General features: G+C 37.8%; 3 protein-coding genes and 1 non-coding gene across 7 annotated transcripts; 3 read left to right on the top strand and 1 right to left on the bottom strand.

Moving 5' to 3' along the window:
• Positions 1-931: 931 nt before the first annotated feature.
• On the bottom strand, positions 932-21,552 carry Atg9 (autophagy-related protein 9). Of its 2 annotated transcripts, none has more exons than XM_071594942.1 (15): positions 21,442-21,552; positions 21,053-21,347; positions 20,803-20,980; positions 20,283-20,526; positions 17,058-17,182; positions 16,360-16,487; positions 15,194-15,378; positions 13,584-13,762; positions 12,021-12,152; positions 10,605-10,758; positions 8,544-8,810; positions 7,642-7,857; positions 6,265-6,485; positions 4,751-4,931; positions 932-3,001 (listed from the first exon to the last, which is right to left on the bottom strand). In XM_071594942.1, exons 2-15 carry the CDS (start codon positions 21,171-21,173, stop codon positions 2,786-2,788), a joined length of 2,547 nt encoding a protein of 848 aa, XP_071451043.1. In that variant the 5' UTR covers positions 21,174-21,347; positions 21,442-21,552; the 3' UTR covers positions 932-2,785. The 2 variants fall into 2 exon arrangements, with proteins under 2 accessions (XP_071451043.1, XP_071451044.1); XM_071594943.1 differs by having other exon boundaries at positions 21,437-21,533.
• Positions 21,553-25,858: 4,306 nt separating this feature from the next.
• LOC139696487 (mitochondrial tRNA methylthiotransferase CDK5RAP1) lies at positions 25,859-33,395 on the top strand. Of its 3 annotated transcripts, XM_071595272.1 has the most exons (9): positions 25,859-26,431; positions 26,507-26,752; positions 26,850-27,060; positions 27,346-27,491; positions 29,727-29,935; positions 30,045-30,329; positions 31,177-31,326; positions 31,398-31,538; positions 31,795-33,390. In XM_071595272.1, exons 1-9 carry the CDS (start codon positions 26,107-26,109, stop codon positions 31,885-31,887), a joined length of 1,806 nt encoding a protein of 601 aa, XP_071451373.1. In that variant the 5' UTR covers positions 25,859-26,106; the 3' UTR covers positions 31,888-33,390. The 3 variants fall into 3 exon arrangements, with proteins under 3 accessions (XP_071451373.1, XP_071451374.1, XP_071451375.1); XM_071595273.1 differs by lacking the exon at positions 31,177-31,326 and having other exon boundaries at positions 31,795-33,395; XM_071595274.1 differs by lacking the exon at positions 31,795-33,390 and having other exon boundaries at positions 31,403-31,520.
• A 4,011-nt stretch (positions 33,396-37,406) lies between these two features.
• Positions 37,407-41,511, top strand: LOC139696606 (uncharacterized). Its single transcript, XM_071595412.1, has 3 exons — positions 37,407-37,567; positions 39,439-39,593; positions 41,024-41,511. The coding sequence occupies exons 1-3, from the start codon at positions 37,407-37,409 to the stop codon at positions 41,359-41,361; spliced, it is 654 nt and encodes a 217-aa protein (XP_071451513.1). The 3' UTR covers positions 41,362-41,511.
• Positions 41,512-62,762: 21,251 nt separating this feature from the next.
• Positions 62,763-62,837, top strand: TRNAA-GGC (transfer RNA alanine (anticodon GGC)). The gene has a single exon. It is a non-coding gene; the product is annotated as a tRNA-Ala (tRNA).
• Positions 62,838-72,089: the final 9,252 nt, after the last annotated feature.

Genomic DNA, 72,089 nt, shown 5'->3' with positions numbered 1-72,089 from the left:
ATCATTTGTTGTATTCAACATCCAGAAGGAAGCATAAATAAGTTCTCTCAAACATCAGATGGTATACTTGGGATTGTATTACATTGAAGCAATGGTATAGATGATCCAATTACAACATACTGATAAGTATGCCTTGCATAATTGTATGTTAGTATTAGTAAATTATTTGTGCTCAGTTGGAAATTTATATTTAAATTTGTATAGAACGGTATTGGAGATATGGGAATGCCTCTCGGTGGGACTAATGGACCATCGGGTCTCAGTACTCATTTGATAACCTGATGTTAGTTGTTTGGTGTTCTACAGTAATTTATAAATGAAATAACAGTTAGAACACTAATTTTTTGGAACATGTAATAAAGAACAAACATTAGCAGTTTACGGTTGCCGCATCTTTATGGCAGTTCTAGTCTCACACAATTAGTTTTAAGGTTGCTTGTACATGGCACAACTTTCCTCTATAACTATTCAAGTTGATCATGCAAGTGTGTGGCTCTGCTTTTACCATGTAATACCATACAGTAAAATCTATGGTATTAACCATTACTACCATTCACTCTTCATCAAAGATACAAGTTACAGTCAAATCTGACCAATGGACGTTTTCAGGAACATAATTCCCATGACTCTGGGACCATGTGTACTAAAATGTAGAGGCAAAATTACCTTATGTATTTCTGACTATGAGTCAAGAAATATTTTTTCCAAGTCATAGAAAATAGAAATAATCTTTAAAAAAAAACTCATTACGATTCTTTCATATTTCCTTGCCACTACTTTTAGAAACTTAAATATATATTAAAACAGCAACCTTTATATAGTTAATACCTGCCCAGTTTAGATAGACCTAATGTTATCCCTAATTTGGAAAGTGATGACTGATGAAAATGCTACTGGTTTTATTAGATTAAAATAAACATTAAGGTTATTAAACTCTTCATGGTTTTATTAATTATTTTCACAGCTCTGTGATTATTTTTATCTCATATATCATTTTATTTTTGCATGCAACTTTGACTGATTCATGCCACTGTTAAATTGGAAACAAATTATTTGAACATTTCATAGTCTTCATAGGATGATTTAGTGAATATAGGCTGAAGTTTACTTTCAATAACACTCTAACCACCTCATGTACAAATGATGTCTGATAAACAGTTTTTAAAAGGGATTGGGGGATGACTACAGTAAATATAATGCTGTTAATTTATTCAAAGCAGAGAATTTTTTTCATCGAGTAAATCATTTGCACAATTTGCAGGAATAGAAAAACATTACATGAAAATTTTTTTACATCAGGTACATCATATTATGCCAATGATGCTAAAAGGTACATACATCTTCCACAGAGCAATGATGATCAATACATGTGAAAATCATATCCAACTAAAATTTCTGTAAGGCCATAGATTAAGAATAACCATAAAATTTACTTCAAGGAAGTAAACCGTCTAAAAATTGGTTAAAAAAATCAATGATATTATACTTTTTTTATAGTTATCTAATATGCATTACCAAATCAGAAAAGTGGTTAATTAAGGAATTGGATTGCCGCCACATCCACCTAATTTTCACATCTTGCTGGTGTGAGCGATGAATATTCACAACCAAGGAAGTGCCTAGACTTGGCTACCACGCTAGACACATTTGTAGTGAGCGTCATCTAAAAAAAATCAAATTATATAGATGGCTCATATTATATAAGTAAGACAACAGTGAAAATAAAGTTGTCTCCTCAGAGGAGTCAAATCTTTAACATAGGTCAAGTCATTAATCAACTAATATTAATTCTAATGATGCGAGAGTTAGCTGTTTGGAAGGAAATTAAGATTAGCCTTCACAAAAGAAGGTTCGCACATGACTAGAAAGCAACTTACCTAATTTTAAAAATGTGCATTGCCATGCTAAAAACAATCCTTTCATACCTTCAACCACACTACAAAAGACCTTTAAAGTTTTGGAACTTATTTGATTATGAACAAATATATGTTTGGTGCATTGGGTAATAAGCCCATTTACTGCTTGAAAGACTAAACCTATGAATCAAAATTTACATTAAGCAAATAACGAATTTTATAAAAAATGTCATTGGGAAGTTACATGATACATCACAGATGCATGCCACGTTTAGCGTTACTCCAGGCATGGAATAAACTTTTCAAGGAAAAATATCAATGGAAACTCTAATTATGAAAGATGAGAAATGAAACATGAGATCACTCCTAAATTCCAACTAATGATCCTGACTAACATGGTTAAAAATTTGTGACTTGTGGCTGGATTAAAAGATATGGAACTATGTAATCCTTTGATGAGACTTTTAGGAGGAAATATGGGAACCAAAAGACTACAATTTTTATTGTATTGTCCTTTTCCTTCCAGAGCCATAAAATAGACTCCCAGAACTTTCTAATAAGGCCTTGTAACATGGCTTCAATTATTAATCAGTTAAAATCTGACGGTTTTTTTCAAGAATCTGGAAAACATCTTCGATGGCAAAATTCACTGAAAATGATTCACACATCACACTACCACACTTAAAGCAATAGTCTGCTTTTGAGGCAATCATCTTTCAACAAATCTCCACTTTAACATTAAAAGCACCATTTTTTCACTAGTCTTTGGTTCTTGAACCCAACTCATGCATACCAATTTTAGTCATTTTTCACCAGAAATAAGCCCTTTTGAGATTTAACATACACAATCTTTCAGTTCATTTCCAAGGATTTATCAATGGCAAGGCAGTAGTAGCGACATAACAAAATGAATTAATCATTGGCAGTGACTATTGATCTGTCTGTCCTCTCTGTGATGACAAAGGTGATGTGCCTGGAATAAGTAGAGGCATTCGCTCTGCTTCATCTGCCCTCTCCATGATTCCTGACATTTGAGCAGTGATCACTTGTTGACTTGATGCTCTTTCTTGAGGCCGTCTCTGTTGCCACAAGGGTAAATTTGCATCACTACCCGTAACACCAGAGTAGTTCCAAAATCGGTTCACCTGTTAGAAATCCAAATAAATTAACACCGTGAAAACCCAGCAGAATGAATGAGCTGAGGGACTGATCTGATTAAGGAAGCTGCCAATCATCTGAATATTGGATTCTGTGCAAGGACATTTTTCTATATAGTTCAAATCAAAGGATGTTATAATGTATCTTGATTCTTATACATCATTTCCAGCAGCACAAAAGTATTATTCGTTGAATGGTATCTGGATGCAGGTGAAAAAGGATGAAAATATTCTGGGTGAGACTACCTACATGTTGTTACCAATCCAATTGCTATAAAATGCATATTAGATTGTTGTATACAGTGTTAGCAAGTTAAACCTCCTCTGAAAAGACAGGAAATTTAATAGTTGCCAATGAACACTAATAAAAATTAGACAAACAATTAACAAAATTGAATGGGTACTGCTTATCTTTCATGATTCATGTTGAAATAAACATTCTGTGACCACTTTCTAGATGATGAGTCAGTCTCTAGTTATGAGGGTGTATGAAAGAGGTGACTTTTTTCCATAATCTACCAGTTAAGGTGGGTCCTGGATAACTAAGTGATATACTAGATGAATAAATACGCAGTGCTGAACAATTAGCCAACACACCTATAGGGCTAGTGGTCACCTCTTGAGTTAGGTGCTGTATACATAATACACACCATAAAATTTTGAGAAGGAATATAGGGAACGCCTGTTGCCATTAGCTAGGTGAACAGAACAATTTCCCTCCTTCATAAGAATAGGTGGAAATCGTGATGTCAGTAAAGCAACATTTATCTAACTGTCTAGTAACAGTTACATAAAATACTTCAATACCAATGTAAAGGACAATGGAAAATTGCCACATTATATTCCCGATCAGTAGAATCTAATTCATATTTTTGTATAAAATCATTATTAAATAAAAATATCAAGAATTCCTCTTGAGAAAAATATTCTGCAAGTAAACAAATGCTCTATCTCTTGGCAAGGATATGAGAAAGAATATATCAGTCAAGCTAAGAAAATAATTTAGGATTTGAATATGGAATATTAGCTAACTCTGACCAATGTAGGAACAGAGAATCTGAAAATGGATATCAAAGAATGGTCTTACACACTCAAGACATTTTGAAATTCTTCTTGAGACACTGTGAAGACTTTCATAGTTAAGGTTGAAATGGAGACCACACGTTTGTAGGAATGCATCCCTTTAAGAGAACATGAATACAAAGAAGATATATATGAATGCAGTCTTGAAAATGTACAATGGGAAGGAAACATAATATCAAAGGTGATTAGACCTTCATAAAATATGAACTGGAGAATGGAATATAACAAGAAATGGGCTACAGGAATGCCACTTGCAATATAAAGCAGCAGTGGCAATACACCATCTAAAAACAAACACTGAATATGATGAAGATGAAAAATGTAAAGAAAATGAATAAAATTTGAAGTCTAATATAGGTCCCAGCTGATTAAGAGCCAACTTCAATTAAATAAGCTAATAACAGCAATGAATATGAGACTGCAAGGTGATAAACAGAATTCTACCGAACTTAGCATAGTTGAATGGTCATTGGCAAAAAATGTTAACCAAGGCTTGGCAGAGGGAGAAGACAAAATATGAACAATGGGCAAAAATACCCAACAGAGGAATTGGTCATTTTGATAATGCAAACTGGGGGGGGGGGGGTTGGCTTATATTCAGGTAGAATCGTTACTATGCATCAAAAGAATTAAGGACCATGATATGATACCAACCTGGCGATGGTGCAATTCATGGAGGTAAAGTGTGCCCAGACTCATGTCTGCCACGGTGAGCTCAGGAACAACTTCTGGGCCCCAATGGCCCTGCGGTGACAACCCAGGCATCATACTTGGGCTGTTAGTATCAAGGCCAAAGGCTGACTGCGCAAGAGGAGTTCCTCGCACTTGGTGAATGCTGTTTTTTCGTTCCATAGGAATCAAAAAGCAAGTTAAATAGAGACATGTATAGAGGATGAAATTAAAAAATGTATTTCCAAATACATATTAACAAAATAATGAAACACTAATCTCTGTTGATTAAAAGATATTCTGAGCCACAGTTTAATTCACTGTCTGATCTCATCACTTAACTGATCATTGGTGGGGATGTACGATTGCCAAGGAAAAACTTGCACACAATATCACTGTATTCCTGGTTAAAACTTAAAATTCATGGCCGATTCTTGATTTTCTAAATTTTCTGCAGTAAATCAAATGATATTTTTACAGCTGAATAAACTCCCTGAACAAGGCATGTATAACTAAACTTGCTTTCTCAGGGATGGTATCTCACCAGGCACAAATGAAAATACTTGACTGGCAGAAACAATATAAAAGCAAAACACATTTGCATGGAGTCATTTATTATCCAGAGGCCACAGGTTAGATCCTCTCTTGGTGGATAGATGTTCTGCCTAGTCATTTTTCTAGATGGAACATTCACAATTGTATTATATTGCATTTGCTAGCTTTTAAAGAAGTTAGAATAGAAATTATCTATTCCTTCTTCCTAAAGAAGTGAAATTAACTAATTTAATTTGAAAATGCCTCTTACTAAGAGTATTTTTCAAGGCTGTTCCATATATATATTAAATACCGACACTCTGCTATATTTTTAAGCTCCACCAACCATGACAGTATATAAAGAAAACCTGCATTACAGTGTCTGTTCAACTCCACCACTTCCTACCTTCCTTTATTTTGTTCAACATGCCTCTTATTTTCGCAAATCTAACTTATTTACCTGTCATTCTACCCTTTACCACAGTGCCCAATTGCCAATTGCCACTCAGTAAGCCCAGCATCCACTTTTTCTGCTTTCTCCAAATTTCTCTCAATAACTCCCCCCACCCCCCAAACCACCAACCTTTTAGCCGTCTTTTTGTCAAAACTTTACTTATTGTCCCTGTCATTGCATCTCTTTGAAATTTCTCTCACTGTATTTTTACAGCTTTTTTTACTTTTGCACAGAATTAATTCTTTTCTTTTTTGCTTCCTTGCCTTGCCTGTGTCCCCAGATTCCTGATAAGCATGCTTGGCCCATAGTCAGATTTCCCAGAGTCTGGAATACCTGAGCTCATACAACAACCATGCCTGAGATAGACCTTAAACCCATAACCCTTGGTCTATTATGCTGGGATGTTAACAGTCTAACCTGGCCAGTAACAATGTTTATAAGAGATTAATTAAAAAATATTTCAATAGGCATTCGTGTAACTGACATTATAAATTTAAAAAATTAATCATACCTTAACAAAAGGCTCCTGCCATCAGAGGACTGCATTGGTCCCTCTGCCCGACTCAAGCCCTTTCGAACTGGTGGCAGTGTAGGGCCAGGACACATACTTCGTTGCCTAGGTGATGTCCGGTCCCCAGCCATCTCAGATTGCTGGGCAAAAGGCACTTGGGGAGGCCATGCTGGAGGTCCTCCATGCCCACCACCCAAGGCACTGGCTACCAGACTTCCATACTACAGGAACATCAAAGCCACAAGTCAAGTACACATAGAAAATTGCCTAACTTTAAAATTTTTAATTTATAACAGACTGTAGTTCCTTAAAAACGTGTCATTGGACAAACTGTCATGACATAAGTGATCACTTTACATTTATTCCTTAGGAAAAAATAAGTAATTCTTGAAAATTGCTTCTTACTGATATGGATTTTGATACTCATAAATATTTAATTTTTTTCAGCTCATTTAATTAATAATACAGTTATTAATCAATATTGTAAATACATATACTCAACATACTTGTATATGTTTTTGACAGAAGAAAATAAGTTTTGCTATTCCCAAGCAGATTTTAATGTCATGGTGGATGAGACTTGTTTTTTTAATCACTTCAATTAATACCACAGCTTTTGACTGACTTTGGCCACATGTTATGATACGGCTTTAAAACTTTGAAAAGAAAATAAAAACATTGGAAATCAATCAGAAGCTTGTAATCCTGCAAGACGTATATGTGAATATAGGACACCTTATGGTATAACAGAAACTTCACTGTGTGGGAAATCATGCTCCAAATTTTCCATTGTTAGAGCATATGTTGAAACTGATTGCATAAACAAATTTTTTTGATATTATTGATTTTACCATTCTATTACAAGAAATATCATTTATAAGAGAGAATACAGTTCAGCAATTGTGATGATTTTAAATGTTTATCACTGGTGCCTTCTCAACCCACATATTTAAGGTTTCACTGTACTCAGAGCTATTGTTCTATTATTGAAATATGAAGGTTTATTTTCCTTGTAGATCCTCTACACTGGTATCCTTTTTATTGTAGAATTTCCAGCATCTTAATGTTAAATGTCTTTTCATTACTTTTCAGCATTATTATAGAAATATAATTCAACATTAAACTCAACTGTCTCAACAATAAAGCCTTGGTTGATACAGGCAATGGTTAGTAGCCATTAAATAATATTATGTGAGCATAAATTCAGGGTATGCAATTCATGTTTTCACCTATGTTTTCACCTAATTACAAATGAGAGGCAGGTCGACAAGAGGGTGCCACTATTTCAGATATCTCTGAAGCACATAGCACATTCATTCACCCTAGCGCCCAGGGATGATTTCAAATATCTCTCAAGCAAATAGCATATGCACTCACCCCAACGCCCAGCGATGAGATGGAATGAAGGGAAGAGTAAAGGGGGTTGGTGTGCAAGTGTAACCACGGCCCCCCTCCTGTCTCACCCACAACGTCCCTCTGGGCCTGCCGTCTCAGGGCCTCCACAAAGTCCTCAGCCCCTGGGGGCATCCTCCACTCTGGATTGGTCAGGGTGAAGTGCACTAAAGAGAGCTCTGTCTTGCCATTCTCAGCTTGCTGCAAATAAAATCAGAGTGAGCCACAAATAATGCATTATTTCCCAATGAACACTGTAGGAAAGCAGGATTAGGTGAACTTTTGTCACACTTAATGACCTTAAGATTCTATACTTTTCAGCTCACTTAAGTCAGCTTAATGGAAAGAGAAGACAGGAAAATTAGATAAATATTAGGTAAGAGAGCAATTTCAAGCAATTAATTATCTAGTATGAGCTTACCCAAGTAACAATGTGACAATTTTATTTTATCAAGTCTAGGCAATTATAATTATTTTGCTACTCAAAAGAGCATTACATAGTTACATATAAAATTATGGTATTGGTTTTCACTGACAAGATGTGAGTTCCTTTGATACATAATTTTCAGGCTGAATAAAAAATCATACAACAACAAAATAGTGCTCTAAACAAAGGTTGAGTAATAACTGATATGAAATTAAACATAGCATGCCAAATATTTCTATTATGTTTTCCTTTCAATTGCATTTAAAAACATGAATATCATACACTCATATTCAACTGTATATTTTCTAGTATTTGAAAGAAAGTGGTTCATTAGCTTTACACTGATCCCACTTCAGGTTCAAATTGTGAAGAAAGAAATCTATCAAAGGAAAGTTTGAAGAGTGAAACATATATTAATTATAACATGTAGACCTTCTCTTTTCCAAATGGTTACACATACCATTGCAATGACCCGATCATCTCCACTGGAAGGTTGTTGACTAGGAGGCTCAGGTGGAGTCTGCTGTGTAAAAAGTGGCACCTGCCACGTAGGCTGGCCATGACGACGAATATCCATTTGTGCAAATGAACACACATCTCCCACACCCACAACTTCAACAGTGAAGTTACGATAGAAATCTACAATGTCAAGAGAACGCTTGCGAATGTGAAAGCACAGAATAAATGGAGTCACAAGGGGTGATAGTAACTCCTCCAACAGATACACCTGTAAATATACAAAAACCATCAAAATCAAAAACCATTAATATCAAAAACAGCAATGACCTTATCATTAAAAAATTAATAGAATGTAGTACAAAATAATAATTTATATGCGCAGTAAAACCTTGTTATTCTGATTCCACTTAATTCAAAATACCATCTTCTTTTTTACATTTTCCTCCATAATGATGTTCTCCCAAATTAAATCTTCAAAGAGCATGTATGCGACCAAATGTAACCTCCCTAAATAGATTTATTGAGTGGTTTAAATAACAGGATTAATCACACATGAAGAAAATGAGATTTTTACACATTGAAAAATTAGCAGCTATTTAAATTTTTATTCCGAGAAAATTCAAGAAATTCATCATTATTGCTGCTAAATCATTTCCGCAGTTATTTTTACTTTTTTCAAACAGAATATCATCCTCATTTCCATTTAGCAAAGGGATAATGCCTCAGCTTTAAAAATACAAAATGATGGTCTTACCTTTTACTTTCTGCTAGGAATTTATCAACTAATCACAAACACTTGAAATCAATAGCAGTTTCATTCTTCCCATCAGTGTGACATCATGGGTAGGTGCCTTATAACCTATCTTTCATATGTAAGTGGCAGTTTTTGTGATATTGTAGAACTTGTACATATGCACAAACCATTTCCCTTTATGAATCACTTGCACCATGACTTTATCGCAGATAAATTGGCAATGGACATGTACCCAACATTGATTATCTGGCTTCAATTAATATCATTTTCATTGAAACAGTAATCTCAGATTTTCAATGACTTTACTTTCATTTCTATCGTTATTTTTTATTTTTATTCTCTTATGGCTTTCTTCATATGAATTTTTCTTCGGCATCAATTTTAAAGCTGCAAACAAAATGTTAATTTAACTTTGCACAAAAAATCACTAATAATATGTTCAAACACAAGTTTGGCAAAATGTGTGATTGCTAGTGACGCTAAGATGCTAGTGGAACGAAAGCTAAAGACAAACTGCAGTAGCAGACTTGCAACGAATCTGGGGATTCCCCTTTCCTCATCATGCGAAACGTTGCTCGCTAAGACAGTCTTTTTCAGGACTAATATTTTTGCTTCTAATGCAAATTACATTCTGTGTGAGGGGCTAATGAAACGAGGTTCCACTGTACTTAAATGGAGTCATCTTTTGAGTCCCAGTCAAGGAAAATGATTTTTACAATATGAAAATACTTAAATTTCAATGCAAATTAACAGAAGGACTCCGTTTAAGTAACTGTCACAGCATCTCCTGTGGTTCTTCGCTCCTTCAATGTAAACAAATGTGACAGACAGATATTCTTCACTTTCTTGCATTTAGTATCATATTGAAATCCAAACAAGTTTTAAAAAAATCACAAGAATAGTCATTTACATTACACTCAATTGAAGAAAATTCCAAAGTCATTTTCCTTCTACTGTCTACTATATATTTTCTTGTAAAATTACATTAATTCTCCAAAATTTATGGTTTTATTGCTCATTTCAGGTTTTTTTCAGAACCTTTTCTTGGTTTTTTCCCATTCCTGATTTTTCAAGGATACAAGGGTGACCAAATCAACCTGGCAAGATACATTATGACCATGAAGGTCAATTTGACCAAAAATGAACTAAAATTGCATATCTATATTGCATAAGGATCTGCAGCAACCAGTATTTAGATTTGAAACTCATAATGGGGGTCGCATAATCGGCTGCAATCAATTATTGCTATATTTTACCCACATTCGGTGCTGAATCTAAAAACTGAATGGTGAATTATGTATTCCTTACCGCTTTATATTGAAAGAGTTGAGAAAAATGAGAACGGACAGCACTGGTATGGGCACGGCCTCTCCACCCGTCCGGCAGGTAGTGGGCGTGCGCCAGTACTGCTGTCATGAGAGCCTCAGGACACCACACCATGTTCTCATCAGGAATGAAAGCCCTGGAAAAAGTGAAGAACAAGAAGAAAATACTCAGGCAGGTGGAGTGTTCGAATGAATAATTCTTTGGGTGGGTCCTTTTTACCCCATCTCCCAATATTAAAGAAATATTTTTCATTTTAAAAATACAGTAGCATTCTGTTTTACTCTAGTAGAAATCGACTACCAGAAATATGCACTTTAGGGGAAATTTCAAACATGTTATATGAAAATTGCTCAGTCCATGAAAGAATCTGTTTTTTATTGGGCATTTATTTATCCAAGTCATGCAAAGAACCTGGTTCTCATGAAATTAAGAATACAAAGTAACTTTCCACTGTCCTTTATTAGCGTACAACCAGTTTCAAAGCTCAAGCGTCATCATCAGTTTTCTTCATTTTTCCCAAATTTTTTAAAGAAATGCAGTAATTATGAAATTTTTTGGATTCCCTTATTTTTCTGATTGTGCAGTCACCCTGTATATGCAGAGAATATAAATTATGAACACCTATCTTAAAATTGAACTTAATTTATTCTTGTTACGAGATATGATTTAAACCAAAAGATTTCTTTGTACAGCTTGAATAAAATTGCAAGCATATTCACAGTCAGAAATAAGAACAGTGGTTTCTAAACTATTGTACGCAATGAAAAGATAACAAAATGCCAGAGGTATGAAAAAATTAATACAAGAAAGTGATTGAAAATAACCTTCAAAATTTCCCAGTTTTGAATAAAATTCTAATTTCTGGTTAACATTTCACTCTTCCTTGACTAATCATTTTAAATTCCTACAATGATCAGCTCTTTGTTTTTACTTGTAGGCATTTATATATACGTGCTTAATATTTTAATGATACACCTAACCACATACATTATACTATACCCACTTTATACTTCCCTATCCCTTATAGTGAATTACTATTTTAATCCTGAAGTGGTGACTGGGAAAGGTACAGAAAATGTATAGGCGCATCAATTTAAATGCTTGCGATTCTTAAAAATAAAATTAGTACCACATCATTTGGCCATGAGTAAAAATATGAGGTACTAGACATTCTTGAGGAGATTATTTTTATGACACAATGTAACTTGTGGGTTTTAATGAGAGGAAAAAAAAGTTTAGGACAATGCTTAGCAAAACCTAAGGAGAACAATTAGTTGAATATAAGGGCACAGGCACAAAAGTAAGAGTTTACTGCCCATGCACATGCAACAGGTTTAGAAATTACATTCTCTCTCATTCACAGTAAAAGAGATAAGACTAATTCAAAAGTTCAATTACCTGCACACTGCCACTATGACTCCTAGAACAGTTATAGCTGTGAGGACATGGTCCACAGTAAGGACGTCTTCATCGTACACAGTGAGCAACACTAGCACAGCTAGCAGTGCACCTGTGACAAAGGCTATATTCCTGGGAGAAAAATATGACAATGTTCATTAAATATTATTTAAAGTGAAAGTAAATTTCCATATTCATTTTATCATGATTACACCACAAAACAAAACACACTTGAACAGAAAAACTTCTCTAATTAGTGAAACCCAGAATATGGATATCACAAGTAATTCTTAGATTTCAAAGTTGAAGAAGAACAAATAATGCTTGATTCTGTATCATTCCTCTTTTGTAAAAGTAGGAGCTTTAAAAAGGTTAAACAGGGAAATTTGATAATTAAAAATTATGACCACTAAATGTAATTATTTTTTATTGCCAGGTCTGAGAAATCAATTCAGTTCATAATAATTTCATCGCATATCACCACTAGAAACTTGTAAAATGGTATTACTCACCACCAGAGGAATGAGTTAAATCATCCAAGGAATATTTTAGAATTACTGCCAAAGACCTGGCATTATACAGGCACTTGAGGAGTGAATGAATGGCAACACATTTCATTTATTTTGGAGAGAATTTTTTATCATAACTAGTTTCAGAGCAACAATATCATTATTTCACAAATGAAAGAACCAGATATTTTTTCAAAAAGTTTGAAATTAAAATATACTGAAGAAAAACTTCAACGTACGAATCAATGTAATGCCTAAAAGCTTTAATAACACTGACATTTTTATAAATAACAAAACATATACCCCCAAAGAAACAGTATTTATTCACATACTAGACACGGCCACAAATAAGCTTCATTTATCTTTCATCAAAAATGCAAAGAATATATCAGTAAATATGCAATTTTCACTGGCTTCCTCAGGATACAATTTGATTAATATTTTTTCAGTTTCATTTCTATTCATCACGTCTAATTTCATACTAAAACTTCATCAGACATTACTATTGTGGATTTCAGAACATCCCTGCAATGTAGGGGATCAAGATGGTGCGGGGACTAACGTACTGGCTGCCCACCCAGAGGGCCCAGGTTCAAATCCTGGCTGTGTTGAATATTTTTCAGAGGTATCTCGATCCCTACTTGAGGTGCTTTATGGAGGGCACTTTGAGTGAGTATGCTGTCTGTCGGATTGGACGTTAATCTGCGGACCCCTTGGTGCCTTTCGTACAGAGTAGGCTAATGCCGATGCCGGGTTTCTCTCCATCCTTCATCCTTTCCTGTCCATCCCCAATGGCGCAAATGCCCTCAGCTGTCAGTCGCCTCCCCTAGATACTACTACTACCCCCCTGTGATGTAACAATTAATGTAAGACATATCATCAAGGATTACCCAGATTGTATGTATGACCCATGGATAAAGAGAATGATTTTAAATTATACATACATGATTTCTTCTGAACATTTTGATGTCAGCGTCAGAATTGATGAAAAATAAAGAGACAAGGGTTAACTAGTTGACATTAGGGCTCTGTCCTGCAGATTACATTAGCTTACTTGGCAATGACAGTCATGAGGGGAGAGGTAAAGATGGCCATGTATTTAGATGCTGGACGATAGGCACGATTAAGGCGTGCATTGAGCTCGTGATCCAGCTCGTTGAAGTGACGAAGATAGAGTCTCCCATACAAGGACCAACAACGAGATCCAAGGCTGCTGGGCTCCCTTTTGATAACCTGAAAGTTTTCACGGCAAAGTTAGGGTACAAATGCATCAAACATTACTTCTCCTAACTTATCAATACAATTCTGAGGCATTTGGGATAATTTCTGTGTTTGAGACAACTCAGTAGCAGAAAATGAACAAGGGTTGCGGTGGATCTCCTCAACCAACTCCCCATATTAACCATATTTTTAGTATCGCACATATTTCAGGAATAAAGAAAAAAAATTATAGTACATTATTTTAGGGGATAAAAAACATATACAAGACTATAATTCAGTGAATTAGAATAAAAATAATAGAATTGATTTCTTATAAAGTATTATTTCATTTTAGAAGCAGGATTTTATATTTTTTGTTCAATGGCAGATATAAATTTTTTTTTCAAAAATCACTTAGGTTTGGTGATATTTCAGTGCCATTTAATGATGCAAATCATTAGGAAAAAATAAATTTTTTTTTATTTAGGCAACTCCTGATACCTCCAAGCCCTTGAAAATTCTGCCAAGTGCACATCACGTAGGCACTCTACTTACCCTTGTTGAGTCCACCTTTCTTTGTTTCAGCTCATGAATGCTTTAACCTCATTTTATGCAATTACTGAAAGATAAGGCTCATATGGTGATGGAACAAGACCATAGAATATAGAATTTTACACTCAACAAAACCAGGGATAGGCAGACTCAGTAGGTTGAGCATACTGCCTCTGCAGTGGGTACCAAGCTGGGTATTCGAGGACTAGGCAGAACCAGAAAGAAATATCCCCATCGAAATTTGTTTACCTACCTAATTCACATCATAAATGGCACCAAAATATCACTATATCTAGTTTTGTATTAAGAAAAAAGTCCAACATTCACCCCACTCTAATGAACTATACAATAATTTAGGTATCCAGTAATCTTGCTATAATTAATTTTCCCTCAATCTACATTCTAAATTGTGCAATATATGTACAAACTTATCTCCCATTCATTTTAAATTACATCTGCATAGTTTCCTTTAGATAAAACCTATTACGGCATTTTATGTTAGATAAATGATAAATTTTGAAGTTATTTTAGATTAGCTTTGATATTATATTTTCTTCAGGGTACATTGTGCGTGTGTGTATTTTCATTGTGACATACGTTACATCTGTGTTTGTATTTAATTGACTTTAATGCAATCAAAGAAAATAAGATTATTATTATTATTTACCCTTGACTTTAGCATACAAACCCGTTTTTTATATTGCTGTCTGAACATTTCCATTTTCATGCAGTTCATAGTGCTAAGAGGAGAATTACACATTGCATTTCAAAACGACATGTACATATAACAGGCATTTCACAACCTCAACTGAATGGCTCTGACGTTCACAAATCAAAAACAAAATTTACAAAAATTCACTATGCTTTCAATTGCCTAAACCTTGTAAAAAAGAAGAAAACTAGAATACTCACCTCAGCGTAATTGAAGAAAGAGAAAAGTATCTGCCAGAGAAGGATGATAGGGCAGAGCACAAAGTTAGCAATTCCTATCCAAAGGATCTGCTTTGAAAGACGCCTCGCCAATTCTTTGCGCTTGACAACCTTTTTAAAGTCTTCTTTCAAATGCCAATTGTTTTCAAAAGGTGACCATGGACCCCCTAAATATAGTTATACACAATTTTTATTAATGTGTATCATATTTGTAATTACAAAACATAACATTTCTAACAAGTCATCACCATACTATTTAATTGGGTGTCAAAAGGTATGTACACCAAAATGGGATAAATTAAATCCATGAAATATATAAAAACACTGCTTTTATATATCACATTGTACAAGGAAAATGTTGTTAATATATATTCATTATGAACACAAGCATTATGATATCAACATTAGAGTTTAGGCATTAAGTCATATATTAGAGCTTGGTGATTAAGAGTATGAAAGTAATTTTACAACACACACTGCATTCTTGACACCATGTATAAAGTTAAATTTGAATTTTCCTTGTTAAAAAATAAACATAAGTAAATTTGAGATACTAATTTCAACTTTCCAATATTGAAATATTGAGGATGTGTAAGAGAAAAAAAATATTTTCATTTTATTCAAAATTGCACATAATGTATGCATTAGCCACTGTCCATGGTTTCAACAATTGCATATCTTATTGAAGATATCCTGTATGCAGATAATAATGCTCAAACATTGAAACTTTGGTCAATGGTCAATAAAATCTGTGAAAAAGTACATTGATTTTGATTCCCATATCACATTTCCACAAATTAAGGCCAGGAACTTTAATATAAATTTGAGTAGGACTTAGGATACATGGAAATTCCTCTTGGCATGGGATGATGGTATGATGGATATCACCAATAATCTTGGCATAAATTCAAAAGGAACAATAATCATAGAGTTGATTTTAAATGGTGCCATTGCGTGGCGTACATATGTTATAAAGTACCCAAAGGTTTGACAAAAGCTTTTTATTTCTTGGCTATATCTAAGTTTCAGGGAACCACATAAAATATAGAATTGTTTCAAAGACAATGCTCATTTCTCTTATGTTTTGGAAGGTTTGGAAAGAGATGCATGCTCAAATAACATTATGAAATATCTTGATGCCAACTCACAGAAGAGTAACAGCTCAATATTGTACTTCAGACCCCTCGTCAGGAAAACTGTTTCACCAATAAATGGGATCTTCAGCCTCACAGGCAGAAGGGACTTGTTCACCATTGCTACCATATAATTCTTGAACCTGTAAATTAAAAAATTTGACCTTTATACCAAGAGATTAGCAGATTTCCATATGTGAAGGAAGACCTGGTCACATGTATACATTAGAGATTTAGGCAATCTAAGCATTGCTTAATGGATTAAACTTTAGTGCAATGACAGAGTTTCATTTATAAGTAATCATAGAGTATTTAACTTAAGTAGTCAAGAATTATTGACATAGTAATGGAATTTTGTATTTATGGCAGTAGTTTCTCCTCATTTTTTGACCGTCAACCTTTAACTGAGTAAATTTCAGTGCTAAACAAAGAACTATATTAAAACTAGATATCTCACTTGATTCATACTTCTATATTTCTTCAGCTTGTATAAAATAGCTCACATAGCTTCTGCAATGTGATCACCTTTCTTCATTAGTGACTTAAAATGTGGTGGTGCAGTGGCTAACTGGTTATTTTTACAATTTGTAAATTTCTTTTTTATCTTTTCTGTAGCTATCCAATAGAAATTAGTACATATTTCATATACTTGTAAATGTATGCATACAATCTCTAGTGTGGAAAAAATAATGAAACACTATTACTATATTTACCTAAGAATACGATGGTATATATCTAATTCTGAGAGATCTTGTTTGTGTATACACATCTGTTGCTCCAGCTGCACTTCACGAACCCTCTTCTGGACTTCATGCCATGTAAGGTTATCCAACTCACTCTGAAGTGAAAGAAAGGGTACATGCATTTCAGTATTTCTGGTGGCAAACACACAAATATGATGACTCCCTCAACAATAAGCTTTTTAAAATTGGGATTCCACTTTATTCAAATGAAATATTTCTGCTAGATCCCAACTAATTTAACAATAAAAATATATTAAATACATAGTGAACTTCCAGCATCTAAAACCCAGCCTTAAGTTTTCAAAACACTGATGAAAATGTCCATATTAAATGAGTTTGTGATTTTCCACAGACTTTATTTTATAGTACAAAGCATTTCACTGACTTGCTGCATCAGCACCTGATGCAGCAAGTCAGTGAAGTTGTTGAAATGTGTTGCACTTGTTCCACAAGTTGTTGAAATGTGTTGCACTTGTTCCACAAGTTGTTGAAATGTGTTGCACTGTAAAACAAAGTCTGTGAAAAATTACAAACTCATTTAATATGTACATCAAACAATTCCAAGATGTGAAGCCTGGAAGTGTAAAGTATACCTATAAAAATATTTGTAAAATCAAAATTTTCTATGCAAAATAAAGGTCTATAAAGAACTGAGTTGGAGAAATATTTTAAAATCATCTTTTGAGATTTTACAAATGCAATATCATGAGGATTATAATAAAAAAACCTATTAACAACATCAACGTACTTAGGCACAAAGGCATAATAAATCTTACTTCTGCTCTTAACGCGAGATGCCTAGAGATCAATCTACTGTTGTCATGCCACAATGGGTGGAGCGCTTCACTTTAAGCCATTTCCACATAGCACTCATTTAGGGATTGGGATATCACTGAAAAATGTACTTTAACCCAGAATTCAAATCAGAAAAGTTAACACACCAGCCATAATCCAATCTTTAAAGGAATTTCTCTATTACCTCATTAGCTAATTGGAGAAGTAACAAAGTGATAAACTAGCTGCTTTAATGTCTCAAAAATTAGATATTGAGGTACTTTTGGTTTGGATTTTGTTACTCTGTCAAAAAAATTGATGCACATAATAATGGGGTGAGTTACTTAAAAAGGGAATTTATAAGATTATCACCCATGGACCAATTCCATCAGGCATCCACAAAAACCAAAATTAACGGTCAATGTTGCAAGGGAAACAGAAAGGAGCAGGTTATCATAGTCAGAATGGCAAAATGAAATTCTACCATCCCATGCATTCTTGAACTCACCACATATAGCAGATGGATAAGAACATTGTAACCTATGAAATAGAAATCAGTGCAACGGTAATGAATATAAGTTGATTGGAGCATCTTGCAAACATTCCAAAGGAAGAGAAAACAAACGGAACACTAACTGGTTTAAACATGGATTTGAATGTGGAAAGACATGTGGTTTGAATAGATTCATGACACATAATTCTTCTCCCTAATTCAACACTCAAAATACATCAACAGGGCATGAATTTCAGCAGGAAATTGGTCACAGCAGGCATTAAATATCACAACCAACATTTTAAGGGGAATAGCAGATGAGTATCAAGGTGGAGTTGGATTTATTGGGTGATGATGCCAGCAGATGTGAAATTTATGCAAGAATATATTCACATTATGGGCAAGGAATGACCAGGATCATCATAAAAAATTGAGGAGCTGAAATATGGTGGGGCATAAATATCCTATCCCATTTGGAAGTAGTGATTCAGGTGATTGGAAAGATAAAGGAAGAAGAATTATGAAGATAGCTTAATTGATGTACTTCCAAAACTATAATGAATGTTGCTTATTTTAACAGGTCCAACCCATACCATGACGTAGTACAGTATGAATTCATGAGTCAATGCATGCCACTAAAAAGTTATCCTAGGGGATGGCAAGTTCCTTCCAAATACACCATAATCAAGAAAGACCCAAACTGAACACAAAAAGCCATTATTTTGCTACCCTTGGGCCTATTGGATGTATGGTTATCATTTAATCGAAAGAAAACACGCATAGTAGGAGTCAAGCAAATGGATATGCTTTAGCCTGAAAAGTTTAAAGAAATTTATCATACATGTGTGATAAAAGACATGAAATGACAACATTTTTCAATTTTACAATCATGATGTCCCTGACCTAAATACTGGTACTCAGAAACTAGTGTCTCCACATTTTACTCCCAATACTGTTTAACAGCATGGCATCAAGTCATAAGTCTTCACAGAGGAGTAGCAAAATATTCACAAATGTTGACGTCAAGGCTGATGCATTTGCTGCCTTCAGAATCTCTTTAAACATAACAATGGTATGGTAAAATTATGATGACATTACATGGTACAGTAAAATCTCATTATTTCCATTCATTTAATTTAAAATTACAGCGTACTTTGGAATGAGAGAGGTCTCACACCAAATGATTTTTGTTTCTTAATCTAGATGTATAGAAATATGTCAATAATGAAATTCAAAGCCATAATCTGATCCTGTGACCCACAAGCATATTGTTTATTATGAAATTTTCCCTCGAATTGCACACAATTAGGCATTCGAGTACTGCAAAGTTGTGTGTATTTGCTGCAACGGTATCACATTTCTTGCCAAAAAACAATTCACAGTCCCCAAAACACAACTGTTTCTAGATTGGTCGGGGCAAAGGGGACATTATTTTGGACACAATGCAAATAGCTACAGCTTTTTAACCTTGAACTGTAAAACTAATTTTAAATTTCGCTTACACTTTCAGTGGATAATGCCATCGGTTGGCCAACTTAATGTAGGGCTCCTCCCTCATGGCAAGAAGAAGAGCACCTCATGAGAGAAGACCCATGCTGATCATACAATGTTCGTATAAAAAGTATTGTTAACAATTTTTTCCTGACATGTGCATTTAGAGCTCTTTAAGATTTTAAAGCCCCCAGCCTATGCCTATCTCCTTGCTTCAATGACCAAGTTTCCGTGCCATTAAAACCATATGAAATTTTCAGTAGTCTTTTCTTAACTTCTAAATCAAACCGACACTCCCTGGGAGAATACATTCGTTGAGAATAATAAAGAAAGATATACTGTATGGGGATGGGATAAAACTTTAAATATAAGTTGCCTATACAAATGCTGAAACCATAAAATTTTCATCATAAACAATTCCTTGTTACAACCCTTACATCGTCAATTTTAAGAGCTGTGTTGAAGAATGACTTGATTTCCCAGAACTGGATCAGATGGTATAGGACCTTGATGAAACGGAGAAACCAGAATACCATGGCCACAAGGATGCAAATCCAGGTGACAGCATCCAAGTGAACCAAACACTCGCCAAAAGGGACAACAGCATCTGCAAGTGATACCTTGTGGACACTACCATTTATTCCAAGAGTTCCAGGACTATTACCACGAGGCTTTTCATTCCTGAAATTAAAACCCTGAGAATAAGCAGTCATAGAAGTTGGAAAGATACCACCCATTTCATTTCATTTTGATACATGCTTCTCCGTGGAAATAGAAAGTAAAATAATTTAAAAGAGATTTATCAATATTTTTCACATATTCCCAGAATTAAGTCCAACACACAAGTTACATTCTGTAATGTAATTGCATACATGAAGCATAAGGTAGGGTTTATTCAGAAGCCTTAAGTCATGTTTCTTAAAACTTAAGCAATATACACAATTATACTATACGTACCGGAAGAGTACTTGGTAATCTACACAGTGGAATAAAAATGTCGTAAACACCACGATGAATATGAACTGTAGAAGCTCTAATGTTTCCTGTAGCATCATGCACATGAACCCGTGCTTTTGATGATAATGGTACATTCGAGCAAAAAATGAATCGAGATCTTCAATGTGATTCCAACGGGCTGTAAAGAAAAGTATAGTCACTTACTGCTGGGCGAAAAGAATAACATACGAGAGTTAATGTTTTTCCTTACCTTTCCCACTTTCAGGAACCACATGTATCATTACCCCACTTTCCTGGGGGGTTTCTTCTTCCCCCAAATCACCCGAAAAGGGCTGAATCGGTTGGTAACTGGTCTCCAGTGTTGCTGACATAGTTGATTCTGAGTTCGTCTGGTCACAATAATACACACACCTTTCTCAAGACCCAAGTTTCCTTGGAACACATGTACTGTCCTTTTGGCATGGGTATATTTCATTCTCATTTAACTGAAGAGGATGTGTTCCTTTCATGGATACCATTGAACATTAGTCAGCACTACGACGCAACTAATAAAGGCCAAGGTGACAAACAGCTGATTTTAGTAAATATTATGCGTGCGCATGAACATTCATTCACAAAATAAGTTTTCACTTACATTACCTTTAATTAAATATACTGTGAAACGCCTATTAGCAATCCGCTATACATAGCTAAGTTGATTTTTAAGCAGTAAATGATAAAAATATGCTGGCTGATTAGCCCATTACTAAATTCCTTCCTTATAATCACTTCTTTTGTTTGCCCTCTGGTGTTCGTTGTGGGAACAGTTAGCTGGAATTTCCGCGCTGTTAGAAAGTGAGTTAGCTGTTCACTCGTCTTGAAAATGTAATGGCCTTGCATTTACTTGAACCAGCATTGAAAGGGACTTAAAAGAGTTAAGCCATCTATTAGGTAGCCATTGAAGATAATGTATTATTATAAAGCGAAAAAGTTGATAATTAGATACCACTTCAGAAAAACGTTATTGGCAAAGGATAAGGCAAACTGCGGAAGTTCGCCCGAAGCGATTGTTTTAAAGTGTATCGTGCACAGTTAGCAATAATGAATTTATGCGGGGAAAAATATACTGATTATCAAGGCTATTTGTGACTTTTTAAGAAACTTTCTACTGTATTGATCAAACATTTTTGAATGACATGCCTCTTTCAGTTATATTTTTAACCTTCGCATTAACCCTGTAATTAATTCAGAAAAAATAGAAATCGCCTAGTTTTACTAATATAATTCAATTCTCGGCATCTCTTTCGATTCTGTTTGAATAAGTGTGAAATAATAGTTTTGATTCATTATCATTGCTTTAAAGATAGATTTAATTTCAGCTGAGATAAGTTTACTAGGTTTGAAAGATGTCATAGCTGTCAATTATCTATACTATGTTGTAGCTAGCTATTTCTTTCTGCGGCTTTCTAGGGTTTCATTGCATCTCTCGTCGATAGCCTTAAAATTTTGTAAGTTAAGAAAGTATGGTGAGTTAAATTCAGAGAAGATTCAAAATTTACAAGGTAGCTTAGGTACCGAATGCTTTTTATTTAATGCATGCTAACCAGTCTCCTTGAAGCCAGAAAAAGTACATCGTTGTCTTATGCTACTTGTAAAACATGTGTCTATTTAGGTTAAATAGTGATGTACTGTCTGTAAACTTCTGTTTTTCGAATGCTCTTCTTTTGAAGCTTTTAGCTGAATGGAGAGAATATGCTTATCTGAATTTAAAAATAAAGTTTCTATAATAATTTCAACGTTATTTTGGATCTAGACACACACTGCAAAGTTGTCAGATTTGAATCGCAATATTTGAACATGCAATGTCATGAATCAAGGGCTGGATACTGGCATACACTCATTGTGCTCTTAAAAACTATGCACTAAATTTATCGTAATATTTCAAGATTATTTGAAATAAAACATTCCAAAGTGTCTGGAATGAGCAGACCAGTGACTCCTTGAAATAGACTCCTTGGCTCTTTCGAATTAATATAAGAAACAGATTTTTTATCAAAATTATTTATCCTTCTTGTCCATTAAAATTAAATAGGAAATCATAATTACATATCTTTAAAATTCGTTGACAAATATGTCAGCTGCTCAGGAAGCATGGTAGTCCAGAGGGTAGAAATCTGAGCTACTGGAGGGTCTTAAGTGCTATTCTGAGTGATGCCTCCACCCTCTACTTTACCTAAGTTGTGTGGCCTTCAGTCACTAGATCTTCATTAAAAAATGTAAGCAGCACAAGGAAAAGGAACTGGCCCTTTATACTCTGAATGTGTGAATTTCACATGTCATGTAGGGCTTAGTAAGTATTGTATATATTATATGTGTATATACCTGTCAAAACAATCTTCGGGTTGATTACTGTGGTGGTATGCTGTTCATTAGTAAAGCATTAGACCATTATTTAATTCAAAATGTTAGTTGATCTCATAAGGGATGGCTCCTTTACACTAATATCAATTTGCCATGTTTAGTGTTTAGTCAGCAGGTCTTAAGTACTGGCACTTCCTTATAATATGTTATCCTATTAAAACAAAGCTTGAATTAGTTACATTATTGTCTTCACTTGTGTCATGATAGCCCCGTGGCTAAAGCATTCAGCCACTGTCTGGTGAGTCACAGGTTCACACTTTGGATGGTGCCTTTGGGAAGCCTTGCCCAATATACTAACAGGTGAAATTTCATGGTTATTAAAGTAGAGATGGAACAACTGATGGCCAAAGGAAAGGAAATCTTTCTCAATTCAGAATGTGAGGTTTCCTCTTACTGCAACTCTTAGGTTAACTCTTACTTTAGCACTTCTTACCTATCAAAATCAACTTTTGGATTATTTCAGTTGAGCTGGTTTCATAAAAATAAAAAAGAAGATTGAATCAAGGCATACATTTAGGTGTCTTCAACATAAAATATTTGAGTAGATTTATTGTAATGAAGTCCATTCATTCAAACTATAGAGTAGTCTGGGTCATCTGGTTGTAGTTATAGTCTGCATCAAGAGATAAGTGATATTAGCATTTCATCACAACATGAACATACCTAAAGAAAAACTGTCTCGTTAATTAAGCTTCTCGCATACTGATTGTTGCTGTGGTAATCTTGGATTTATTTTTCGTTTGATATTAATTCTTCTATTTCAAAATTACTGTAGCTATTGTATTCATCACATTTGGCATTTTTATGGTACTTATGAATCTCTATTTGAGCACTTGAAGTTTCTGAAAGCATTTTCTTTGACCTTTCAAAGCATAAACTACTTGCTCAAATTAGGTAACTTCCTGGTAAATAATTCATGTATTAATTCCAGTAAGACCAAAACTTTTGTAGAAAGAAAATATAGCTTGTTTAAAATATTATGCTTTTAAGTAGATCTGGAAAATATGCAAGTACTTATAGTTAATCATTTCAGACATAACTTTGTGGGATTGTTCCATGATGAATAATGTCAAAATAAAAATTTGTGATCATAACTTGTAATCATCATCAGACCTGATGTTGATTTATTTGTCTGATAATGCTGCATTGCCTCTTATATTATCAACCTGAGCAACATGGTTATTTTTATGGAGATGGCATAGTTAAGGCAATTAAGTAAAATGGGATGAGGAGGTGTTAATATGTAATTGATCCTCACAAATGAGATGAAAAAAATTAAAATAACCTTAGGAAATTTTGAAGTTGGTCCACAAATCAAATACAACATAGGGAAAGGAACCAGCCCTCCTACTCAGATGTGTGAATTACATATGCCATTTGGATTAATATACTAAATGAACTGAGCTCTCACATAGAAACTAACTGTTGAGCAAGTCACTGCAAGTTTGTTACCCCAGAGCAGAAAGTGTTAACTTGCAAATTTAATTGTGAAGATGTTGTGTAAGTTATGTACGGCATAGAATGCTGGCCCAGTACATTAGCCAATGCAACATCCCAAAATGCTTATTTGAGGACTTTAAATTTGTGTATAGACTTCTCTTACATTGGTGAATATCTATCCCCAATACATTTTTGTTATGGGTAATCATAATGCTGCAGTCATCATCATCTTAGCGTGGTATGAACTACACTGTGCTCTTAGTTTTCAAATCATCATGCAGCATGTGATCTAATTCTACTTTTCATTCGAAGCGGCGCTATATGCATTAGTGTGCACTTGTAAAATAATAAAATTCAAAAATGTGTTCGTGCTATCTTTTCACAGGTCCATTGATTTTCCTTACAGCTATCTAGTTTATTGCCATGCCATTTTGTTTTTATTTGCCAAACACTCAAGTACATTGATCACTGGAGCATTAGCCCTTATTATATTGTTAAAAGTGATGGTGTTAGACAATTATCACCCATTTGTTATGCTAATATTATAAATTAGCAACAGAAATAAAAACTAGGATATCTATCATCTCTTAGCCATGATTTTTAATACATTAATTGTTTAGCATTAAGGATTTCTTCCCAAATCATGGCATATAGTTCCTATTCGCATTTAATCTTCAATTGCGTTATTTTAACAACTTATTATGACATATATCGTGGGGTGCAGTAGATTCAATACATGTAGAAAAATAGATAATATCAATTACTCTGTTTGAAATAAATTATTGTAACGGGCAAGAGGTGTGATCGAATGCATCAGATGATTCTACGAACTTGGAAGAGAAGCATATCATATTCGTTTGAATCAACCTTCATCAGCTGCTGTGCAGAAATTACGTCTGATGCATGGGGTTTATATAAACCATGTAATTTAAGATAGAGATGATCGTAATCAACGAAGTACGAGAACGGTATAAATTATTATTAATTTAAGAAGATCTAATTATTGTCAACCGCTCTAATTCCCATTGTGTAATAGAGACAATAAAAATAATAATGGATACTGAATGTTATTTCAATAGATTTGAACTTCCGCCTATTAGGAGAACGGCATGATTGGGGACAACGTATCGATAATCGTACATGATTGGCGAAATCACGCATTCAAAACTGGAAGAACATCGTAGGGCGCACACATTGCAGTAAGCGCAAAGAAAGAAATAGTTAACAGGGTACTTTTTGTTTTTGGATGCTGCAAAGTGAATCGGGGCGGGTGTACTCATCATGTGATTATTTTCTCTATAAACTTTGTTCTTTAATGTATCAATTATGTGTTAAACTTTCGGTGATTTAACGTAATAAAATTTGCGGATTGTGATATCTCCTAGTTGTTTTTTGATGGATAAAAGATGTGCTAAAAGTTTAGTGAATTGATGTAATTACAACACATAACTAACGGCTAGAGAAATGGCTTTTGGACTACTCGTCAGTAAAGTACATTTAGATCAGGTTATTCTGCCAATAGTTGCACATGCTTTGCGAAGAGAAATTTGTGTTTCGGTTCAGGATACAACTTTGACCGCTAAGAGTAAGCGCTTGTTAAAGCATTTCCGACCCGTGTTAAGTATTTTCACTAATGAAAAACACGACGCAGCTCCAATTTTAAAGCGCAACTCGAAACTCAGGGATGGTCCGGGGATTGAACATTTTTTAAGTGGTAATTTAAAAGTGGTGGATGGCATCCCGGTACCGTATCTGAATGAAGCATATTTCAGTGGTAGAAGTAGAAAAGGTAAATAATGGAGCTTGATTTTTGAAGTGTTCTTTAATATTATTTCTGTAATTCAACTCATATTTCCCTTTGCAGTATATTTTGACGTGTATGGTTGTCAGATGAATGTCAATGATACCGAAGTGGTATGGTCAATTTTAAAAAGAAATGGCTATCTCAGGACCACAGTATTGGATGAAGCCGATATAGTGCTTGTCGTTACTTGTGCAATCAGGGAAGGTGCTGAAAGTAAAGTGTGGAACAAGCTCACTTATTTGAAAGGCTTAAAAAATAGTCGAGGAAAAAACAAAAGAAAAGTGCCCATGAAAATCGGAGTTCTTGGTAAGATTTCTGAGAAAATTACTAAAAATGACTGGGTTGATAAATCTTAATATTTTATCACAGTTTCAGCTTTGGTTATTTTATTTATTTATTCTAGGTTGTATGGCCGAACGCCTGAAGGAAAAACTGCTAGAGAAGGAGAAGGCAGTGGATTTAATTGCGGGACCTGATAGCTACAAAGATCTACCTCGCCTTCTGGCATTGACTGAGAATTACCAGAAAGCTGTAAATGTTCAATTGTCTTTTGAGGAGACTTACGCCGATATAACGCCGGTCAGACTGAGTCAAGACTCTATCTCCGCCTATGTGTAAGATATAACCTGATGGTATTTTGTAGAGTACTTGTTGATTTTTTAATTTCCTGTTTGTTTAGACTCTAATAAATACACCTGTGTAGTGGTCTTGAGGCTTTCATAACTCTGCTTCAAGCCTCACATTTGAAAATTTTATGAGCATAAGTTATGTCATACCAGTTAAAGATGATTTTTGGTATTCATGAAAGATCGGATATTCTACACTTATTCAATATTTTGATGCGTGTGCTTTTTCATTCATCTTGGTTAAATGTTCAATAATTCAACTTTAATTTTCAGGTCAATAATGCGTGGCTGTGACAACATGTGCACGTATTGCATTGTTCCATTCACTCGTGGGCGTGAGCGGTCCCGTCCTCTCCAGTCAATACTGAATGAAGTCAAGCATCTTTCTGAAGAAGGAGTTAAGGAAATCACATTGTTAGGTTATTATCCTGAATTCATTGGTTGAAAAAGTTGATTTTTGCTGGCTTTACGAAGGCATTCATTATCCTGAAGTGAGACTTGGTACTAGTAGTAGTGCTTAGTGTCTTGAATTTATTTTGAAGAAAATAGAATTTTAATTTTAGTTATTAAGGTTGCATATATCTTCCTGTAATCAATATTCATTGGGGGAATTTGCTAGAGGAGGACAGTGTCCAAAGCATCACACAGTGAAAATATTTTGTTTCCAGTGTAATAAAAGTAAAATATATTAATTTTCACTCTAAATTTAACTCATCGACCATGGTTTCAAAACATTGTATCATTTTCCATGAATATAACATACAGTACTAAAACTTTGGTTGGTGTGTGAAATTTGTGAAAATTTATATTTTTGTCCTATTATAACTGATAAAAGAGCATGCAGTATCATATAGTCGGTGACCAGTTAGAATGCATATTTCTTCAACTGGAGTAAATGTGATGGGATACTGAGCATACGTGAGTATTAGTCAAAATCATGACTTCGCTAATTTTATTTGTAAAACTGCAAAATATTTTGCTTTAATATTGAAGAAACATGATTTTCCTCCCACCTCCCTACGTGACATGGTGAAAGGGCTTTTGTGCCACAGGGAGCTATGTTGGCATCATCCATACCTGCTAAAGGGTTTAGAAAATGTGGAAGGAAGAGTTTTAATGGTTCATTTATAGTGTTGATGAAGAAGGAATTTGATGGATTTGGTAGTGATTCCCATTCCAAAAAAAGGGAAAGCAGAACTATTGAATACTTTATGACTATATGTCTGATTGAGCAAAGAACAAAGGTAGTTCTTGAGATCACCGACTAATGGGCGAAAGGGAAATTGATCAATTACTTAGAGAAATATCATTTTAGGTTTGGAAAGTGGTTGGTATGCACAATAGGATCGCAGAAATGAGGTTACTGGTAGAAAGGAATATAATGTATCGAGATGTGTTAGAAAGCTTAATGTGTGCTTGACCCAGTAAATTGGAAACAATAAACATTTTGTGGGAGAGAAGAGTGGACTGGAGAGACAAGTGACTAATCTGAAGCCTGTGTATTTCTCAGATCTCACAAACAAGGAAAGCAGATGGAGAAACAAAATGGGCAGGTTTGTGCAGGGGCATGAAACAGGGCTCTCCTACATTACTTATGCTTTTCAGCATGTGTGCTGAGGAAATAGTGAGAGAGGTATACAAAGGGCTGGATACAGGAGTGAAATTAGATAAGACGCTCATTACATCAGCTATATTAGTGAATGAGCAATCTTCAATTACTCAGTCATCCAAAGAATTTAAATAATTGCTTATTGCATTACATAATCAATGTGATGTATGGTATTATAAAACTATGGAGGTAATGAGGGTCTCAAGAATTCGGATGGCTAAGTTGAATATTTCCTGTCTGTACGTAACTTGTTCAAGCTACTTGAGTCATAATAAGGTTTCTACAAGCCTAGTAAAAAATACATTTAACAACCCAAAGATTAGTTTTATACTACATTAGGATAGAGCTCACCTAGTACTAAATCCAAGAGGAGGTGAAATTCACACACAGGTTTGGGGGTTCCTATGGCTTCCGAGGAAGACCTTATACCCAAAAAATCTTACAGCATAGGTAGAGCTGACGGTCCCCAGAGTTGTCACCCAGAATTGAACCCTGGTCCTTCAGTCAGTCTCCCAATGCTCAACCCACTAAACTACTACATCCCCACAAACCTCGGAAATACTGAAAACTTCTGAATAAGAGTGATTAACTAATTGTGCTGAAAATCAGGGAAACTATTGTAATTTTTAGATAAAAATCATTAAAACATTCAATTTTTATTTGGTGACATTGAAATGCTAGTTGGTGGGAAGTGTTTTAACCATGAATCTGCATGTAGTCATTTATCCAATACCATAACTTCTTTAGCTCTAATAGTAATGTTATTAGAGCTCACAGTTTTCTAAGCAGAGAACTTGAATGGATATTAGGTTTTATAATAAGGCACTAGCTCATGGGAATTGTTAATAAAAGGTCTGGTAAACTTGAAAAAGATAAGTAAAGTCTTTAAACCAGAAGTTTAGCAATCTAGGTATTGTACTATTTGCCCCTCCAGCAATAAAGTTGCCATGGCTGTCATAATATAGATTTCAACTGTTTGATTGAGAAGGTCCAGTCATTTTTGCACTTTGAGTAAACCTTTTAGTAATTTTCCATTTGTTTGTAGGTCAAAATGTCAATAGTTATCGTGATATATCTGAAGATAAAAAGCTATCTGAAGCAGAAATTACGCATATGACTGAAGGCTTTCACACTGTATATAAACCCAAAAAAGGAGGCAAAAGATTTGCTGAGTTACTCGACAAAGTGTCTGAAATTAACCCTGAAATGAGAGTGCGATTTACATCTCCTCATCCAAAAGATTTCCCCGATGAGGTAGGTAACCTTTTAACATTTTCTCAACTTGTCTCTCTGACATATTACAATTGAATTGTGTAAATAAAGGACTAATGTTGTAAAAGTATAATCTGATCTTTGTATTCAGGTTCTTAATGTAATAAGAGAAAGGCCAAATGTTTGTAAAAGCCTTCATCTTCCAGCTCAGAGTGGCAGCTCCTCTGTGTTGGAGCGAATGGGAAGAGGTTATACTAGAGAGGCATACCTCCATCTCATTGATCATGTGAGGGAGATTATTCCTGAAGTTTCTTTTACCTCTGATTTCATTTGTGGATTCTGTGGTGAGACAGATGAAGAATTTGAAGATACACTTGGTCTGTTGGCCTCAGTTGAATACAACATTGCTTACATCTATCCATATAGCATGCGAGAGGTAAGTTAAAAAACTAGTCAAAATTTGATGGTTTCCGGCGTAACTTTATGGAATCGATTCATGTTAGAAATGAAAAAATAGTAACTTTATGATTCCACAGAAAATTTATTATTACTTATTAATAATAAATTTAAAATAAAAATACTTGCTAATAAATTTTCTGTGGATTCACAAAGTTACTTTTTTTTCATTTCCAATTGGTATAATTTTAAAATAAAGGAAAACATTTTCCTTAGTTAAGTGTTTGCTGAATCCATACCCATTTCAGTAATGTGTGAAGACCACCTCAAAACTACGAAATGTGTTAAAAAGTTTGACTTTCAATGCAAAAGTTGTTCGGCTAAAGTTTGGTTTAGGTTGGAAAGGCTTATTTTTTCCAATTTCAATTTAGCAAATGCTTAATTGAAATAGGAAAGAATTGGCTCCTTTTCCCTGCTAGAAATAAAAGCTAAAGAAATTTTTAACCCCACAGATATTATATTACAACCCATCCCTAGGTATAGTGACCCAAAATTCAAGATTCGTGTTGTCTAATTGGAAAATTGTCATTCAGACACTGATTACAAATAATGATTGAATGATATTGGTGATATGTCGTAGGGATGAATTTGGATGCTCTGGGTATTAAATTAATGTCAGTTTTCTTACAATACCTATTTGATTTTTTCATTTACCTAACTGTCATCTCTACTCAGAATGGAGAGTAACTTAAATGAAATATCTGTTTCAAATTAAGAGATGTTAAAATTTTGCCCGCAACTTTAATAATTATTACAATTTGAAAATTGTTACTCATTGATTGTGTTATTCATCAAACCAGTCTTTTATTTTCATCTAATTACAATAGAAAACCCGTGCATTTCACCGTTTAAAGGATGATGTACCACAGGAGACAAAAATAAACCGTTTGAACCAACTGCAGTTGCTTTATCGCACTGTAGCAGAAAAATTAAACAAAGCAAAAGTTGGGCAGGTTCAGCTTGTCCTGGTGGAAGGGGTGAGTTGTGTAGTTTCCAATATACTTATGTTTGAATATATCATTTATTTAGTAAATGAATTTCCTTCAAGGAAAGCAAAAGATCTAAAGCTGACCTGGCTGGAAGAAATGATAGCAACACCAAAGTGATATTTTCTGCAGAGGAAATTCCGGAGACCCCTAACTCGAGGCATTTGAGGATGGTGGAAAAAGGCAATTATGTTGCTGTGAGGGTGAGTTGGCTGCTGTTTGTAGTTACAAGAGATCTTAGGGATAAAGGAATGAAAATAATATCTTATCTTTAAAAGTAATGAGTATAAAACTTTGATTAATTTAATATTGGGTAGAATTGTGATAGGAATTTAAACTGGGAAGAAATTTTGGCATGAATGCACTGGAGTAACAATACAATAGAAATGGCATTAGACTCAAATAATCTATGCATAGAACTTCTTATGTATACTATTTACATCATGTATTTGATTACAGATTCATGATGCCAATTGTCAAGTCCTCAAGGGGAAAGCGCTTTACCACACATCGCTACAAGAATTTGAAGAGATAAGAAAAATGAAAGAATGAATACTATACTTAGAATTGAATGTGTGTAGTATTCATCCTTCTGTAAATGGAAAGTCAAATATGCCACCACAGTAGTAAACCTGAGGGTAGGTTTCATTGATGATGACCATCTGTGTCATCAATCACATGTGTGAAATTCACATTTCAGGACAAGGGAGGAGTTTCTGTCCTTGTGTTGTATGCAGTATCCGAGGAAGCTCTGGTACCCCCAAAATCACACTGTTTATGTGAAGCTGAATGCATACAGAATCGCCCAGATTTGAACCAGGGCTAATTAATCCGGAGCAGAGCGAGGCTGCCTTAAAAGAATCATGGGATATACTTATACCTTGCTCAGCAACTGTTATTTAAATGCCAATTTGTTTGAGTTGAACTTCAAAGTGATCTTGAATATTCTAGCAGGGACTAGTAGTGTGCTAAGCTTAATTATTATTGCTTTCCATGTGATCAGTCCAAATTTTGGTTGAAAAAATAATGCTGAAAAAGATTTTTGAATTGAAGTTAAGGTTCTGTACACTGTCTTCCATAGCTTATTCCTTCATGAGAATAAGTAGGGGTAATGTTAACTTTTCTGTATAACATCAAACCCCATCATAAAGAAAGGTATCTGATATTTATGAGTACTCCAAGAATAATGTGTCTGTTGACCCTTCCTGGTCACCCTCTCCTTACATCCGATGAAATGTGAATAAAACTCAATATAAGAATCTTTTTAATGCCTGTGTTCCCATTCAGCCATGGATGAGTGGCCAATTGCATATATTTAGCCTAAAAGACAACATTCTCAAAGATTACTGAAAGCCATAATTTTTAAGCAGTTTCAAATAAAAGAGCACTCATCAAATAAAATTTTATGACTGGAAAAGTGATTTTGTTAACAATGATGGTGATCACATGGAATTGGGGTGAATAAAATGAGAGAACTTATTTTGAGATTTCACACTCAGCCCAATATGTTTCCACAGATGCAAGAAAACTTGCATATAAGAAAGAGAAACTAACAAGTCAGGGATTAATTTTTATGAATAGTTTTGAAATGTGGTTTTTCTCTGGATTCTCATATGTATTATTGTAGTCAACTGAAAGAATCAGCTGGTTTTCATTTTAAATTATCACAGTCCATAAGCTTTTCTCATGTTGGAACTTAAATATTCCCACAGTTTCCGGATTCCCAACCTAAAAAGCTCTATTTTAAAGTTTTAAAAAAGTGTTTCAATGAATAAACGAGTCTTAAAATTTGTCCAAACCCATATTTGGCCTATGCCAGTAAATTTTGTTTTACTTGTGTGAAATATGTTTCTTTTGATTATCAGTAAAGATTTTCCATAATGTGTTGAGTATTTATTATTATTTTTACATTATTTCGGTCATTGTAGTACTAAAATAATTAGTAAAAATGTGGAGATCTTACACTTACATGGACCAGCCATTCTACATCCACACTATTAGCCACCAGCCATAGCAAGTTTGAGTCACATGGGCTTTGGGAGAACCATTTTTGAACAACGATTGGAAGTTCGTTGTAAAAGAAAGATTTATGTTTGTGCTATGATTACTGACCTTTCTGTTTTATCATGGTATTGAAGTATGGGAGGGAAAATGAATCTTTCAGGGACAGTCTTACCCATTATATCTCGGTAATTATTTCCCCAAAGTGTGACCTGCTGGTGCTTCATGTATGATATTTCATAAATATGCAAGGTAAATTTGATTTATTTATGCCTTTGCGCGTGTAGGTTTGATTATGGTTGAGTCTCTGGGGGCTCCCATTATTGGCATCACAGATAGTTTTTGCTGTTTTATCCTCCAAAATCAGGTCAATATTAACTGGCTAACTTTTCTCTGTCTGTTATTCCTATTCTTGAGTCAATATTTTCGGAGATTGGTCCCAAGGACCACTAGAATATTCAATGAAGGGTATAACTAATGAGAAATGATTTGCTTATTCCTCTTATTCATTACTGAAATCTCCTACCCTACCTTTTAAAAAGTCAAGCCTTTTAGATATGCATATGAAATGTATGTATTTTTCCAAAGTTTAGTTGAATGTAATTTTATGTGGTCAATACTTAATCATAAAAGGTGTATGGGCTCCTAGTTAACTACAAAAGTGTTTTCTTGGTAGGATTGTTGCTTGGCTGAGGGTTCGACGGTGAAATCAGAAGCTTCATTGGAGCCTGCTCGATTACCTTAAATGGATATGATTAAAATCAGTTGGTTTCTTCTTTAGGTAATTTTCTCCAATGAATTTTATATTTGCTCAATTAGATTTACCTTATTATATTCAGGTTTTATTGGTTAACAAGAGATGCCGAATGTAGTGTAGGATTTGATCAGCTATTATTAATTGGTTGCATTAGTTAAAGTGGAAGGCTTATATGAATAATGGTTACAACTACAAAATCATTGCTGTAACATGTACTATTTAAAACAAATCCATAATATCTTTAAACTCAGGAAGGTGGTTCCCACGTAAAATTAGCATCTGTGACCTCATTCTCAAGCCTTCATCTGAATAGTGTGGGTGTTATTTTTACAGGAATTGGTTCACAATCAGTCAGATTGTGTACCGGTAGATATTGCCATGAGCTTATGCGAAGTGATGCGATTTGTGTGATATGGCTCCAAATGAGGCAATATCAGAAAATACGCTTATATTTTTTGTTCTATGAAATTTAAAGGAATAAATAATGCTTTTCATTTTAATTTTTACACCAGTGGTTATTTTTCTCTCAACATTGACGAACCCCAGGGGATCTAATCTCAGCTCCGCTCCTCTTAATTGTTGAAATAGCACAGCCGCGCGCATCAGCAGTAAAACCCTTTACGAACAATCCGTATTCAGCTTTCTAAATCACTAAAGAGATAGAAGAAACGATTGTTTCGAAGAAGCGAAGTGCTTGCGACTTTACTTTCGCTGAAACTCGAATCATAGCACAGAATTTTCTGCCAAAAAACATCAAGCTGTATTTTTTTAAGAGACTTTTTATGTCGAAATTGTTCTTATAGTGAATTTGCCGGCGTTAAGAAACCCAGTTCTCACACGAGAAGACTTATGCTCGTCATTTAAAACCTTGATACGTACGTAGTTAGGAAAAGGGCGTCGTTAACAGCTAGAACCAAACTTTAAGTAGACGGGTTGTCGATCCATCAACGGTTGGCGCCTGCAGGAGATTTTGGTGGCAATATCACTCATAGGTTCGAGCGGCACGGGGTCACGGATTTTCACCGGGGTTTTATTTATTTATTTAGTACCCTGCGAGCCACTATTAGGGTGTGTGATAGGAAGTGATTACACACCAGACTACCCTTGACCCAAAACACCTCTCCCTCCTAGCGCGGTCCGACAAACATTGTTTCATTCTGATCCCTCATAGTTGTTAACATGACATCTGTCTGTTCCGCACGTAATCCCTCGAATATTATCGACATGATTTCCCCTGCCGTAAAACGATGGGGCTGACAGCACATTTCAGCATCATTGCTGAAGAGACAGCCTTCCAATTTATGCAAGATATTTAATCTGTAATGTAACCTTCGTCCCAACCGCATACTGTAAATGAGGCCTGACCAGCGTAAAATCACATTTCTCTTTTTACCTTTTAATCACATTTATCCAACACTCTTCTATTAAATCCTAATTTTTTGTTAGATTATCAACATATTCAACGTGAGTCAGAGTAACGCCTTAGTATTTAATCGAGTCTAAGCATTCCATTTCGTTGTTGTCGATGCAGTAGGCGTTCGGGAGTGAATTGCTCTTTTTCCAACAATTCATCACTGCGCACTTTTTTAAGTGAAATTCTAGTTGTCATGTGTCGCACCAGCGATGCATAACCAGCAGGCCATCTGCTACAGCCGCCCTATCCTCATGATCACGGATATCTCGGATTACGGAAAGTTAGCGGCGTATCTAAAATATTAGAGCAGCTAGGCTTGGAATCACTCGCGGAGCGAAGGTTAAATTACAAATTGAAGCTCTTGGATTAATTGGAAGGACGTCTCTTTAGCAGTGATTTTGAAAATGTTTTATTATCCCCATAGTACTACGGTAGGAGAGATCATCTCAATAAAATTAGAGATATTAAGTGTAGAACAGATGGAGGTTTAAGGTGCTATTTTTTCCGCAATAGATACGGGGTCTTAATAAAATTGTCCGACCGCGTTAGGGTCATGTTCGGGTAAAACTAAGTTTGGAGTGTATTCAGACCCTACCACACACCCTAGTGGTGGCTAGCAGTATACTTAAATAAATAAATAAAAAGTAAACCATTAGGTAATCTGCGAAAGCCACCCTATCCTCATGATCACGGATATCTCTGTAAACCATTGAAATCATCGGGAAATAAACGTATCTTACTATTAACTACGGAGTTAATGTGGTTTACGTAAAGGTGGAAGAAAATAGGTCCGACAACTCTTCCCTGGGTCACACCCCAAGTGACTTCCACTGCATTAGAGGAGGGATATTGTGTGCAATGAGAGATAAAGGGAGAAGAAAGGGGGTTTGCGATGGACACAAATGGCGACGGATTCTCCAGTGAGCGATCAAGCCCCGTGTGTTACTATCCCCCTTCTTCTTCATTATCCCATTCCTCGTATCTCCTCACTCCACTATTACTACCAATAACGACCCGTCTACCTAACCTCATTATCATGTGGTCATAAAATGAGGTTTAAATCGTTAGAACTAGGTTAGGAAATAAACTGAGAATGGAGTCAATTATTTCGAATTTAAGTTAACCCGATGATATTCTCAAATGCTGTGTGTTCGTATTATTATGTGTACTAGTATTATTGAAATGAGATAATTTCTGAGAAGAGCAGGGGCTCCACAAGGTTGTTAAGGTAATACCCTGCGGATGCGCGGAAAAACAGGCTGCTATTTATAGTCCACATGAAAACATCCGGTGAAAATCGTTTTAATATATTTTCTGTAAATCAATTTCCCAGTTGCTGTTTTTCTTTTTTGCTATTGAAAAATATGTTGGAATATACAGATATGTGAAGAGTTCTGAAAAACGTAACTGAGCTCAGTTAAAGATATTCTTTTATATTTGAAATCGACTGCAGAACAATTCTGGACGCGCATGGCATGTCTTTATTTTTAGCATGCATATTTTCCATCTTCTATAAAAGTTCCTCCTCTATTCTTGCATTTAAAAATTCTGTTGGAATTACGATCTTCCCTAATTGCCCACTATTGTTCATTCTACGTTTAGGTTTGTTCAATTATCCTCTTGGATCAATCGTATTTGCTGTTTGGAGTTACACTTTATTAGTATGATTGTTCGTTTTTAATATCACTGGTCGACGGCCACCTTAAATACTCGTCATTGTTGCCACAGCAACTGAGAATAACATCGGCGTATATTCAATTGTTGAAATTGATTGAATTATGCATTCCCTAGTTGGAGAGGTGGTTGCTTCGTGAAATTTCGCCAGTGTTAGCTGTTTCAAACATCAGTATTCTTCTCTTTAGTTCGACAAAATGTTCATTTTTGCCAAGATACGAGAGAATGGCAGGCGGAACAGCGAAAGAGTGCAGACTTCGGAATGTCACAGAGTTCAAGACGATCAACGCAATGAAGCAACAGGCGAACCGCGGGAATGCGGAGCGCATGAACTCAACCGTCCTCAATCCGCGGGGTGCTCAGAATTTATACCTTTTTACCGGCAAGTATTGGTCATCCAAATGCTGATAATCATTTCGTTGCGAAAATTTGAAAATTTTAATCCGATGTCAATTGCTTATGGGAATTTCCGACACAAACTGGCCTTGTAATCTGGTAGTGGAAATTTTTGTTTTTGAAAGGGAGAGTGCTTGATAACTGCTATAATATATTGTAGAAAATGTATCTTCATTACCTGCCAAACATTGCAATTTAGTTTCCAGGGTAATCACTCTCAATTGCGGTGAATTAAAAAAATTAGAAATTCAGATTTCATGTGATGACTTTTTTGCATCGTGATATTTTTTTCAAAAACGATTCCTTATGTGTTAGAGTTAATTCCAAGAAAGTTAATTAATAATTAGGAACTCAATGTGTATGGCGATATGGCCTTAAATATTGCTCCACAAAACGTCACATTCAAATCACTTGCTAACTAATGGCTTCGCATTCACGACGAAGGAAGGAAAATTTGACGCTGCCTCAGCAACAGCAGGCATGAGTTTAAGAATACCAAGCGAGAGTAAAATATTTTACAGCTTTGTTTTTTAGATTTGCTTGATTTGAGATGGATTTAATTTTACCGAAGGTTTACTTGAATTTAAGATGATCGCGATAAAGCACTCTAGAGGGAAATTTTGAGATGTGAATCATTATATCCTTGTGTAAGCGCGTTTAAAGGTTCCCTGTATTTTTATTCGAGCTTAATGCCATATCACGTAAGTGGTTGTGAGAAACAACGAAATAATAGATTAGTTTATGTGAGCTAAATGATGGGAGCTAAAAATTTCAAATCGCAATATTTTGTGGGCAGGATGATATATTAAAACCATGAGAAGAGTGTCACTGGGTCTTACAGTCGCCTCACGATGTGCATCGTAATTTTATTTATTTAGTACCCTGCGAGTTACCACTAGGGATGATTACACACCAACATATCCTTGACTAAATCATCTTTCCCTCCTAGCGCGGCCGGACAAACGTCATTTTATTTTGATTCCTAATCGTTCGTGGGAGAAATGAAATCTTACATCTATCTTTTCTGCACTTCCCTTGAATTTTATTAACGCAATACTACCGTAATGCGATGGAGCTAATAAAACATTTTCAAAATCATTGCTAAAGAGGCATCCTTCCAATGCAAAAGAAATCTGTAATTTTAGCCTTCGCTCTGTGAGTGATTCCCAACCTAGATCCTCTAATAATTTTGATACGCTACTCCCTTGTCATAACAACCTTTCACAAATCTAGCTCCTCTACGATGCCCGCGATCCAATTCAGTAATTAATCCAACTTCATTAGGATCCCACATGCAAGTAGCATATTTTAAATGAGGCTTAAGAACTGAAAGATAACATTTCTCTTTAACCTTTTCATCACATCCAACTTTTTTCTAATAAATCCTAATTTGTTGTCATCTTGTTCACATATTCCCCGTATATGTTTCACCCAGGAGAGGTCGTGAGTGTGCTTAACACCTAAGCATTTAATTGAGTCTACACTTTCTATTTCGGTGTATCTGTTTCAGTAGGCGATCGGGAGGGAATGGCTCTTTTTCCAATAATTCATCACTACGCATTTTTTAAAGTTCAATTATAATTTCCGCGTGTCGCACGAGCGTTGTATAGCTATTAGGTCATCTACTAAAGATACTTTATCCACAGGATTACACATGTCTCTGTAAACCACTGCATCGTGGGCAAATAAACGCATCTTACTAGTGACTACTGAGTTAATACACGGTAGTAACTCCTTAGACTTTTTGTATTTTAATGTAATTTCTGTGGTTAACGTGCTTGTTTCGGTTCGATGGCTGGCAGCTAGTGACATCACCGGATTTTTCGTGATAAACTCCCCTTGATAATTCATCCATCCCCAGGCCCGGCAATCACTTCATTCGACTTGAGGAGAGTTTCCTGGGGCAACCGTGGACTGCACGCTCTACTGAGCCCACGGCGAACGATCCATCGGATTGGATGCAGGCCATATTGCCATTGCAACCGACAGTGAAACTCCAGTCCCCAGATCCAGATGGTGAGAATGATTTGAGTTCGTAGCAGTGATAATATTTCCGTTAACACAAGCATAAGTTGTAGGACTACGTAGGCTTTATGAGCGTTGTGTATAAGTCGGAGGGAGAAAAATTTATTATTATATTTGGCATTCACAATTCGCATTGCCTAAATTGGCCCTCAAACTACTCAATTCGTAGTTAGTAATAGAATTTTCATGTCCCCTAATTATCCAATGTTCACTTATGCGCATCTTCTTTATGTAGTCGAGTCCAGTTCAAGCATTATTCTCAAGTATGTTTTCCTCATCCTCAAGTATGTTTTGTTTACGTCTGTTTATCACCATCCACCTATCGCACTGACTTTCCGATGCGCTCAGCAGTGTTCGTTGGTTCGGCATTCTCTCTCATATTCATCATACTTTCGCATGATTACTCCACTAGGGTAATCATCCAAAGGTGATTTGACAGTTGAACTTCATCGAATACTAAACTTACTAATTCACGTGTTAGTGTATAGGCATGTAGTAAGGGTGGCGTTCTTTCCTTGTACCGCATGCAGTTTACCAGCTGTACATGTTCAAAATCATTTGTTTCAGTTTTCGTCGACGAAATTTTTACGGGTATTCGATTTGATTCTTACGACAAGAAGTCGAGTGAGATAGACCTTTAGAAGGAGTTGGGCTGGGAGCCGCTTGAGATGCGAAGAGAACAAGCGAGACTTAGACGTTTAGCCAGGTTCAGAACAAACGAGTTAAACAATGACACAAAAGGATTTATTATTATGGTAGCTCACTATATTTAGGTAGGTTAGACCAAAAAGATAAGATAAATGAGATATACTCCAGTGCAGAGAGGTACAAATGTTCGCTCTGTCCCCGGACAATCAGGAATCATAATAGTAAGAAATCAAAGTCATTATAGAAATAGTAAATGCATTCGATTAACAAGTCAGGGCAACATTAAGCGCTGCGTAGACATATGGTATATTCGTAAATGCATGTGTGTGTTAGCTGCTAGTACATTTATTTGCACGTGTTTAAGTTGAAATGGTTTTTGCTTGAATATATACGCCTCTGTGGGTGTGAATTGGTTATGAATTTGTAAGTTTTGCGTGTGGTTTTTTTCTGTTTTACGGGTGGTGACCAAACACCCCCCGCCACACGCCCTTGCGGCGGCTTGCCGGGTATTATTTAGATGTAGAAATGCAAGTACCTTCTTCCGTTTAGACCGGTGAGGAGTTTTCGCAACATCCTTTGCAGTTATCGCGCGAGCGGAACACTCATACGTTCTCAGCACCACACAGCATAGTTTCCCGTAGTTGCAGAACGTTGGTCATGGAGATGTCCAGCAGCAAAAAATGTTACCCGGGAACTTTCAGAGCGCGGAACAAACATCCTAGACCTTCCGACCTTCTTCTCAAATGAATCTCCCGCCCCCGTTTCGTTGCCAGATGCGGCGGCCGGCGGTGCCGTATGGGGCTCCACTCCCGGAGGGAGGCCCTCTTCGTCCGCGGAGAGACCGTCTTCGGCGGTATTCCCGGCCAACCCGGAGCCGGTGGCGGCGGCGCGGAGGATGGTGCGCTACAGTTGCCGCACCTGCGGGGAGAAGCTGCCCACGCTCAACTCGCTCAGGACGCACTTGAAGAGCCACCACTTCCGGCCCTCCCCCTACGCCCCCCCCGCCTCCTTCCTCTCCGCCCCCTCGCAGGTCGTCACGTCCAAGTACGGGCGTCGGCGGGCCGTCATCTCGGCCCTAGTGGCAGCCAACCCATGGTCACAGCGGCGGTAATGCGAGCGGGGAACGTGGGAGCGTGATCGGCTCTTCACCATGACCTTATCTGCGTCGTTCATCTGTGTTCTTATTCATTGTCACGTGGCGTGGTGATAATCATTTATGAACGGACAGTCTAAGGTGGTTGGTGTTTTTACCATTTTCTTTGTTCATATAAGAAATGTTTAAGTGAATACATTTTTTGCATTAATTTTTAAATTAATTTCCAGGTATATGTAAACGCAATCAGGTCAAAATGACTGATTAAATGTGGTCTGTGCAGTAATCCTAATAATAAATTGTTTTTCATCAACTATTTGTTGGTTTCTCCTTGAAATAATCCTAATCAACTGCCGTTCGACTTCAATTTACTGTTTCTCGCTAAACTTTGCGAGTACATACACTAAGGCTGAGGTGGAGAGAAGGTTTTAACCTAAGGGACGGGTCCCAAGGATTAACGAAGCTTCCTTCTCAATCATTAACCGTAACCTTTACTCCAGAAATCTTTCCAGGCATGTCATTTTCTTCCAACCTGAAAAAAACTTCAGTAACTTATTCAATGTTGTGGTTCAATATCTTTCTCCTATCTTAATATAAAATTATAGTTCATTCGCTAAGTGAAGCGGAATTTTTATTTCAAGAGAAAAATTCAACTTCGTGAGGTCAAAATTTTCTGCTTTTAGAATTATTAATGGAATTAATTAATAATTATTACAAAGAATTAATAATAAGCATTCAGTCGAGCCGCCTCCAATAATTATCGGAAAATCAACTTACGACTCACGACAACATGCGAATTACAACTTGTATGGCTCATTTACGATATAGCAATTGCAAAAACACTCCAAAAGGATATAGCTGATTGAACCGCAAGCCCTTTAATTAATATTGGCTAGGGTCACTCAGCAATCTATCACCGCCGCCGAGTCACCCGTTCTCCCAACCCCGCGCCAATCAACCCATCGTATGGTTTGGACTTCGTGTGCCACACACGCGAAAACAAAAGTCCTAGGTGTGTGTGTTACAGTGCAGTGTTGTAATCCTTGGGTATTATTTTTTACTACAATGTTAAAGGCTCGTACAGCAAAATTGAATGGCGACAAGATATCTGTATAATCACTCTTAACGAAAAAGTTTACCATTTTTTCTCTTTTTATTTCGGATTAAACATTCTTGAAAAATAAATGATATTATTTTTGCCCTATTATTACGATTTTCGTGATATATGCACGTTGGTAAATATATTTTATACTGGTACGAGGTCTGTTCAAAAAATTCCCGAACTTTTTGAATGGCGTGTCTCAAGTTGGTTGTTTTTTAATCCACTTGGGCACCTTGTGTTTGCGGAAACTTTCCAAATAGCCTCCTTTAATCACTTTGTTGATATCTCGTTTTGTTGATTAGTTACGGCCGTTTATGTGAAGGGGTGTTCGCGGAAATCGGCGAAAAATCGGATCCGCGGTAATGAACTCTTTGAAAGAGCAGCGTTGTTCTGTGAAATTCTAAAAATTGTAAAACTCTGCAAATTCTTCACAGGAAATTTTGAGTTGATTACCAAGGCTTATCGTGAGAATGTCATGGAATGTAAAGCGAGATACGAGTGGTTCACCCGGTCCAAAAAGGGGCGGTAATCAGTGGAAGATGAAGGTAGGTATTCTTAATGGATTACTACACGGAGGTCTACCTGGGCTATTTAGTTATGAAACGCCCAAGGTAGAGAATCTGGCGAAAACGGCTCGAACCTGGGAGGAGCGGTGAGTTCTTTCTTCACCACGACAAATGGCCGGCTCATTACTCTCTCAGAACTCGTGAGCTTTTAGCCAAAGACAAGACCGCTGTGTTACCCCTTACACCCTACTCACCAGACCTTGTCCCATGTGACTTATTCCACAAACTAAAAACCCCGCTCAAAGGAAAAAGATCTGCCACTATTCCGGAGATAAGAGAGTAATTCGACGGAGGAGCTTATGGGTATTCCAGAAAAAGCGTTCCAGAACTGTTTCGAAAGGTGAAAACATCGTTGGAATAGGTTTATGCGTTGGGGATGAGACAATTTTGAAGGGAACCCTGACCAATAATTTGTTAAGTATTTTTTTGTAATAAAAAAATTGGAGACGTTTTTTAAAAGACCTTGTACACCAGCGTAATCGTTTGAGGCGGAGAAGTCTCCAAGCGAATTAGTTTGGTTTACTCCAAAGCAACTGCGGGAGATGCCGCAACAGTAACATTTAACGGAGTCATCCGCTAGTATGCATTTCAATGCAACAATTTAAGGGTGTAAAAATCATTCTTTGAGAGTGTAAGAGGACTCCTCGATAGCTAAACTGGCAAATGCACTCGACCGGAGATTGAGGGATCCGGGTTGGTATCACAGTCAAGGCGAATGATTTATATACTCTGAAATTGTTGCATTAGTTTGGTTTAGTATCCTTGGGAGCCATCATGAACTAAAGGCAGAGAGGTTACGCTGAATTTTCTGCGACATTCACTAAGATAGCGCAAGTGAATCGTTATCTCGGTCGTTATCTCTTCGTTTACGTATTCCCGAATCGAATGATGCAGATCTCCTGCGTATGGTAATTATTCTCGGGAAGGTTTCTTCTGTTCATGGCGACTATTTGCGTCGATTCCGTGAACACATGCTGAGAATTACTACCATAGCCTTCCTATGAAAGACTAAATATAGAAAAGCGATAGAGGCGAAAATCATGGAAATGAAATATTTCAGAGATAAAATGGGAGGTTATAACGTGCTAATGACGCAGCATATGCAAGGGAATGGCACATTGGTGGCCTTTAGGAGAGGAGAACTCAGTTCTTAAATAAGGGGCCCTTGTTTCGATTCTTAATGCTGTTCCTAGAGTTTTGAGATCGATGTTCAAAATTTTTCTGCTTGATTTCCCTTTAAATATTTCCGGAGTAAATTAATCAGTGTTTTAATTAGTGTGAAATTCCACCGGATTGACATCTCTGTATCACCTTTTGAAAAATTTTTGTAGTTTCGATGAAATCCATGAACTGCGCCAGAATTTTATATTTCAGGGTAAAATTAAAATTTAACTCGAAATTAAATACATTACGAGAATGATAAAAATATTCTCTCGACCGAACGATGCTCATTATTGCACCTTGAGATTTGCCATTTCGAGAATGAAATTTGTCATATTGTTATTATTTAGTAAACTACCGGTTAAGGTAGGTTTTGGATAACACAACTACCAAATAAATATTTTGTGACTCCTAACAAAACACAATCCAGCAACCTACTCTACATCAGGTCGCTCTTCATCTCTGTTCACTTCCTTCCTCTCGTCATCCCGTACAACATCCCTATTTCATCCCTGCCCTTTCCTCGTTTGCCCAACATTCTCCCCTCTGTCACAGTTTTCAGCATTCCACTGCCGATCTATATGCCGTTCATCCATTTTTCCTTTCTCCTTAGGATCTCTCCCAGCAAACCCTTCTCTTCGCCCACCATACCTAGTACTTCCTCATTTGTTTTCTTTTCGGTCCATTTCACCACCTCCATTCTTCTCCACACCCACATTTCAAAAATCTCCAATCTGCGTCTATCCTCCTGCTTCAATGACCACGTTTCTGCGCCGTAAATAGCTACGCTCCATATGAAAGTTTTGACGAGTCTTTTCTTAACATCCTTACTCAACGTCATCAACTCCCTCCACCTTGTGAAAGCCTCTTTGCCTAGCGCAATTCTTCTCCTTACGTCCTTACTACTTTGACCGTGTTGGTCCAAAACACTTCCGAGAAACGTAAACTATTCTATCTGCTCTAGTTTTTGCCCTCCTATTTCAATTTTTAGATTAGCCTTTTTTCTTTCTAGAAAATCGCATAACCTTTGTTTTATTAATATTGATTCCCATCCCGTATCTGTCGCACTAAATTTCCAATTCATTCAGCAATGCTTGCAACCCCATGGCTGACTGACAAACTAGAGCTTGGTCATCAGGAAACCTAACTGATTTTAACAATTCCCCTCCGACTTTCATTCCTTCCTCCAGTTCTTCCCATGCCCCTCTAATCATTCCATCCACACACATGCTTCTTTTGCTTTATTTGTTGCCCGTCTCAATTTATTATTTAACTCTTGGTACTTCCTTTTCCTTAACTCTAATTCCTATTCTTCCATTTCCTTCTCTCATTTATCTTTGTAATCACCTCATCCGTGATCCATGGTTTCCTTGTACTTTTCCCATAGACGGTTCCTATAGCTTCTTTTACAACTTTGAAAAACTGTCCGAATGATTGCTGATGAACTGTGTTTAGGAATATCAACAGTGCACTCTATTTTAACCAAATATTTGGATTTTAAAAACTTGTGTGCAAAAATCGTGCACAAGCTGCATTGATTATTCGCCAGTTTCTGGCAAGAAATTCAATCATCATCCTTGATCATCCTACTTATTCGCCAGACTTCGCCCCCTGCGACTTTTTCCAATTCCCCAAATGCAAAAATGTGATGATGGGATATTACTGGGAAGATGTGGACACAATAAAGCAAGAAACGATGAGACAAATAAAAAGCCTAATTGCCGAGGACTTCCAAGGTGCTTTAAACAGTGGATAAGAAGATGGAATAAGTGCAAAGCAACAAATGGAGAGTAATATGAAGGGGACAAAACCAATGTAGACTACATTTTGCAAAATAAAGTTTTTATGGCCTCAGTTCGCGTATTTAATGGACACGGTAGTGTGTGTGTGTGTGTGTGTGTGTGTGTATATATATATATATATATATATATATATATATATATATATATATATAAACACATATGTTTTTTACATATATGTATATATACATATATACAGGGTTCGTCCGGAAAATAAGTGTACTGACTCCTGGGCTGGGCGCGCCGCTCCAGGCGCGCCCAGCACCGCTCTGACGGGCTGCGATTGGAGGGGGGTATGTTGGCAAGCGACGCTGAAAAAGGCAGTCGGCTATGAGCTGTGGTGTAGTGAGGAGCTCTGTTAACGCGAACCTCCACGCTCGACCCACGTCACGGAACGCGATGCCGAAGCAGCGTTATTCCATCAAATTTGCGGTAAAGCTTGGGAAATCGTCTACCGAAACTGTCGGTATGATTAACCAGGCTTACGGGGAGTCAGCCATGTCCAGAAACATGATCTTTCGGTGGCACTAGATGTTCGTGGAGGGCAGAGAAGAGGTCGACGACGAGTCTTCGAGAGGTTCCCGATGATGCCTTCGCGGGAGCGTTCCAGGAATGGGAACGCCGCTGGAGCAAGTGTATCGACTCACAAGGGTCCTATTTTGAGGAATATTAGCTTAAGATATGTAAAAGTGCAATACATTTTTTTTCTGAGCTCAGTATTTATTTCCTTATAAATTAGCACTTATTTTCCGGACGAACCCTGTATGTAATATATAAACACATATATTTGTACATATGTAGAAATGTATATATATATATTATATTATATATATATTATATACATATAAATTAAAACATGTGGGGCCACTGATGTGGTATATAGAAAAAAAAAGTTGCAGTGTATATACTTCAATATTCTTCATGGCTATAACGCGACCAATTAAACGTATTCAATCATGATCGTACCAGTAGTAAATGATGATTGTGCTAGTAGAATACTCAGGCATAAAAGCGCTCCGCCAATAATTAATTCAAGGATGCTTTATTCTCAGTGACACCACTGACAGTGTTGGGCGGGGGTTGTGTGGGATTGCGCTTCGGAGGTCACCGACTGCGGATCTATGGACCAATTTTTTAAAGATCGTGGTTGCACAGCGAATGCCCTCAGTAGTTCCGCGACTGCGCGCGAGTGGTCTCTCCCGTCACTTCCAACCAGAGAACACTGCCTTGCATCAGAGGCCCACTCCCACGCTTTTCACCGCAGGGTCGTCGTTGCGTAAGTCAACCGGTTAACTCCAGATGCAACCGCGGCTTCTACTGAGGAAGGGGAAAGGGGAGGGAAAGCCGAGAGAGAGAGAGAGAAAGATATGACAGAGAATGCGTGCTCAAATGACCTCAACGCGACGCTCTCAGTGGCGCAAGTCTCGGCTGATTGACCTCTATAGTTTGTCTCGGAAGCCTTCACCTAATTGATCAGTACTAATCGAGTGAAAAGGTTAATTTCGGAAAAGTTTTGTCTGATGTTGCTCGCTTGACATTAGTTTTTTTATTTTACTATATTATTAGCATACACTCTCAATTCTTCCCTCGTTTACTTTAGGTAATTGCTTTCCTCCTAATGTTTCCACGTTGTCATCAGTCTTCGTAATTTTAGTTACTCAATTATAATTGATTTAATAATAGCTTTTCGATGGTCCGTAACAATCAACCAAGTGACTATGGCACATATTCTTATTCTTTTGACGTTTTAAATGCACCTTAATTATTTGAGAACGCACAAAGTTTCTTCTGGTTTTGTTTTGTTGAACTTATCCGTTATTGAAGAAGAACATAAAATACTTTGTAAGCTCCTCTTACAATTTGTAATGATTTATTATCATAGTCCAGGTATTGACACTTGATGTTAAGGTTAAGAAACATCATGAAAAGTTGAAACCTGAGTGATAATACTAAATTCTTATCACATGAAACTGACAAAGTATTTTTACATTCATCTTTACGTCCGGTGGGCTTTCTCCTGTGGGCTTCCTGTCAACTATCATCACCAACATACTCCTTACTATTTCATTAGCTCTCTTGTTGTGTTCAATCCATTATTATCTACTTCGACGTAGAGTGCTCCCCGATGTCTTCCCATCGTACCCTCTCAATTCCCGCTGTTCTTCTTTACTCTTCCTCAATCCCGTTTGGCTCGTCGATTTTAATCTGGACGAAGCGCGAAAAGTGTGCCTTCAAAATTAGATACTCTCGCTCACCGCGAAGGGGAAGACCAGTTGTGATCATTGGCCGGAGGGTCACTCCCTCATTTGAGAAGGGTCGGGCTAGTAGGTTGAGGCAGAAAAATGGGTGAAGTAAGACGGTGGAGGGAAACTCGGCGTCATTATTAGTTTCTCCCATCGGAAATTGCTGGGAGTTTAAGAGTTGAGCCATATCCGACGGAAGTTTTACTATAATAGAAACGTTCTCCGCATTTAAACTGCATGAGAACTCTGATTACATCGCACGTAAATTAAAAGGACTTGTAAACTGACTTGTAGTTTAGAGAAATGGGATCCAGGTCGTTCCATTCCTTTTTTTGCATTTCCTCCGCGTACACACCGGAAATCCGATTGGTAAAATTATGAAATACATTCAAATACAATGATACACAATGTAAACACATTTTATTCCACATGATTTCTTTCCTGATGCGTGTAATTTGTGCCCTACTTAATGCTATCCAAGGATCTATATTTGCATTTATCTTCCCTGCTGATCAAACATTTTCTCTTCCGGAATAGGCCTCGACACTCCGTTAACACGTCGCAATGCCTTCTCCCATTTCCCCCTCTCTTACCTCCCTGAGACTGTTACGATACAGTCGTTCTCCATGAGGCATCGCAGCACAAAAAACGAATGCAAAGATAAAATGGTAGGAAGGCAAATAACCGCAACATAGGGGTATTTCCTTTAAAAATGTTGGAAAACGAAAATGTTGGAAAACTAAAAAAATCGATGCTATAATACATGCGGCGAAAGTACTGAGCTGGATGAAGATAGGGGGCACGTTCAACAATCACGAGGTATAGTGTCAAAGTGACAACAATGTAGAAAAAGTAAGTGAGAAAGTACATTTCCGCAAAAATTGTACTCCACGCATCTTTAGAAAAATAATATTGTTCATATTACAGTTTATCAAACCTAAAAATGTTAACAATAAAATTTATAATGAATTCGACAGTACACTAGCAATGTTACGATCAAAAATAAGTCTTTGAATCTATTTAGGATTAGTACTTGAAATATCTATTTGGAAGCAGTTGAGAAAGGTGTGACACGATATGAAAGCCAAGAAGAATAAGATGCAGTAAACAGTAAACGCCACGTGAAATGACAACGGGAGTGGGCCCTCACCATAATCCTCACCCGGAGTTGGACATCGCTAATGCCGCTGGGGCTCTCCACCAAAGAAAACATGGGTGACACTGAAGACTTCACCGTCACTAATTATTCTCGTATGGAAAATGTGGCCCGTGGTGACCCTGACACCCCATCGGGTATACATGATAGTGGTTATCATACTAAACAAACTAAAAATAGAAAATAACCACGTCAGACTTTTCCCGTCGCACCTACGTACATGCTCTGTTCCAGAAACAAATAAAACGATACCGGGAACACAGATCGTAGCACCATTTACTAAAATTCTTCAAAATAGCACCCTAGTTCATCGACACCCTAATGCCAGCGCCGCTTTTAATCCCGGAACGCTGCCTGGAAAGCGTCGATGGGAGTCTCATGAAGGCACCTCGTCACGGCTTATTTGACGTTCTTCAGCGTTCCACAATGGTTGCCTTTCACACTCCTTTTTATTCTCGAGAACAATAAGAAGTCAAGAGACATCACATCGTGTTGAGTGACTGGAGCAGCGTTGCCACCTTGTTCTTGGCCTGGTCACGATGAAGGTGGTGTGGGGTTGTCGCGTTGCAGCCTCCAGTTGGCAAAGATCTCCTTACAAACGCCTTGCAATCTTTTCCACCACCTTACGAGAACTTCCACAATTTGTATATGTCTATCGCTGACTCACCAATTCCCTGAAGAACAAACTCTGTGGATAACGCTTTTTGAGTCGAAAAAGCGTTACCCAAAGAGTGGTATATACATATATATATATATATATATATTTATATATATATATATATATATATATATATATATATATATATATTTATATATATATATATATATATATATATATATATATATATATATATATACATTACTTCTATATCTTCAGATGAAGACGGATTGTTTCCGTCGAAATATCAAGAAAATACGTGTGAGTGTTCTCCTTTTTTTGTGTTTCTATATTGTGTGTTATTGTGTATTGTACTATTCGCCACTTCCGTGTTACGTCAACGAAAGCATTTATATATATATATATATATATATATATGTATATATATATGTATATATATATATATATATATATATATATATATATATATATATATATATATATATATATATATATATATTTGGTGAAGGCCTTAATTGCGATTGATGTGGTTTGCATTTTTCTAAGGCATACGTAAAAATCCATTGCCGTAGCTACTGGTACTAGCTGACTATGGGCATAAAGGGTAAACGTTGCGCTCGCAGTTGACATGATATTTATCTTGGGGTACGTTCCTGAAAGACAATACTGTACAGATTGTCTTAAAAGAACTGCTTTAGACGCATGGACTTAATTGTTGACAACTGAGACATTTTATGAATTTATGGCTGGGAAGTTGGCTAAGGATACTAAGGGAAAGTTTGTAAAAACTTAAATATATTGTGCGTGGTTTTTGCCGGCGCATAGAAATATCTATGAAGAAAAATGTTCAGCTTACAGGGTTCGTCCGGAAAATAAGTGTACTGAGCTCAGGAAAAAAAATTTATTACACTTTTACATATCTTAAGCTAATATTCCTCAAAATAGGACCCTTGTGAGTCGATACACTTGCTCCAGCGGCGTTCCCATTCCTGGAACGCTCCCGCGAAGGCATCATCGGGAACCTCTCGAAGACTCGTCGTCGACCTCTTCTCTGCCCTCCACGAACATCTTGTGCCACCGAAAGATCATGTTTCTGGACATGGCTGACTCCCTGTAAGCCTGGTTAATCATACCGACAGTTTCGGTAGACGATTTCCCAAGCTTTACCGCAAATTTGATGGAATAACGCTGCTTCGGCATCGCGTTCCGTGACGTGGGTCGAGCGTGGAGGTTCGCGTTAACAGAGCTCCTCACTACACCACAGCTCATAGCCGACTGCCTTTTTCAGCGTCGCTTGCCAACATACCCCCCTCCAATCGCAGCCCGTCAGAGCGGTGCTGGGCGCGCCTGGAGCGGCGCGCCCAGCCCAGGAGTCAGTCACTTATTTTCCGGACGAACCCTGTAGATTGGAGGTTTATGAACAGAAAGGAAAAAAAAATGAGAAGTACTTGGCTTGGTGGAGGAGAAGAGAGGATTGTGGGGGGAAATGCAATTGGAACATGAAAGTTGATTGCAGCGTATTTTCATTGACAATGGCATGTTACAAAGCCTGTTATAATGGGAAGGACTTTAGTTAATTGAAGAAACTGGTAGACAGGATGGGCGGTACATGTACAGTTGGATAGAATGAAGAAAGGAAGGAAGTATAGGGAAAACATGATAGGAAACATTAATGGACGAAGAAAAGTAGAAGTAATGTTCCACCCACCAAATTATATAATTATATTCATTTTACTGCAAAGGAATTTGGCATTAATTTAATCCCAATTTGTATTTTCCTTTAGCCTTCGATTTTCAATGGTTCATGCATCAGGGAACCGGGGATACATCACCTAATTTCGCCCCGTCCGACATCTCTTTATCTCCTCCAGTATTCCAGCAGCTGAAGCTGTTTCAGTGGAGTGCTGATGTCGTCGCTTATCAGTCGCAGGGCGGGTCTTCCGCCGTTGATTTAACTTGACCTCCCTCTCTTAACATGGCGTGTGGCTGCATCTCCTCATTGCATAGCGGTGAGGAACTCAACACGTCATTTTAAACTAGCTATGACGCACTATGGGTCTCGTTTGGGTCTTATCTAGCTCCGCAGCTCGGGCTGCATTGACTTCATCGCTCTTATCCCCGCCTCTCACCCTTGGCCGAACTGTTATCTCCTCACACTTCCGAGGAGTCTCTTTGACGCTCACGAATTGGAACTCCGAGAGATAGTAATTGGAACATTTTTGAAACAGGTGTAATTGTCAACGAGTAAATAAACAATTTTTTGCAGATTGCATCTGGTTGATTGAATATAGGGGTGATCATTGACCTAGGAATATCAGTGCCTCAAAACACGTTTTAAATATTGTGTAAAAATGGAATGCTTCCAAGGGCGTTCTAATTACAGACGCAAAATATCACTGTTTTTGGTAAAATTCTTATTACCTTTCCAACCCTCCACCTTTCACCTGGCCAATGGCGACTCGGACTGTACCTGTAGATTTTCAATATTCTACATGCAAATGTATGTTCTACATACAATTTGTGTAGTCGAGTTTATTTTCGTATTTTTTGGGTAAACCCAGTAGATAATATCACTATTTAATGACAGTTTGTTTTTGTCCCAAACAGAATGTTTATTGAGAGAATTTTTTTCTAGGAGCCTTATTTGACATACATTTGGCAATGGATTGACCCGATAGTGGCGTAAGTTAAGTGATTGCTCTTAAGCGCACCTTGTTTTTGGTGTCGATAAATGGCTCAACAGGGAGTAATGACATTGAGTTTTAGCTTAGTTAAAAATTCACCGAGGTCTTTCAGTTTGACAAAATGTCCTCCCAAGATATTTGCAATAGTACTGCCCTAAAATATAACTGGGTGGTTGCCTGACATCATTTCAGCAGTTCACGGAGAACCAGAGTTATTATAATTTGGCATACGGCTCGAAAAACCACGGCAAACATAGTTACACATGATAAATTCCGGGACACACAGGGGTATTTCAGTTGAAATCTATTGTGGCTGAATGTAGACTCAGGAGTTGCTTGATATACCCACACAGTTTCCTGGGAACAGGTGCTGGTTTGGGAAGCAATTCACTGCTCATTAAATTTAAGAGAATGAGAACGGGAGAGATTGTAAGGAAATGGAACGTAGAAGACTTAAAATTGGGAGATAAGGGTGTACCACGAGGCAGCTGAGGTAATTCAGAGCAAGAATGAAGGAACGGGCACAATGGAAGAAATATCGGTGTATCGCAGAGAAGGAGTAACGAAAGCGGCGAACGAAACCATAGGTAAAGTAAATAGAAAAGGGGTTAGGAAGCCATTGTTTCTTTACGGAAAATGATTAGGAGATGGATTAAAGAAATAAACGAAAGATGCTGAATATAGAATTGGGCAGGAAAAAGCAAAAAGAGCCAAAAAATATACTGAAGTCAGAAGATGATAGGACAAAGAGAACATGGTTGAATGTGGGAGGCTATGGATAGCTTACAGATGTATAAATGGGCGCACTCTACAGAAAGGTGAAGGAACTGTTAGGACGTAAGAGAGGACATTCAGTTGGCACTATTTGAGATGCAACTGATCTGAGATGCAATATTAATGGAAAGAGAAGGCGTTCTGTCTCGTATATATAGGAACTATATTTTTAAAGCAATAGGCCAGGCAGTGTGGAGTTAAATAATGTCTGTAATGATAGAATAGGACCAGAAATACTTGACTGAGGGATAGAAAAGGCATGAAAGGAAATTCTAGAAGGCTGTGAGAACAGATAAGATTCCTGTAGAACTACTCAGTGATTTAGGAAAAGGAGGGAGAAATAGGGGGTTTATCGGGTTGGTAGGTGATGGTAGAATTCACCCAGGACCAAGCCCGACGGCAAGCGAAATTCAACCATCAGGGCAGGGAGGTTAGTTCCTTTCCCTGTACCGGTTATGGTTTCCCAGGATGATCCGGTACCCGAAAAATTACATAGTTTGGATGGAGCTGCAGGTGCTCAGAGAGGCTTGCCAGGCAATTGAACTACCGCATATATATATATATATATATATATATATATATATATATATATATATATACAGGTTAAAATTATCCTAATCCACTGGAGAAATAAAATAATTAGTTTTAATTAGGCGTCATTCTTTCCATCTGGCGCTTGTTTAATTTAGAAATTCCTCTCATTATCTTACAAAGATTGGAATGGCCTCAGATAATTGGTTCATGATGATATATGCTATTAGTTTGCCATCTAATCTTTGTTAATTTGGATGTTATGCAATTGAGTCTAAAGGATTTTCTCCACGTGGTTATTCTTTACTGTGATTTTCACATCCCTTGCGATATTTGGAGTCCTCTCGTTCTTAATTAGGTAATTTTTTGTCAATTTCCTCAAATTCCTTCCTGGGATGTTGTAGACTGTGATAGAGGGGAGAGCATTAGGCAAGTTAGGAAGATGTAGGAAAAGGATAGGTATGTTGGGCAGAATGAAGGGACATAGAGAATGTCGTATGTACGAGGAATTAAAGGACAATTTTAATGCAGTATAGGTTGTGAGGTTGTACTTTTTTAGACTAGGCTATGAATTGCAGCAATGGCAAGTTTGTGCCCATCCAAAACCCTAACTTAAACGGTATACTACTATTAATAATTTTAATTTCATTTAAAAATGAGCGCCGATCAATTAAATGGTGAACTACGATAATGCTAAAAATGTACAAACAAGTCTTTTTCAATGAATTCTTGAATTTTCTCGTTGATAAAAATCTTACCTTAAAAATACTTAGATTTTACGTCTTGAAAGCACAAGTACATACATTTTCCCTCAAGTAAATAATTTACTGTAGAGTAGCTGAAAGTATCAAGAATTTCATGTAGTTTTTAGGTGATATGTTATTTTAACGTATTCTACACCCGCTAATTTCCGATTCACGATGCTACACAGAAAAACGATACCTAGCTCTAAAGAGATCTAAGAATATTTTTTTAAATTAATTTTATGGAGGCCCATGTCTCGCAGACAACTTTTTCTAGAGATACTTTCCATCACGAAGCAACTTTGACTGCCTTTAGATTAAATTTATATCAAAATAACAGATCGTTCTCCCAATGCTACGCGTGGATTGCTGCGAGTCATGGGGTCAAATCTGTTCACTTCATAAACAGCGGAATGTTCCCATCGAGGATTTCCCAATCAATTTGAGAAACATCGATTGGATACTAGTAACCATCCGATGCAATTACGCCACCCTTTCTCAATTTCAATGAGCAGCTTTCAGCGCCTCCGAGACTCGCCAGCCGAAAGATGTTGACAGGGATTCCAATACGGCAGCGCGACGGAGAGGGAAAATTAAAACTCTTTTAATAGATCAATAAAAATCATTTAGCTTATCTGGTCGAAGTAGAGGGATGAGAAATTTCATTTTATCGTGGAAAATATTCCATTTAAATAGACCAATAATATCTTTACAAATGAGTCAATAACTTGATCTTTTCGTGTTGTTCTTATTTTGCATGACGGAGGAATCAAGGTTATCAAGTTTAGTCACTCCTATTAGTTGAGAAAAATTATAATGCCTGTATGCAAAAGATCAAAAACTTGCCAGGATATATTCTTCAATATAACTGCGAAGTATTTACAAATCCTGTCGTTTTGTGCGTCGAAAAACACATTATACTAATGTCTCCTGTCGTGTATTTAAGATGCCATAAACTAAATCTCAGTCACATGTATTCACGTTTTCTTTTTTTAAATAAAAAATCATTGAAGTCGTTGACACACGATTGCCTTTCCCATCGCTTTGAGATAGAGTTGTGATTGTCCTATTTTTAGGTATATGAATTTTGAGGCATTAAATAAACAAGCTAAGCTTCCTCCCTCAGATAATAAAATAATATTACGATACATTAATTCGAATTATTTTATGTCTCCAGCCCTTTCCATGCATCTCTTGCCGTTCTTTCTCTCTCTCGCCACCTTCTCAAAAAAGTATAAATATATACGAGGTCTGTTAAAAAGTATCGCGAATCATGAGTTTCCGCGGGTTTCGTATATTTTATTTTCGATTTTTTTGTGGCGTTATGTTGGTACTTATATCTCCCACTTATTCCGAAAAGTTCGGCCATTTTGAATGTTCAGTTAATTGTTGACAGCTGTTTTGCTTGGTCGTGTTTCGGCTTGTCTTCGATTTTTGCCTGTTCCAAAAAATGGATCAAAGAATCTGTATTTTGTGTGAAAAACGAAATTAAGGGCGCTGACGCATTCCGAATGTTGACTGTGGCATATGGAGAAGCTATTTTGGACCGAAGCAACGTTTATCAGTGTTACAAAATGTTCTCAGAGGGCCGAGAAGATGTGAACGACGAAGAGCGTGCCGGAGGCCCGAGCACGTCAACAACAGACGAAAATATTGGTGAAGTGAAGAAAATAGTATTGGCCAATCGTCGAAACACCGTTAGAGAAGTTGCTGAGGACCTAAACATATCGATTGCCATTCGATTTTTACCAATGATTTGGGAATGACACGGGTCGCCGCGAAATTCGTACCAAAATTGCTCAATTTCGACCAAAACAGCGACGCATTAACATTGCTAATGAGGTCCGCAACGACCCAAATTTGCTCCAGAGGGTCATAACTGGTGACGAATCATGGGTTTATGGTTATGACGTAGAAACTAATACTCAGTTAACCCAATGGAAGCTACAGCACGGGCCAAGACAAAAAAAGTTCAGTCGAATTTGAAAGATTTGTTTACAGTTTTCTTTGATTGCAGGGGCGTGGTGCATCATGAGTTCTTGCCACAGGGTAGAACGGTAAATAAGGAATATAACCTGCAAGTTATGCGCAATTGGCACAATTGGCAATCCGCCACAAACGACCGGATTTGTGGAAAAACAAAAATTGGCTTTTGCACCATGACAACGCCCCTGCTCACACATCATTACTTGTGCGCGAAATTGTGGCCAAGAACAGCACACCAATGATGCCGCAGATACTGTATTCCCCGGACCTGGCCCCTGGTGACTTTTTCTTGTTCCAGAAACTGAAGAGGCCCATGAAAAAACGACGCTATGCTGCGATTGACGAGATAAACACTGCATCGAAGGAGGAGCTGAACGAGATCACAAAAAATGATTTTTTTTAGTGCTTAGAGGATTGGAAAAAACTTAAGAACAATTGTATAATATCTAATAGGAATTACTTGAAGAGGACAAAACAGGTATTCATGAATAAAATAATAATTTTTGAAAAAAACACCAAAGTCGCGATACTTTTTGAACAGACCTCATATTTACCCATTTTCCTTTATAATTTCATAATCTTTATAATGTGTTTCAGGAGTTGCAATCGTTGGTGAAGAATGATTAGAAAAGCGAGACATTAGATTAAACCTCATTGCGCAAATACTTAGCCCCCAGGTCATTGCCACACGAGCGAATATAATGCTCTAAAATTATCATATGTGCACTCTAAAAATATAAGAAAAAAATGAAACTGTAATATCGATTCCTTTCTTGTGAATGGCTTCATTGAAAATTTTGAGTGCCCAAAAGTAAACAGAAGAGGAAAGGTTGAGTAATAAGTATAGCAAGCTTTTTTCCAGTATGCATCTCCTGAATCTTTGCTCGCTATAATCTCAGTAGATTACTGCCGAATAATGCCACATTAATATGCCTCTGACAGTTACCCGGTTTAAAGTTAACCACCTATTGCAACACAATCATAAATTTTATTGTTTTACTTCATCACATCAATATTTCATTAAAAGTACAATTACTCCAAGGAGGAAGAAATTCGTGCAGTGGTAAAACATAAGGAGGGAAAACTTGTAAAGTTTAATTGGTTAATTCTCGTTTACCTCACTGAATTTAATTTAATTTTATTACAGCTGCCTAGCTATAATGGCGTCAATTGAACAATCCCCTTGGTAGACACAAGAGTCCGCTAATATCCCGGAATTCAGCAATATTACCTGTAGACTATTGGCTATCCTTTCCGTTAGTCATGATTTCCTCTGTTCGTCCATTGTGATGCTTATGCTCTAATGCCACCAAAAGACTGAAGTACTGTCTGGCTGTGACATTAGTAACATCTTTATAGTGTTCAGTTGTTGTTCTATACCATGGTCAGGACTGCCATGATATTGTTCATATTTTTGAGGCAAAGCAAAAATGGTGAAACCAGTCGAATATGTTAAGAGTTGAGTTCAAGGTAAATTTCTAAACCAATATCTAAACATATATATATATTTATTTATTTATGTGAGTCACGGTAGTCCAGGGGATAGAGCGTTGGACTGCTGACCGGAGGGGTTTGATTCCCGGGCGAGGCGCTCTGGGCATCTGCAGCTCCACCCAAGCTAAAGTGATTTTTCGGGTACCAGATCTTCCTGGGAAACCATAATCGGCACAGGGTAAGGAACTGGCCCCCCCACCCTGATGTGTGAATTTCACACCCCGTATAGGGCTTAGGACTGGGTGAACTCTACCATCACCTCCTAAACCGACCTTCGGGTTGATTACTGTGTTTATAGTTTATAAACAGGGTTCGTCCGGAAAATAAGTGTTCTGGCTCCTGGGCTGGGCGCGCCGCTCCAGGCGCGCCCAGCACCGCTCTGACGGGCTGCGATTGGAGGGGGGTATGTTGGCAAGCGACGCTGAAAAAGGCAGTCGGCTCTGAGCTGTGGTGTAGTGAGGAGCTCTGTTAACGCGAACCTCCACGCTCGACCCACGTCACGGAACGCGATGCCGAAGCAGCGTTATTCCATCAAATTTGCGGTAAAGCTTGGGAAATCGTCTACCGAAACTGTCGGTATGATTAACCAGGCTTACGGGGAGTCAGCCATGTCCAGAAACATGATCTTTCGGTGGCACAAGATGTTCGTGGAGGGCAGAGAAGAGGTCGACGACGAGTCTTCGAGAGGTTCCCGATGATGCCTTCGCGGGAGCGTTCCAGGAATGGGAACGCCGCTGGAGCAAGTGTATCGACTCACAAGGGTCCTATTTTGAGGAATATTAGCTTAAGATATGTAAAAGTGTAATAAATTTTTTTTCCTGAGCTCAGTACACTTATTTTCCGGACGAACCCTCTCTCTCTCTATATATATAACGGACGTGAATAATAATGTATAACACTTAGCACTAGTGGACACACAAAAACACAGAAGCACACAAAAAAAAGGGACTCACTATTTTTCGTGTGTTTCTGTGTTTTTGTCTGTGTCTAATAGTGCTAAGTATAAAACATTATATAATTTTATATATATATATATATATATATATATATATATATATATATATATATATATATATATATATATATATATATATATATATATATATATATATATATATATACATTCAAACACGAAATCCCGCCAAACGGCGAATATATACTCATATATACAGAAACATATATAAGGAAAAGGGATAGGAACACGTATAAAGGACGAACACAATAGAGGTGGGGAAGGCGGAATCGAACGGATCACAAGAGTAAAAATATTTCCTCAACCGGGACTCGAACACCGGATCTTTCCACTTGCCGGGCGGATGCTCTTAACCACTTGAGCTATGATATAAATTATTTTATTCGGTTCAGAATATTACAGAGTTTGTTAGCATTATGCATAATATCAGGTCACAGATTATGGGTACATCATGTTTTTCTTTAGTATAAGTGTATACATGGATACATATATGATACATATACCACATACATATCCACTTGTACATACATACGCACACATGCATATCCACACGCACATACATAAGCATATGCATACAGACGCATACTCGTGAATTTGACCATTAACATTTAGAAAGAAAAAAAGAAAGGAAGACAAGGTCCACAGATATTAGGAGGGAGAATTTAGCTAGCAATGGAAAATTATGCATTGTAAGAAATTATCAATGGCAGGGTTGAAATTATCGATTCAATCAGTCATTCAGCAAAAAAAAAAAACTCTTCAACGATGGACGAAGTGTGTCCGGCACCGGGTGGCTACCGGACATCACTTCCCAGAGTTCTGATCGTGGCTAGCGTCGCTCCGGTCGCGACTCGACCCCGGGCGACGAGTGCTTCGCCGTTTCCCGGGACGCCTCGTCCAACGGGTCGACGAGCGAGGACGCGGCATTTCGCCACATCCCTCCCCCCCGGCCTCGTCCGAAGAGGAAGAGCCAGCCGTGGTCTCCACGAAGACCAGGTAACTCGGCAGCGTTCCACAGGGGGCCTTCTTCGAAGGAGCACCGCTGGGGGCCGCCAAGGGGTAGGACGCACCCTCGGGGAGGGTCGGAGTGGCGGACTGGGGCTCATCTGCGGAAGGGTTGTGGTCGGGAAAAATCAGGGGAGATAGTTGCTTGTGGTCCGTATCTTGAGAAGCGCTGGGAAGATCGTCGACACATTGACTGTCCTTAATGGGGAAAGAAGATGGGGTATGTGGGATTTTTGACTTTGGGAAACTTGTATGCGGGTCGACTTCCGGGGTCGGTGACGCTTCCTTTACAGTCAATGATAAAGGGGTCGAGGGATGAGCTCTTGGGGACTGGAAAACATCGCAATCAGATGCATCCTCCTCACCTGTCACCAGAGGTTCTTGGGGTGTTTGAAACCCGTGATGCAAGGATTGCGTAGCGAGGGCGTCGATGGCATGAGCGGGGGGAGGGGGGGCGAAAGACCATCCCTCCTCATTTGACGAGCTCACGGAGACGGGGGCTGGAGGTCGTGTGATATTAGGCGAGGTGGTAGGTATGTGAACCATTTGTAGAACGGTATTCGAGACCAGGAGCTTGGGTTTGTCTGTCCTCTTCTTTTTCGGTTCCCTTTCCTCCGTTGACGATTTTCGCTCCCGCTGACATTTCCCTCCAATTGAAGGGAGATGCGGGGGACCAACGGGAGCAGCCGGGACCGCACCCTCGATGAGTAGAAGCGACCGCGCTCTCTCCTCCACAGCCACTTCGGGCTCGTCCATCTCCACGGCGGCGTTAGGGTTGGAGGGCATCGTCATTGCCTCCACATAGCTCTTACATACCTGGTTCCGAGGGCAGGTCTTGCGCTCGTGGCCTTCTTGATTACAGCGGGCGCAAGTGCGGCGCTGACCCTCATAGATGATGATGGCCCGGTTGCCGCCGATGTGGAGGTACGAGGGGATATTTCTCTCGACCGTCATCCGCACAACCCTGGTGCCAGTAAGCACCCGCGCCATATTTTCTCCCTCCCACCTGTTCTCCCACGAGCGATGTATTTTACCAAAGCGTTGGAGCTCGCCTGTTATGTCTTCCAATGGGGTCTCCACGGGGAGACAAAGAACCCTGACATTACACGGGCTGCCGGAAGTCTCGTCAATTGTTATTGTCGTCCTCTGGTCACTTAAAGACGGAAACGGTAGTTTCCGCGGAGTATTGTCTAAAATCCTAGTCATTGTAGCTTCGGTTGCCAACTTCAGGAATATCAAATGACGATTGTATCCAAATTGGATCGCCACTATCTCTTCGGGTGTGAGGCCCAGCGACTCTAACGTGAAGAGGTGGACCTCCAACGGGGTAGGAGGCTTCGCCTTCTCGTCAACTTGCAAGGCGAGCGTGTTTAAACGGCGCACAGCCATTTGAAGAAATCAAATTCAGCACACTAGCATGAAGAAGGAAAGCGCAACAAAAAAAACGAGCACTTTAAAGGGAAATAAAACACTCACGAACGCTCCCTCCCCGCCACACGCACCCGGCGGTAGCAAACAAAAGGAGCCTAAGCTCTACACCAGGAGTCAAGGTCAGTCTTGATCCACTAAACAAAACAAAAGTACAGCCTTCCCGGCGGAAGAAGTCGAGAGTCAAACTGCGCGCTTCTTGATGAACTAGGCGGTCAACCGCCGCTCGAAACAAAACACGATCGGAACCTCGATTTCCGAGAGAGTCCGGCAGTGCCGCTCTCCAAACCCCGGCGACCGAAGCCTCGGACGCCGGCGATTTTAGACACTCGGTGAACACAGGCACGTCCTGCTATCAAGGCAGCTATCGAGGATATGTAATTTACCCTGAGATCCGTGGGTCTTATATGTCGCCAAGCGCCCCGATTCTTTAGCCAAGAGATGGCGTCAGGGGGCTGTTTCACCCACCAAAGGAGAAATAGAGAATACACACAAGAGGAAATGACAGTGGTTAGAATTCATACAACATCATACAGGAAAAGAACAGTGCGTTTCGTGGCACGCATAGCCAGAAGAAAGAGATGAGCCACATTGGCCAAATACACATTCAAACACGAAATCCCGCCAAACGGCGAATATATACTCATATATACAGAAACATATATAAGGAAAAGGGATAGGAACACGTATAAAGGACGAACACAATAGAGGTGGGGAAGGCGGAATCGAACGGATCACAAGAGTAAAAATATTTCCTCAACCGGGACTCGAACACCGGATCTTTTCCGTTCCGGATCCGTTCGATTCCGCCTTCCCCACCTCTATTGTGTTCGTCCTTTATACGTGTTCCTATCCCTTTTCCTTATATATGTTTCTGTATATATGAGTATATATTCGCCGTTTGGCGGGATTTCGTGTTTGAATGTGTATTTGGCCAATGTGGCTCATCTCTTTCTTCTGGCTATGCGTGCCACGAAACGCACTGTTCTTTTCCTGTATGATGTTGTATGAATTCTAACCACTCTCCTTTCCTCTTGTGTGTATTCTCTATTTCTCCTTTGGTGGGTGAAACAGCCCCCTGACGCCATCTCTTGGCTAAAGAATCGGGGCGCTTGGCGACATATAAGACCCACGGATCTCAGGGTAAATTACATATCCTCGATAGCTCAAGTGGTAAGAGCATCCGCCCGGCAAGTGGAAAGATCCGGTGTTCGAGTCCCGGTTGAGGAAATATTTTTACTCTTGTGATCCGTTCGATTCCGCCTTCCCCACCTCTATTGTGTTCGTCCTTTATACGTGTTCCTATCCCTTTTCCTTATATATGTTTCTGTATATATGTATATATATATATATATATATATATATATATATATATATATATATATATATATATATATATATATATAAAGTGGAAGATTGCGTGATTATGGACGGAGTATGGAATGGGCAGTGCATTGTATGTATGGTGTGAACCTAGCCCATGTGTGATGGTAAAGGTGCGGTTTCTAATCTTTAAGTGTAATTGTATTTAAGAGTATTTTGTCTCGTATCTGTTCTTCTTGAGTATGTATGTACATTGTAAGAGTGAACGTTGACTAGAATTGACCGTTGCGACCAGGAGAAATACCTAATTGCAACGAGATTTGTACAATGGTATTTAATAATAACATTTTCTCGCGACTCCTCACGCTTTCACTTTTCTTATTTTCGACGTGACCCATTTCACGCTTGGTGTCCCACTGCAAGTCATTGTTATGTAATGCACCTATCAATTCTCGAGTTACGCCTCGGATCCTATATTGGCAATGGGGCCTAGTATATAGTCAAGCCACTTGGACTTGTATTTCCCAAACTTCCCGTTGTGGCGAAGGCATTTTTCCTGTAGCGCCGAGGGTCGGTATACGGTCATCAACCTTAGGGACGTTCACATTTTGAATTGTACAATTACATGCTTTTATTGGCAATGAAAGCAGGAGGGCGGCTGTTCGGCTAGGATAAAAGAAGAGTAAAACGGTCTTAATTAGTTCAATAGTTTCAGCCTCAACTTTGTGGAAGTTCATTTTAATAAATGAAAAAGAAACACTTTGTTCCAATCCACCAATTTATAATAAATGAAAAAGAAACACTTTGTTCCAATCCACCAATTTATTACAGGTACGACTAGTTTCGACGCTACGGCGTCATCCTCAGGTACAAAGTTTAAAGTCACAATCATTGTATATATACTCTCTTCTGGAAAGGGTGGGGGAGTTGTGGGAAGAGGGGGCGGGGAGGGGAGTACGGGGGTAGGTACGAAAGTACCTACCCCCGTACTTCCTACCCTCTCCCACATACTTTCGTACCTACCCCCGTACTCCCCTCCCCGCCCCCTCTTCCCACAACTCCCCCACCCTTTCCAGAAGAGAGTATATATACAATGATTGTGACTTTAAACTTTGTACCTGAGGATGACGCCGTAGCGTCGAAACTAGTCGTACCTGTAATAAATTGGTGGATTGGAACAAAGTGTTTCTTTTTCATTTATTATAAATTGGTGGATTGGAACAAAGTGTTTCTTTTTCATTTATTAAGAGTAAAACGATTAAAATGCTTTGTTGTCTGGCACCGGTCATTGGGCTTTGAGATAAAAACTGGTCTTGAGTACTCAAGTATAAGTCTTATGAAAGTAATAAAATGCAGACGATTGGTATGAAACTAAACAAATAAATGGTAACGAAATTAAAAAAATAGTCCTTTAGAATTGATTGGATTTGATATTTATAAGAGATGTGAGCGCGGATGCATTGAAGGCACTCCCTCCCTTCCCTCGGCGTATAGCCGACGGCTCGCCGAAGAACACTACCCGATACAACGTGAAAAATTATTGTGATAGCCACTCCCAGGTCACATGGTCACCCACCCTCCGCGCGAGAGTCAGGGAAGCTTTATCGGGCGCGTTGCATCGACTCATTTATTCATTCTTTCCAGTCTCCGGAACAAAGAGTTGGCCTGGCGCCTTGCATAATTCGACCGAGGCGGTGAGGTGTGAGAGGGAGGGCGGGGGAGGCTGAAAAATCTCTTCGCGATGTGTGTCGGGCGACCCTCAAGTCGCGACCCGCGGCGGCATGTTGAGGCAGGAACGAGGCGTGGAATGGGAGGGGAGGATGGCAAGGAGGTAGGGGTGCCGAGGCAGGCTTGGCTTGGGATGAACGTGCTCTTTTGTGATCAGACAAATCCTCCCGCGCAGCGACCTCTTTTGTAATGGCTGCAGATGAGGCTCGGGATGGTGGTCGTTATTGTGTCGCCAAGTGGCAGACGGGGCGCCGACGGACAAAGTGACGAATGAGGAAGTGGATGCGTTTGTCGACGCCAGCTCGTTAGAACGAATCGGAAGGGTCCATCGGTCCCCCACTTGAATGTAAAAATTGATAAAAAACACATTTGTAACGATGTAAATGTTTAAAAAACTTTTTGAACTCTCATCATTTGCAATATAGATTAGTGGCAAGAAGTTGAAACAGCAGATGTTTTGCCAGGAGAAGGGCAGTATCGACTCGTCTCTTCAACAACTGGGGGCGCTAATGATTTTGATCTGTCAGCAACGAACTTAGCCGAAAAAGTCTCAACTGTTGAACCTAGTAAAGGAAATAGTGACCACAGATCAGTAAATGCTAAGTTTTTCAACAATGACGTCCGAAATAAGAAGGCTACAAGAAAAATTTACTGGCTTAAAGATGGGGAGCATAATGAATTAAAATGCGCGTTACATTGTCAATTAGCAAATCTTCAGAAACCTAGTAAACACCGAAATACCAAGAATTATTGCAAAACTGCGTAATACTAACCCAATTTATAATGACCTCATTTAGAATGCATGCTCGTATGCTGCTAGCATATGGGATTCTCATTAAGTTGAATTGATTGCCGAATTAGATCGTGTGAAGTTTAAAGGAGCTAGATTTGTTAAACGTTGTTACGGCAAACTGATTAACAGATCAGAATTATGAGAGGATCTAGGTTGGGAATCACTCGTGAAGCGAAGGCTAAGCTACAGATTGAATCTCTTGCATAAATTGGAAGGATGTGTCTTTAACAATGATGTTGAAAATGAGTTTTTCACCCCATGGCCCTACGGTAGGAGGGATCGTGCCAGTAAATTAGAGAGATTAAGCGTGTAACATATATATATATATATATATATATATATATATAAGATGCCATTTTTTCCACGAAAGATAGGGGAAAAGAAAAAAATTACGTTTGTTCGACCGCGCTTGGAGGGAAAGGTGTTTTGGGTCATGGGTAGTCGGTGTAAAATCACCCCCTGCCACACACCCTAGGGGTGGCTCGCAGGTTACTAAATAAAACTAAAAAAGAATACGTGGAATCAATTTCTTGACATCACGCACTTAGCAGTCAACAGGTTCATTCCCATGAAATTTATAAAAGATAAAACGGATCTTGATGGTACAACGGGGATATTAGAAAATCATTACGAAGTCAAAGGCTATGTAGCGGTAACATTAAAATACAAGGGATGATATCTCTAGCAACAAAAGAAATGAGATTACTTATGATTACTAGATATCTAGGTCGAATGGCAAGAAGGAATTTCGGTAAGGGTTAAGCGATTCCAAAAAGAAAAGATTATCAGAAAATTTAAAAGAGAATCCGTAAGTATTTTGGTCGTACGTCAGAGAGGTTCAGGGAAATAAGTCAAAATTTAATTCACTAAAAAATAATGAAGGCGAAAGAGTAACCAGAAATTTGGAAAACGAAAACTTATAAAATTCATACTTTCAAAGCGCCTAAACAATTTCTCACCGAATGTCTTCGATAGCTTAACAAATCGTTCCCTACAACCGATGCCAAAAATTTGGAATCTCAAATAATGGCCTCCGACAAGGTACCTCATAGTAAATTATTCATTCACATATCTAGAAGCCTTTGGCATGAATGACAATATGATGGGTTGAATTATAGACTTTTTGAATGGTCGAGTATTAGTTTTTCCTTTTTAATACTGAGTATAAAGCAGATTCAGCAGACGCCTAAATACTATACAACGCTGGTGTGGCACCTGGCAATAAGAATTAAACTTAAAAAAGTGCGTGATGATGAACTTTGGGAAAAAGAGCAATCCCCCACGGACGCTCACTGCATGGGGAACACCGAAATAGAAAGAGTACACTCGATTAAACTCTCACTTCCGACCTCAACTCGGTGAAAAGTTGACGGGGAATATGTGGGCAAGCTGACGAAAAATTAGGATTTATTAGAATAGTGTGGGGATGATGAGATGAAAAGGTTAGAGAGATATGTTATATTTCGCTCGTAAAGCCTCGTTTAGAATATGTTGCTAGTATATGGGATCCTTATGAAGTTGGATTAATTGCCGAATTAGATCGCGTGCAACGTAGAAAAGCTAGGTTTGTGAAACATTGATATGACAAACTGTCTAGCGTATCAAAATTATTGGAGGAGCTAAGCTGGGAATCACTTACGGAACGAAGATTGAATCTCTTGCATTAATTGGAAGTATGTCTCTTTGGAAATGATGCTGACCATGCATTATTACCACCATCGCATTACGATAGGAGAGACCATGTAAATAAAATCAGAGAGATCAAATGTAGAACCAATAGATTTAAGATGACAATTTTGGTGTAATCACTCCTTGCCATGCACCCTAGGGGAGGCTTGCTGGGTGTCATGTATACATGAGATAATTGGGTGGGAATAAAAGAACGAAGTAGGTACATATATATGCATGGAAGACTAATTCTTAAGCAGAACTGTGGTTTTGTGACTTCACGTTACCACCAAACTGAGTTAATTATATCATTGGGCAACAAAATTTGCTCCAGCATAACGATAATTCATATTTAAAGAAAGTAGCCGATCTTCTCGTACCAAAACGTAGTTAAAAATTTACCTAGTAGGATATCACGCTGCAGGGTTTTGATTAGTTTTGTTTCTACCGCATGCCCCGAGTAGCTGAACTTGTGGAGGTCTCAGAGAACAGATAAAACAGTTGAATGGGAAAATTATTATGAGGCACCTCAGATTCGTATGAATCCGAGGCTACGTGCTAGATAAAATAAGAAATAATAAGTGAAAATTTAAGGCCAATTCACGAATGGGAAAACGTCAGGGGATAAAGGAATTTATGTGGATTACGTAAGAATGAAAGGATGAAGTTACGAGCGCCTGTACGAATTGAAAAAGGTACAAATTCTGAACAACGCTTTATGCTAGGGATGAATATTTGGAAGAGAAACATTTATAGATGAGCCATTCGGATACCTTACAACTCCTATGACTTTCTGAACGTTGATTAGCATTCGAAAAAAACGCCTGTAATGTGGCGAAAAGTCTACTTGAAAGCGCGAGGGTTTAATTCAAAAGACGAGATAAAGAAAAATGCACTTAGTTTTCACAATATATTTCATTCTCGTGGGGATAGAAATTGCTTTGGTTACTCAACATAGTTTCACTGAAACGTGGAATATTTCTAATGGGAAAAAACAAGGAAGTGGAAAATGATTGACCATTGTTTCAATCTATTCAATGTACTGAAATGAAGACCTTTCTCTTTCCAAAAGGCGTTTATGTACTTGTTATATTCCAAATGGTTGCGAATAAGTAAATCTTAGAGTGTGCTTCTATCGTGTAACGTGAGTGCACCGAAAGAAACGACAAATAGGTCTGAGACTGTCTCTAATTCCTTTAATTATCGCTTATTACAGTAATTACGTCAAGCACGAGTGAAAGTTTTCTTCTCCGTTCAAGATATATGATGCATTAAATGAAGAACACAATGTTTATTTCCGCCATTCTTGGAAACAGTGGAAATATATATTCTGTTCTTCCTTTAATGAACATGAACTTCCTCAAAGTTGAGCAGGAAACAATTGATTGCTATATCATGCCCACGTGCTTTTCTTTGGATAATTCAAATTTTATTAGGGAAAGTTATTTTTGGAAGAATTCTAAGAATACAGGTATAAAAAAACCATAAACACAGTAATCAACCCGAAGGTCGGTTTAGTAGGAGATGGTAGAGTTCACCTAGTACTAAGCCCTATACGGCGTGTGAAAATTCACACATCACGGTAGGGGGGCCAGTTCCTTTCCCTGCGCCGGTTATGGTTTCCCAGGAAGACCTGGTACCCGAAAAATCACATTAGCTTGGGTGGAGCTGCAGATGCCCAGAGCGCCTCGCCCGGGAATCGTACCCGGGACCCTCGGGTCAGCAGTCCAACGCTCTACCCACTGGACTACTGCGACCCTCTAAGAATATACCAATGGTAAATACCAAGTAATTGCGGGAGTTGCCGTAACAGTAACTTTTAATGGAGTCATCCGCCAATTTGAATTTCAATGCAACAATTACATAGTGAAAAAATCATTCGCCTTGACCGGGATTCGATCTCGGATCCCTCGATGTCCGGCCGGGTGATTTACCCAGAAGTGATATTGTGTGTGCGGTATTTCGTCACAACATCTTGTTCCTTTAAAGCACCCAAAATTACAGAGTTTAAGAGGACGCCTCGATAGCTTAACTGGCTGCATTGAATTGGTATGTACTATATATTAGAAAATGTAACAAGTATGTTTTACTTATATGAAGACACTATACTTTTCTGATAGCTCACTTTCATCCAGTGTGACAAGGAGGTAACATTTTCCTAAGAGAAGGAGGCACAAAATATTATGATCTTCGCTACAGATTTAAATCTACAATAGTGTAGAAAATTATGCCTGAAGATGATAATTATTTTCTTCCGACAGATTATACATCGTCTTGTTCTTTATCATCTCCACAAAACGTAATCGATCCGAGGAATAGTTTTTATCTACGATGGTAGTCTTCTCTCATAGCTAAGCCTTGAAGTCGTATGAAACCCATTTATTCAATGAAGGGGAGCAACATCCTTTCCTTCTACCACCATTTGGTTTCCCAAAACGTTATGGTCATCCACAAAATTGCACTTGAATTCGGATGTAGTTTTTAAACGGAGACTCGAACCCGGAACATTATGGTAAGTAGCCGAGTGACTGACTCACTACAATACATACCATTAGGTTATTTATAAAATGAATTAAAACAAAACCAAATATTGGATAAATAAAAATCATTTGAGTATAAGGGAGACAAAGAGAGGGTTGTAATTTAGGGTTATGCTAATCACCTCACTGACTACATTACTTCACGTAATCACCACATGCCACACACGCTAGCGGTGGCTTGAAGGGTGCTATGCGAATATAAATGGAAATAAATGTTGGTGAGCGAGACTCCAAGGAGAAGTTAAGGAATATTGACTGACGAAAAGATCGATATAAAGCATTTCTTTCTATTTCATAATTCATGACGCTAATATTCAGAAATTTCTCATTCGATGATTAATACTTCCCGAAAGTAAAATGATACTAACTGCAATTATCGCCAACTAATATCCCCTCACGATACAAGCTGCCACACGCCCTCATGTAAGCTTGCAGGGTATGATGTGCATGTAGATCTATAAATCACGCAAATCCCGGTGCTGGCGAATATAATAAAATCTAGAACTAATATCTAATAATATAAAAGTACCTAAACATTCCTCTTTACTTGAGAAAACTGCCACCGGTTGAAGGACTTGATACTTCTCTTTCATACTGCGCAGTCCGTCTGATGAAAGTGGGATTCGCTGTCATAGTGTTTAAGCTCTTACGACATTCCTGGTTTTCAGCCTAGTTTTATGGCCTATAGACACACATCCGACCTTTGTTTGGCGTTCAGATTTTAATGCTTGGAAGTCGTCACTGCACTTTTTTCCCATATGTCAAATAAAAAAGAAGAAGGCAAAGTTAAGAAACACTTCAAGCCGTCATTATTACTTAAAAGTTGTTGCAATGCCACTGTATTTAACTCGCTATTTTTACCATTTATTCAAATATCTTATTTCTTCACTCTTGACCCCGGCTCCGGTGGCGGCGGGCTAACGACTGACTGCCTTGCCTGTCAACCAACAGGCCGCGGCTTCGATTCCAACCTAGGTGGATTCCTCTACATAAGGCTTGGGTGTTTGTAATTGTCCTTAGTGTAATTTTCAAGGGTTAAGTGGAAGAATGAATTTTAAAGTCTCAATATCGTCCCAGTAAAGAAGTTAAATAAATAAATAAAGCATAATTAAAATATCTGACAATGAAAATGAATAGCTGCAAGCTAATGGCGATGAAAATAATTTTAGTTTTCGTTTAAATTAGTGGTACCCTATGATTTTTCGTTTGTAAAAATCATAAAGAAACAGGTTGATGCTGCCAAGCAAATAGATTATGCAATAATTCAATAATAAAATTTAAAGGAAAAATCATTAATTTAACGCGCTCTTAATGAAAATCATTAATGCTTACTTAAGAATACACGGTTTGCATAACTTTCGTCAGAATTTGCATAACTTCTGACAAAAAAATCATGGAAAACAGCATATATTTTTTTATTTTAACACACCGTTGAACGGATTCAGATAGCATGCAAGTTTTTTTCTAAATATTTAATTTACACCTTAACGTGAATACTAGTACCCCATATACTTTTCCCACATATGTCTGTCTCTCGCTTCCGTCAGCTTTACTCCTGGACACGGATTGGGGTGGAAGTCAGTCGTGAAATAGCTTCAGCGCCGAAGGTCAAAGTTAGATTTCCGGGCGTGATGGTACGATATTTTTCACTGATATTATGCATTAAAGCGAAATCCCGTGAGGAGAGCAATTGGAGTGTAGGGCTCCAAGTTAATGTGCCGTTTAAGAATCTCTGTTACTTTTCGACAAAATATTTTAAAGCTGAATCCCTGAATATTTAGAGGAGATAGGTTGGGAATCACTCACAGAGCGATGGTTATATTACAAATTAAATTTCCTCGCATTATTTGGAAGGATGTCTCTTTAGCAGTGATGTTGAAAATGTATTATTAATCCCACAGTGTAACGGTAGCAGAGATCAAGTAAGTAAAATTGGAGAGATTATTTGTAGACCAAATTGATTTAAGATGCCATTAATTCCACGAACGATAAGGGATCAGAATAACGTTATCCGACCGCGCTATGGGGCACAATAAATATCCCTCAAAAGTAGTCTGGTGAGCATTCACCCCCTGCTACATACCTCAGCGGTGAATTGCAGGATACTTTGTATATAAAAATAAAAGAATGCGGATTCTCGGAAATCATCAAGTATTCTAGCAGGTAGAAATTTCGAAGAAACCCGCCTGGGGGTGGTTTCGTTAAAGCATAGGTTGGGGGAAATTTTGTTACATAAGAATAAAGATACCTGCACGCAAACAGGATGAGAAAGATGTAATGGTGGATAGGTAAATATACTTAAGAGTGATTGGTAAAAGTGTTAACCTGACCCACCCTTTTGTGTGACAATTTCACGGGCAAGAGTTTGTTGAGGGCAAAATGTTCTCAGGTAGGTTATGTCGATAAAAATTCATGTGAGAATCGGTAACA

Source organism: Hetaerina americana, unplaced genomic scaffold (genome assembly GCF_022747635.1).
Source record: "Hetaerina americana unplaced genomic scaffold, ioHetAmer1.1.p SCAF_7, whole genome shotgun sequence".
NCBI classification, from domain to species: Eukaryota; Metazoa; Arthropoda; class Insecta; order Odonata; family Calopterygidae; genus Hetaerina; species Hetaerina americana.
The sequence above is the reverse complement of the archived record's forward strand: the minus strand, read 5'-3'. Positions and strand labels throughout refer to the sequence as shown.

Bases quoted from the DNA above. Each gene is read 5' to 3' on its own strand.
- Atg9 (XM_071594942.1), bottom strand. From the start codon at position 21,173: ATGTCAGCAACACTGGAGACCAGTTACCAACCGATTCAGCCCTTTTCG. The intron at 10,759-12,020 runs GTAATTGAACTT...CACTTTTTCCAG, and splicing joins GTCATAGTGGCAGTGTGCAG to GGCTTTCATTCCTGATGAGA. The intron at 7,858-8,543 runs GTATGTGTAACC...TTTTATTTGCAG, and splicing joins ATGATCGGGTCATTGCAATG to CAAGCTGAGAATGGCAAGAC.
- LOC139696487 (XM_071595272.1), top strand. From the start codon at position 26,107: ATGGCTTTTGGACTACTCGTCAGTAAAGTACATTTAGATCAGGTTATT. The intron at 26,432-26,506 runs GTAAATAATGGA...TTCCCTTTGCAG, and splicing joins CAGTGGTAGAAGTAGAAAAG to TATATTTTGACGTGTATGGT. The intron at 30,330-31,176 runs GTAAGTTAAAAA...TAATTACAATAG, and splicing joins ATCCATATAGCATGCGAGAG to AAAACCCGTGCATTTCACCG.
- LOC139696606 (XM_071595412.1), top strand. From the start codon at position 37,407: ATGGCAGGCGGAACAGCGAAAGAGTGCAGACTTCGGAATGTCACAGAG. The intron at 37,568-39,438 runs GTATTGGTCATC...ATCCATCCCCAG, and splicing joins TTATACCTTTTTACCGGCAA to GCCCGGCAATCACTTCATTC. The intron at 39,594-41,023 runs GTGAGAATGATT...TTTCGTTGCCAG, and splicing joins CCAGTCCCCAGATCCAGATG to ATGCGGCGGCCGGCGGTGCC.